This window comes from Cupressus sempervirens, chromosome 4 (genome assembly GCF_028749045.1).
Source record: "Cupressus sempervirens isolate cs-2001-9-10 chromosome 4, ASM2874904v1, whole genome shotgun sequence".
NCBI lineage: Eukaryota > Viridiplantae > Streptophyta > Pinopsida > Cupressales > Cupressaceae > Cupressus > Cupressus sempervirens.
The window spans coordinates 325,570,003-325,642,091 of NC_143121.1; the positions used below are offsets into that span (position 1 = coordinate 325,570,003).

The 72,089-nt window shown below is 34.7% G+C and overlaps 1 protein-coding gene and 2 long non-coding RNA genes across 3 annotated transcripts; 1 reads left to right on the forward strand and 2 right to left on the reverse strand.

Annotated features, from left to right (window-relative positions):
• Positions 1–26,717: 26,717 nt before the first annotated feature.
• Positions 26,718–27,634, reverse strand: LOC149561343 (uncharacterized). Its single transcript, XR_016363805.1, has 2 exons — positions 27,280–27,634; positions 26,718–27,152 (listed from the first exon to the last, which is right to left on the reverse strand). It is a non-coding gene; the product is annotated as an uncharacterized LOC149561343 (long non-coding RNA).
• Positions 26,946–28,987, forward strand: LOC149561344 (putative xyloglucan endotransglucosylase/hydrolase protein 5). The gene is made up of 4 exons (XM_089825093.1): positions 26,946–27,144; positions 27,251–27,351; positions 28,018–28,211; positions 28,540–28,987. The coding sequence occupies exons 1-4, from the start codon at positions 26,946–26,948 to the stop codon at positions 28,931–28,933; spliced, it is 888 nt and encodes a 295-aa protein (XP_089681219.1). The 3' UTR covers positions 28,934–28,987.
• LOC149561345 (uncharacterized) lies at positions 27,800–28,636 on the reverse strand. Its single transcript, XR_016363804.1, has 2 exons — positions 28,512–28,636; positions 27,800–28,412 (listed from the first exon to the last, which is right to left on the reverse strand). It is a non-coding gene; the product is annotated as an uncharacterized LOC149561345 (long non-coding RNA).
• Positions 28,988–72,089: the final 43,102 nt, after the last annotated feature.

The following is a 72,089-nucleotide window of genomic DNA, read 5'->3' on the forward strand; positions in this document are numbered from 1 at the left end:
TAGAAGGTACCACCTTTGGGATAATCTTGTAGAAAGAGTTACACAAACATATAGGTCTAAATTTATCCAAAGAGTCAGCCCCATTAATTTTAGGAATGAGGACCAAAAAAGTAGAATTAATCTCTTTTAGAATGTTTCTTGCTCCAAAGAATTCCTGAACAACCTTCACAACATCTCCCATAACCACCTGCCAGTAAATTTGGAAGAAGAAGGTAGAAAATCCATTTGGGCCCAGGCACTTATCTGCAGGCAGGGAGAAAAGAGCTTCTCTAACTTCCTACACATTTGGAATAGCCCTCAACATTTTATTGTAATGGGGTTGAATAATCTGTAGAATACATGAGACAATTTCATTCTAATCCAACTTCAATAACAAGGGATCCTAGGATAGAAGAGAGGAGAAAAAGGAAATAGCCTTAGCAAAAATTTCATTCTCTTTTGTCAAAATATCCTGCCCCTTTTTTAAACCAAAAATTCTATTATTAGCTCTATGATTTAGAGTAGAAATGTGAAAGAACCTTGTGTTTTGATCCCCCTCTTTTAGCCAGTTGATTCTAGATCTTTGCTTCTAGAACTTCTCTTCCTTACTTATAATATTATGTAGGTCATATAGAATAGACAACTCAACATTCCTATTCAAATCATTATACCCTTCCTATTGAATAGTATCCTGAATTGAGGTGAGTTTGACTGACAGATCATCTTTGTCATGAAAAATATGTCCAAAATCCATCTTATTCTAGACTTTTATCATTCTCTTCATGCTACTCAACTTATTCACAACTCTAAGCATGGTAGTACCTTCCACTTCTATCCCCCACCATTGATATACCTTATTCAATAAGCCAGGATGTGAAGTCCACATCTTTTTAAACTGAAAAGGGAAGTACCTTCTTAATTCTATAGAGACAGCCAAGAGGGATATAGGGGAGTGATCAAAGCCAACTCTAGGAAGTAGAGACAACTTATAAGAGAAAGACTACAGCCAATCTAAAGAGCTAAGAACTCTATCCAACTAAACCTGAATACAATCCCTTCTAGTTCTTTTATTTGAGCGAGTAAAAGTTCCTCCTAATAGATCCATGTCCAAATAAGCCAAGATATTTATAAAATTGGAGAGGTCCAATTTGCTTTCCTAGTAAGGCACAAAACCTCCCTTCTTCTCCTCATCCACTAATGGAGAATTAAAGTCCACCATAATAATGACTTTTTTTAAGCTATTGGTCTGAACCAAATTATAGACATTGGACCAATAATTCTTCCTCTCCCTTTTGGAATTAGGAGCATAGAAATTCAAAAGGAACCAAATATCATTAGAGTACCTATGGAACACTTCATAAAAAAGGAAGTTTCCATCATTGTACAAAGTAGTGAATCTGAACTACTTATAATTAAAAAGAGTCAGCAATCCTTTAGATTCTCCTTTAGAATCTGAGGCTTGCCCACTCATGTTATTGCTAAAAGAAATTTTACCCAAGCTCTCTTTCTTCATCTTAGTTTCTTGTATCATCAGAATATCAAGTCTATGATCTCTAATCATATTCCTAATGATTTCCTACTTATAGGCTCCATTAAGGCCCTTATATTCCAAGAGATTATCTTCATCTAAAACTAGGGGAACACTCCAAAAGAGTTCTTTGGCTCCCATCCGCCAAACTTCTTTTGGTCTCATCTTATTTGACTTGGCTAGCATGTGTCCTTCTAGATCTTGACCTTACTCCCAAGTCTAATTTACTATGAATCCTGGTCTCAGCTGGTGAAATTGAGGAGGGCTCCTAATTTCTTTTCTTTTTAGGCTTAAGAGATAAGGAGTTTTCCCTCTTTAATCCCTTTTTTGGGTTGCATGAAACATTTGGGGCGTTCCTAGGAGATGAGGGGAGAACCAAGACACCCTCTTGCTTTTCCCTCACTAACTCCCCTTCAATAATAAAGGCTTGTTCCTCCACTTCCTATGTTTGAGCATCTAACACCATAATTTCTTGGGATTGACTATCCATCTCTATCTTGGTCTCCTTCCTCATTACTTGAGAAAGATTAGCCTCCTTGACTTTTGAGAATCTAGGATTCTTTGTTAGGTCTTCCTCCTCTCTAACAAAAAAAACAACTATCTCATCTTCCTTTGAGTCTCTGAGGACTATCTCTTTCCTTCCATTAGTAGGGACTTCCACTATATTTTCTAGTTCTACCCCTATCTTTGTTGGTTATATGATCACATTAATCTTTGGTGTTGTTTTTTCCAGCACATTAATCTTTAGTCCAGACAGGACATCCTTGTCTACCCTAGAAATTGTGCAAGATAGTTTATTCCATCCTTTGATAGTAGCATTCAACACCTCAGCCTTCTGGCCACCCTTAATGTCCTTCCTTTTCTAGATCTTTTTCTCCTTTCCTTGAGAAGAAGATGGAATCTTTTTCTTTTCAGCTTTAACCTTAGGACATTGATTCACCTTGTGCCTAGATTTTAGATAGTGAAAACAAGCAAAAAGGATACTTTCATAATCCAACTACTGAGTATGTGTTCCTAGCTTAGAGTGAAAGCTCACAACTTCTAGCATGTCATCCCCTTCCTTGACACTGATACATATCCTTGCATATGTTAGTCTACTTCTAGAAGTTGTTATCAAGTCTATTGACAAAAGTTCCCTAAAGGAGTTTGCTACTCCCTCAAACACATCCTCATTTCAGAATTCCAAGGGTAGCTCTTGAAGTCTAACTGAAACTAGTGCTTGCACAAAGAATGATTCATTCAAATCTAGTTTCGATGACAATTTCTGAAGCACAAGGGTAGATTGACCTATACTCCAAGGTCCCTCACACAGGATGTTATACAAGTCCTCTTTGCAAATAAAATCAAAAGACAGGAAGCCTTTTGCCATAGTCGTAACATTGACCTATCCTTTAAGATTATATTTCTTCTGAGTGAAAGATCTCACTATGTCTATGTTCAGCCTTTGCCTAATAAACTTTCCCACCAAAGTGGAAGCCATTGAGGCAATACTATGATATACTAGCTCATTTGGAATAGAAATCACACATGACCCCTTTTCCAAGCTAGAAAGAATCTTAATCAAAGGGATGGAAGACTTACTAGAGGGTTTAACACCAAAAAGAGATGACCATTTTGCTAGAAGAACCCTAGACTAGTCCACCTTGGGTGGCAAAACAGGCTTGTTCGAACCTTTACTCTTATCACATGGGTCCCCATCCCCATTCTCTATCACATCTCCAATCTCTTCTATCCCCTGACACTCTGCAAACCCCTCCTTCATTCCTGGTTTCTAATTTCCTCCTCCTTGTGGAATCCTGCCCAAGAAAATTTCAAATTTTGAAAAGGTGCACTACCCCACCCTTTCCCTTGTTTGCTCCTACTCTCACTTGCAATTCCCCCTACCATTATATGTAGATGTATGTTATAGGGTTTAGGATGTATCCATAAATGCAACAGATCTACAAGTGTGAAGTCATAGATCAATAGATGTAGGTATGATCAAACGCTTGAATGGTTAAATTTTTGAATGATTGCAAACTGGTGATGAATGTAGACTTCCTTCCTTGATGGAATTTTTTTATGAATGTAGACTTCCTTCCTTGATTTCCAAATCCACTACCTCCAATGAAGAAACAATCTAGATCTTGAGAAGGAATAGCATGATTGATGACATGAAATGCGGGCCTCTAATGAATCCTTTCTTTCTTGAATTGAACTCCTTGAATTCACCTTGATATATTTATTGAAAATCATGGGTTAAATGTATGTTTTCTCATGAAAATGTGTATTACATATAGACCTTGTGGAAGATCAAATAAAGTGAGAATACCTCCTTTTATAGAACTTTCAAGAATCAATTGTAATTGGGAAAGAAATAAATAAGAAATCCCAAAATAGGCCTAGAAATTTGAGAAAAAATATCTTGGATATAGGTTGACCTTGATCTATACTTAGAGGTGTCATAGGTTAGAATTTACTCTAGGATCTTTGGAGTAGAGAAGAAATGAATGGAAATTAGATAGAAATTGAGGAAAAAGTGGGAAGTTGAGTATAAATTTATTGATAGTGTAGATGACTAAAACGGGGCTCAAAAAGTCTTTGAAGATTCTTAATTAATGGGTACTAAAGTTTTTAAGATAGTACGTGAGGATGACAAAATATAGTCTGTGCCTTGTTAACTACTTCAGTAAGCACTAAGACTAGGCTTGGATTTTTTTGTCGCATCCAACTTAAAGGCTTGGATGATTCAAATAAGTGTGAGAGGTGATTTCTAGAAAGCATACCAAATAATTACATTTAATCATGTGTCCTACTTGTTAGGTTTGACATGGTTTATCAATGAGAAAATCAGACAAAAAGATCTTATAGAGATACTTGTTAGTTATCTATCCATGTGATTTATTTTGAATATTGACTATATTTTAAGTAAAAGATAGGTAAAAAATTTATTGAATACCAAAAATAATAGAACAGCACAAGAAACAAAGAGAACTATAGAGATTTATCTCGGTCCACAAGTTGATCCACCATCTAAGATAAATTAAGGGGAAGCATCCTATGATCAGTAATTTTCCAATCTAGCACATGCTCAAAGGCCCATTTAGCCAAAAAATCAGCCACACCATTCCACTCATGAGGGATATGCATAAAACACATAGAATCTAGAGAATTGCATAACTAAGTGATATGCTGAATAACCAGAGCCAAATGCCAATCCACATCCACAAGGTTTCGTCTATTCAATAAATTCACAACCACCTATGAGTTTGTCTCATAGATAATTCTTCTCCAACCATTTTGACAACACTATTCCACTATAGCCAAGATAGCAAGGGCTTCCATGAGGTTATTTGTATGGTAACCCTTGTATATAGAAAACAAAAATTGAATATCACCAAAGCTATCATGCCCAACTCCCCTAATACCAATCGGTTTAGGATTTCCCTGAGAAGAACCATTAGTATTGATTTTAAGAACTCTAACCTCGAGAGGAGACCAATGCCTCTCATGATTAACACACTAAGAGAACTGCTTAGCTCTATTCCCAGAGTGTCTATGGGGGAATGAGGGAGTGCCACCCTAAAAAGAAAATGAAAGTCATGAGTAAATACCAGCATCACTAGGATCCAAACCTCCACCAATGTCACATTTAGCTAGGAGTGTTTCATGAAGAGAACTAGCAATTTTACCCCATAGGCACTTGATCTCAAACTACACATCATGAAAGATCCTCTTATTTCTCTCAAGCCAAACATGCCATAAAATCAGGGAAGGGATAATAGTCCAAGCAACCTAAAGAAAAGAGGTCTTGGAAGGGGGATGGCATAGATGGTCCTAGAACTCAGACAAGGAGAAGATATGCCAACATGTGCATCCCCACACACTCCACCAGAAGTGCCAAATTTGTTTGATAAAGGGGCATTGGAAAAAAAGGTGAGAAATAGTCTCTTCATTATTGTAGCATAAGACACTGATGGAGGGCCCCTGAAAGCCTCTCTTGTAGAGATTCTCCCAAGTAAGACAATGATTGTAAACCAAAATTCAGAGGAAAAAGTTACACTTGGGCCAAGAAAAGTTATTCCAAACTCTCTTCCACCAAGAGACCTCCACCTCACCAAAAGTTGCCTAGTCGGCACAAGGTACCTTGAAGAAATAGAATACTTGCTAGAAGAGGCACCTCCCCAAGCCAAAACATCAGGTTCCTATAGAGAGTTACACTCCCTAGAAGCCAATATCTAAGAAAGTTCTAACTAATCCCTTAAAGAGCCACCAAGTGGCCAATCAAAAGAAGTCTTCGATCTGTAACCAATAGTAAGGCCCAGGTTATAAGCCTCCTTATAATGAGCCACCTTATTCCATCCAACAAAAAGGAAAAAATCACAAAGAGGTTACAAGTGTAGATGAGAGTACAAGAGAGGAGGATGCCCATTCTAAGAATAACTTCAAAATAGAGCCTCAATGCCTAAGTTACATATCCAAAAGGACTTCTCTTCACTAGGTGAGCACCAATCTTGAGGCTATTCCACACCATAGATACTCTTCCCTTAAGGGAAAACCTAGAAATCTTTGAAGGTTCAACACTAGGTAAATATTTCTGTGGTAGGATATAAGCCCAAAGCTAAGACTAACTAGAACAATAGTGCTAATAGAGCTTGACTGCACAAGATAATAGAACAAAGGTCAAGGCCTCCTTCCTTTTTTGGCTTGCAAATGGTATTCCAATTGATGAGGCTCCATTTGGCATTTTGCAAATTGTTGCTCCCAAGGAATTGGCAAGAGAGAGCATCAAATTCTTTAAGAAAATATGTCAGGGCAACCTGAACCGTGCTTCTATTTATGGGGAGGGCCTAAATCACAAATTGCAAGAGAGTCACCCTGCCAGTAGTAGAGAGCCACCTATGAGTCCAATGATTGACTTTTTATCAAAGCTTGTCGATCAAGCTCTACTAGAAAAGCCTAGGCTATCTTCCCACCACAATAGGGACCCCCAAGTAAGTCAGAGGGAGAGACTCAAGCTGAAATCTCAAGGTATTAGCAATCCTCCACTGGATAGGCTCAAGGCTATTCAACAAAAAAATAGAGGACTTGTGGTTGTCAATTTTCTACCCAGAGCCAACCAAATAAGTATCCAAGGTGAGCCAAAAGGCTTCATCTTCTCAAATCTGAGCTCTCCTAGCAAGGGTTGTATCATTAATAAACTGGAGGTGGGAAAGAGTGGGCAAACCATTTCCCCATTACCATCCTTGAATTAGATTTTGGGAGACATGAGACTTGATAAGTCTACCAAGTCCCTTAGCCATAATGATAAAAAAATAAGGAGAGAGGGGGTCTCCCTGGTGAAAACCCCTAGATGCCCCAAAAGGCTCTGACATTTCACAATTAAGAAGGGCCAAGAAGGAAGGAGTAGTAATATAGCTCAAAACCCATCTAACCCATTCCTAACTAAAGCCAAAACCTAGAAGAACTTTCTACAAGAAACTCTAGTTGAATCTTTCATAAGCCTTAGCCATATCAAGCTTGATGAATATGGTGCATTCCCTGGAAGAACACATAGAGTGAATGGCTTTGGAAGCAATAACCACCCCATCCAAAAAAAGAAAATTGGCCACAAAACTCCCTTGTTCCTCAGACATAACCATGGGAAGCCAAATTTTAAGCCTCCTTGATAGGAGCTTAGTAATGATTTTATAGACCACATTACAAAGAGTAATGGGCCTAAAGAAGTTCGGCTAATTAGACTCTTCCTTCTTCGGAATAAGGACTAAGAAAGTAGTATTCAAGGCTCGAAGCATATCTTTGTTGGAATAGGACTCTTGAACCACATCCAAAAGATCATGATTAATGATAATATCCCAAAATTCTTGAAAGAATTCAATAGGGAAGCCATTAGGCCTTAGAGCTTTGTCTTTATGCAAGTTGAAGACCACCCCCTCCAAGTTAGACATACAAATTGACCTCATAAGAGATTCATTCATCTCCCTTGTCACAACTAAAGGAATATAGGACAGGATTGTATTCTCCTCAATCTCTACTGGAGGCAAGTCATCTGAAAAGAGAGCAGAATAAAATTGAATAGCTTCCTTGGACAGAGCTTGAGAGGAGGTTTGATGCATCCCATTAGAAGTAACAAGAGAAGAAATCTAACTCCTATTACATCAAGCCTACACAGATTTATGGAAAAATGTGGTGTTCTTGTCCCCTTCCTAAAGCTAGTCAACTCGAGCCTTTTGTTTCCAATAAATTTCTTCTCTAAGATCCCACTCAGCTAAATCACTAGAAGCTTGGGATTCTATTATACCAAGAGCTTCAGAAATACCCAAATCCTAAATCTGCTTAGTAATAACATCAAGACAATCTTGAGCCCTCTTCTTCATAATGTGGAGATTACCAAAACAATTCTGGTTCTAATGCTTTAACTTCCTTTTAACATACTATAGTTTTTTAGAGAAGAACATAGTAGTGCCATAGGCAGGGCCACCCTATCTCCCCCAGTGAGCCATTAAATCATGGAGAGAAGAGTCTCAAAGCCACATTAGCTAGAACTTAAAGAGAGGCTTCTTGGGGATAGTAACATAACTAGCCATGAGTTTGATATGCTAGTGGTCAGAAACTCTCTAATCAAGAATTTCAAAAGAGAGAGAAAGAGAGCCATAATTTTAAAAGCAAGAAACTAGGAACCTATCCAAGTGTTCCAAGATGGCATCATTTCCAACCCTTCAATTGTTCCAAGAAAAGAGCCTATTAAGAGGTTTGACATGAGAGAGATGTAAAAAATCTATATTTTCCCAAAGAAGCTCAAAAGAAGGACCCAAGCGAGTCAGCCCACCCCTCTCCTCCTCTAGACTTAGAATAGAGTTGAAATCTCTAGCCACGATTCAAGGCAAGAAAAGGTGACAGCTTCTAGCATGTCTAATATGTGCCTAGAGCTTGAGCTTGCTAGGGAGATCAATAGGGGCATACACATTAGTAACAAGAATCATCTCTCTAGTTTCCAGAGAGGATGCAACCATAGAGAGAGAGAGAAGAGAGACAAGAGACCCAGTAAAGTGGCATAACTTTCATAGGATCCCAACAAATGGCAAGACCACCTAAGCTCCCCAAAGCACTAACAAATTGATATTACCCCAGAAACCAAATTTTAGGAGCACATCTAAACATGGAATCCACTAAAATCTTGGTCTCTTGGATACAAAGGATATCAAGAGAATGATTAGCCACCAGCTCATGAATAGCTTTTTGTCTAGGGATGCTATTCAACCCCCTCACATTCCATTAGAGAATAATCATTGAGTAGAGTAGGGAAAATGTTCATCCATGGTCCTTACAACCTCAGACTCTACCAATAAATCTCCTATAAGTTTTTTTTTTTCCTGATCCTTCTTTCACCCAACTCTTGAGGGAGTAGCAAAAGAGAATTTCTTAAATGGTCTTTGCATTAGGCCCAAGCAAGAGAGGATCCCTTTTCTTTACTAGAGGAAAACACATCTTTAACCAAATCTGCCAAACAAATATCCTTTTCTTATGTAGCAGGAGAAACCCCAAGGGCACTAGACTCAGGGCCAATAGAGGTCTCCAGCTTTTGCTAAACTATAACATCTGGATTGCCACTAAGAATAGAACTCCTCCCCTTTGAGATAGTATCCCCACTCTAACCCTTTATTGAAATGCCTTCTTCTATGACCATGTTGTTGAGCACCTCAAAACAATTGAACCCTGAGTTCACTTGGTGATCTAGATGAGGTCACTTCTAACCTTGCCCCTTAGCACAATTTTGAGCCAGGATAAAACAATCCTTATCAAGACCGATAGTATTGGATGGAACTTGCCCCTGACTTGAAGTGTTCATTTGAGCTTTCCCTTTACTAGTACTATCGATCTGAACATTCCCTTTTCTAGTACTAATAGTTTGACCATTCCCCTTACCATCATTGGCCATCCTTGGGCCAGAGAACTTGCCAAGGGTACCATTTCCTGTAGATGCTTGAGGGCATTGGCGCTGTAAATGACCATATGCATGACAAATGTGACAGTAGAAGGGAATAGATTCATAGTCTATCTTTTGAATCCAAGACAAAGAGCCTAGGAAAATTTCCAAAGAATCTGGCAAAGGATTATTTAAATCAATTTCAACACAAATATGGCCATAAGAAATAACCTTTTTATCCAATGATTGATATGCTATAGTAGTTGGCTTCCCAAGCACAATAGCAATCTGTCGAAGGATATCCTCGCGCTAGAACTCCAAAGGAAGTCACAGTAGGCAAACCCAAAGAGGCACTCTCAAAGGAAGATCCTCAATAGAATTGAACCCCATATGCTAGGGTTTGACAAAAAAACTTACATGATCATAAAAATATGGGCCTCCATCAAAGACTTGGTTTTGATCTAACATGCAAGAGAAAGCCACCAAAAAGTAGCTATTACCAACCAACATAATATCCATATTACCTTCCACCTACCATGAATGACAAATCTAGGCTTCCAGAGTTGACAGGTTAATTTGAATACTAGGAAACTTGCATATCAATGCATGTAAGGCCAAATAGTCCACATCTTCCATTATTGCTTCTAGAGGGATCACTAGCATAGATCGATTCTGACTACGTGGGAGGCATCCATTAACTTTATTTAATTTCGAGTGCTCACTAACATAAAATGGCTCCTTCTCCTGTGAACTCACCCCAAGAGAAGATCCATCACAACTGGAGGTTTGAACAAAAATGAGACTCCTAGAGACCCTGATTGCAGCCGTAAGAGCCCAAAAAAAAATTTCTACACCAAAAACTAGAATCAAAACAATCTATAAGCACTAAATTCAGAAACAGAAGCCCCAAATCCCCTGCCTCATCTGGAACCTAGGTCAAGCATACCTCACGTTCACGTTTTCAAGATGTCTCCACTTCAAAAATTCCTAAAAAGCCATATGTATATCAAACAACTAGCAAAAAAGAATCTCAGATAAACTATGCGGTTTTAGATCATTTCCCACTAGAGTGATTGACAAAATTCAAGAAAAAAACATAGAGGTTTTAGAGGGAGCACACCAAATGTTATATTATGTGTTTTTACAAGAAATAGGACCACTTTTTGTGCTTATATATTTTGAGGGCCTTAATCTCCACAATTTTCAATATAAATTATTCATTTTAAAAATAAACTCTAGGTTACTAAAAATCTTGTTTTTGTCAAATCTCCAAATTTTAACTCTGGGTATGTTAAATTTCTCATTAAGTTCAGAGTTTGTTTATTTCAAAAAATGATAGCATCTTATCCCCCTTTTTGGTCCCCAATATTTTTGCACATTCCTATATTTTGAAGATGAAATTTGAACCATGCAAAATCTTGAAGAAGCATGATTCAATAAATAACCATGAAATAGTTGCCCAATGAACTCAATATTTGACCAATATTTATTATTTTAGATTTGATAGAGTATTATAAAAGAAGTATTGAAGATATGATAATAGAAGCATAGTGAGATATTCTAACACCTACTTCAACTATAGAGAAGATAGAAGGTATCTTGGATGGTCATATTGAAAGAACAAAAACAACAAACAAAACATATGAAGAGTATATGATCAAATGGAAATGAAGATATATTGAAGATTCATTGTGGTTGTCAAAAGAAGAGGTTAACTATCTTGTTTTTCTTCTAAACACTTGAGATGTGACAAGATCACTTCTCAAATTACCATAGGTGTCTAATGCCAAAGCATAGAAGGTGTAACATAAATATTTCTTCACCCAAAAATATTGTGTAGCTTCTCATATGGGTTATGTTTGTGCAGAGCCACTATTTTTGGCATATTTACTATTTTTATTAATTTTCTCATTTTAGCACATATTGCTTCAATCACTTTGTTAGAGATTCACTTTGGTTGCATAAGCCTACCAGGAAAATTTTCTTGCAAGATCGAGTCCAATTTCAAAATTATTAAAATTTTAATTTCCGCAAGGCAATTCAAAAAATTTGAACATGGTTTTGAAGGATTTAGAGGCTCCAAAAAGTTCTCAAACTTTGATAAGGTTGTGTTTTACCCCACAAGACTATAGAGTGCTTCACGTGGATTCTAAAATGTGGTTATATACCTTCTGATAGTTGCACTATTGTTGAAGAAAAAATAAAATCCCTTCAAGTTACTCCATCTAGTTTTGAAGCTCATTTCTTAGTGTATTATCAACATATTCAAATGCATATGTAGTTAATATATAAAAATGGCAAAATTCGATCATAGAGCAAAAAAAGTAGAGCAGACCTGCACAGAAATTTAAAAACCTTAAGAAAGCACCATTCACAGGCAAGCATGCTTTGTTCACCTTGAGGGATCGATGCAGACCTCAACCACTGGCCTTCCATTAGAAAACATGTAACACTCCAATTAGAACTACAAACCAATTCTCAGTCCTGAGTAGATTGGAAGATATGGAGGGACAAAATGGGCACTCTCACCATGAATCTCTTTCCCAGCAATAGAAGAAAGTTTCCCAAAGGGACCAAAGATAGATTAGTTTAGGATTTTTTGGTAGTACCCATCCTTAGCCTTTCTTCACTATCAAAAGCTTGGATGAAAAAATTAGGGTATATAACCTAACAAATTATGCTCGTACTAGCTCGAGCATAATGCTTTCTTATTTAGTAGGATCTAATCTAGTTGAAACTGCCAATTTACTGAAAGACACTAGATGTAAATCTAACATAGCCTAGGATCCTCCATTCTTGAGTTCATATATCCCTTCACATGATCAACCATTAGCTGAGGTCTTCGTTACATCTCCTAACCCTAGGGGCCAATCAGGCTCCTAGACACCCTCTAAAAATGAAGTTAACCCCATCTTCTTAGCCAATGAAGAAATTGAAGATTTATGGTGTGATTGTCAAGAATTGGGAATTTTTGTAATTTGGAATGGACTGAAGGAAGATCTGTGTCATCTCTCAGATTGGCTAGAAGACCACTGCAAAGAATAGGTAAGTATTTCTAATTTCTTGGATAAAATTATTTATCTTTGTTGTATGGATGAATCCATCAAAAAAGATTTTATTGATGTGTCTAAATGTTTTTTCAATGGTTATTTTGTTAATTTTTTGGAGTGGAGGCTTGATTTCAATATAGTAGGGTTAGATTTCATGTGTCCTACATGGTTTAGTATACATTCCTTGCCACTAGAGTTGAACCAAATAGAGGTCCTTAGGTCTCTAGGGTCAACATTAGGAGAGCTTATAGGTGTTGACACTTCATTTAAATTCTATAATGTTGTGAAGCTCCTCATTAGAACCAAGTTCAACTAGCCATTTCCAATGTAAAGGAAGGTGAAAACAACCAGAGCAGAATATGATTTAAAAATCCAAGCATTTGAAGAGGAATTATTTAAAATCATCAAGCTTGATAACAATAGAAAAATTTGGTTCAAAACTTAGCTGCTCACCTCTAATTTCAACAGCAAGTTCCCTTGGATTAGGATTCAGAAGAAAACATTTAGACAAAGATGCTCAGAACCAGAAAAGCCCATGCCACTTGACCATAACTATGAGGAAACATCTGATCTGGTGTAGACTTATAGGAATGATTTGGAGGAGGATAAGGATATAGAAAAAACTAGGGGTAGGCTCAAATCAATCATTGTGGCTAATCAAAAGAAGAGTCCTGTTAGGAATCATGAGAACAAGTCAATGGCAAAATAGAGGTCCAAAAAAAGGCATGTAGGTTCAAAGAAAGGTACAAGACAAGCAGATTTCCAAAAGAAGAAAGTGGTAGGGCCAATAGCATGATCAAGTCAAGCTATCCTCAAGATCAGTCAAATTCATGCAAAAAGGGATTAGAAGCATCAAGCAATAATGCAAATAATCAATAGGGAGTCCAAACACCGTACTGCAAAAACATTCTAGACAAAGTGCTAATTGTTCCTATAAGAATAATTCAAATACAAAGTCACCATCTTCTTAGCAAAAGGTAGCTCAGGACCTCAAGAAAGAGAATATAGAGGACCAAGAAAATTCATTTTTATTTGAATCAAGTCAAGTTAATGAAAAGAATCAATCTACACTAGAGGATATCACCAAAAGGGAAGACATGACAACTCCACCTAACAAAGAGAGTTCCCACAAAATCTCCAAGTTTTGGCAGACTCTAGAAGCTATTGTTAGCTCACCATTTACCCCAATCAGTATTCAGAAGGATGGAATTGGAAACAAGGAAAGTGCAGAAAACTCACTGACAAAGGAACTAGAGAACTTTCTTAGTAAAGACAATGTCTTAGATCTAGGTTTGACATTGCAAGCTTCGAAAGTTGAGTTTATTGATTAGTTATTAGAAGATTTAATACAAGTCTTTTTTTTAGGACATTGACAATAGTTTAGAATCTCAAAAGAAGGAACTAATACAAAGGATACTTAATCTAGGGGGTAACAATTATACATGTGAGGATCTAAGAAGAGACCTACAGAAAATTGAGGTGAAGGATAATAGAAGAGGTCAAAACCAATTTAGCATTCATGCAATTTCTCTAGAGCAAAAAGATGAAGGGGATAACAAAGATAATCTAGATGATATGGTTGCAAAATTAGGAGAGCAGGTAAACATAATGAATCAGTTATTAAGAGAACTTGAGAAGGATGTATCAGAAAGAAAGATCAGCAATAAGACTATTAGTGCTCAAATGGAACTATTTGTCCTCTCCTAGATACAGCAAAGCCAAAGGCAAAAGAGGTAGAAGGTCTTTGAGGGAACTTAGAGAAGCTGATGGACTTAGTAGAGAGCAGCAAAAGATAGATCAGTTATTTAACATTGGCAAGGGGAAGTGCCTTCCCGGAGAGCCATGAAGATAACTACTTGGAACGCTAAGGGCTTAAATGCTCCTAGTAAGAAAAGGTTATTAAAACATAACCTTAAATTATTTGAATTAGATATCATTCTATTATAGGAAACAAAGCTAGATAAGGCTGAAGAAGGGAAGTTAGATAAGATGTCTAGTTTTTGGGCTACCATATTTCAAGAATCAGCAGGTGCGTTGGGGGGTCTGGGTATTTTGTGGAACCCTAGGAATGTTTGCATTAACTATATGAAATGTAGCAATAATTGGATTAGTGTTAGGGTCCAGAGTCTTAAATCCAATCTTTAGTTCATTTTAATTAATTTATATGGCCCCAATAGTCTTATAGGTAAGAAAGTAGTCTGGGAAGAAATTAGTATGTTCATTCATGATTTAGGAAATAGCTCTGTTATAGTTGGTGATGATTTTAATACTATTTTAGACCTCTCTAAGAAATTAGGAGGCATTAGACATCTCTCATAGTCATCTTTGGATTTTAGAGCATGGTGTGATTACCATAACCTGATTGACATCCCTATCAATAATGGGAATTGCACGTGGAATAATAGGAGGAAGGATTTTGCATACATCGCAGAAAAATTAGATAGGCTTTTCTTTAAAGGAGACCTAATTACCAACAAACACAACATTCTTTGCTCCATTCTGCCTATTGCTAGGTCAAATAATTACCCAGTTAGATTAGAATTTACTAAACCTAGTAAATTGGCAATGAACCCCTTTAAATGCGAAAAAATGCGATTCCAAGATCCCAACTTCATCGAAAACATAAAGGTACGGTGGGAGGAAGATAAAGTTGAGGGGTCAAAGATGTTTATTTTTGTTTCAAAATTGAAAATGCTTAAAGAACAAATTCTTAGATGGAATAGAGTACATTTCAACAATATTTTCAAAGAAAAAGGAGACATAGAAGAAAAACTTAATAATTTAAATTTGGATGTTATCAAATTAGGCATGAACAATGAGCGATTTTAGCTAGAAAAAGAACTCCTAGCTAAACAAAAGGACATACTCTTCAAAGAGGAAACATTTTGGAGATATAAGTCAAGAGAGAAATGGTTAGATGAAGGGGATCATAATACCAAAATTTTCCATAACTCCATTGTATATAATAGGGAAAAGAATAGAATAGTCAGCATTAAAAATTAGATGGGTGTTCGAATAGAAAACCCTCGTGAAGTCGCAGATATCTTTGTTTCATACTTCCAAACTATTTTAAATAACTATGAAGGGTTAGATTTAGAGAAGCAAGGAAAAATTCTCAAATTAATCCCAAAAATGATTACTCCCAAGGACAATAAGGTTTTAAATAAACCTATTTCTTTAGAAGAAGTTAGAAGGGTAGTCTTTAACATGAACCTCGATAAATCTCTAGGCCTTGATGGTTTTTAGGCATTCTTTTTTCAAAAATGTTAGGATATCATTGGAGAAGTCCTATGGAAAGCTATTGAAGCCTCTAGGAATGGTAGTGCTTTGCTAGTAGAAATTAATCATTCCTTTCTTACACTGATACCCAAAAAGTTGGAACCCGAAATGCCTAGGGATTTTCATCCTATCGCACTCTATAATATGGTTTATAAAATCTTCTCCAAGATTTTGGCAAATAGGCTCAAAAAGTTCCTTCCAAGATTGATCTCTGAGGAACAATCAGGTTTTGTCCTAGGAAGGTCGATCCTAGATGGAATTCTCACCATCCAAGAAACTATTCATTCAGCCTGTAAGAGCAAGGAGCCATGCATGTTCATGAAATTAGATATTCAAAAGTCCTATGACATGGTCGATTGGATTTTCCTTTGCAAGGTCCTTGAATCCTTTGTATTTTCATGGAAATGGATTAATCTCATTTTTAAATTCATTTCCACTCCCCAAAATTTTAGTTCTGATCAATGGGACACCTAAAGGCTTTTTTGAAATTTCTAGGGGTATTAGACAAGGAGACCCATTATCTCCTTCTTTATATATTATCATGGCAGAAGCCTTTGGTAGAGTTGTGTCTCATGCATACAGTTCTTAGCAAATATCTGGCATTCCAATCACCAGAAACATGCCTAATATTACACATCAACAATATGCAGATGACATGATTCTCCTAGGTAAAAGTTCTGCATCAAAAGCATATGGACTTAAAGCCATCATTAACTCATATATGGGTGCATCCAGGCAAAAAGTCAATGTGCTCAAATTTGAGATTTATTTTTTGAATACTAGGAAAGAAGTGGAAAATAATATCTGCAATATCATGGGTTATAATAAAGGGTAGTTTCCTTGCAAATACCTGGACATTGCTCTTGAAAAGGGATCAAAGTCTAGCAAGGTTTGGGGCAATACTTTAGATTAATTGGATGCCATGATTGGGAGTTGGAAGGACAAATGGTTATCCAAGGCAGGTAAGAGTACTAAAATTAGATCTATTTTATTTTCCATTCCTACTTTCCCTCTATCATGCCTCCCTCTCTCCAAGAGTAATTAGTTAAAATTTGAAGCTAAGCTTAGGAAATTTCTCTGGAAGGATTGTGAGGATGACAAAAAGCTAGCACTGATTAAATGGGAAAATATCTATAAACCTAAAGATATGGGTGGTTTGGGGATTAAGAATTTGCATTGGCAAAATGAAGCCTTAGGCGCTAAACTTATTTGGTGCTTGTTTAAGGAAAAAAATCACAAATGGGCCAAGATATTCTACCATAAATATCTTAATGTAGATGATCCTCTCTCTATTTTTAGAATGGGAAACATTCCTAAAGGATCGAAGTGTTGGAACTTTATGATTAAGTGCCAACATTTGATTTGCAAGTTTCTCTCCTAGGATGTCGGTATGGGTGATGAGGCATTATTTTGGGAAGATTCATGGGATGGAAAACCCCCAATTGTCTCAAAGCCCTTTCCACAAGATCTCAAAGATAAACTTGTTTCATTATGGGGATCCAAAGTGAGTGCCTATAAGACCAAAATCCTCTCAGAAGGATCTTCCAAATGGGTCTAGAAGTCTTTGGATAGGGTGGATGTGGATTCTTCCTCTAGAGAGGCTTTCAAAAAGATTCTAGTGGATAGGAATATTAAGAAAACTAAGAGGAAAGATGATTTGGTTTAGGCCATTTCAAATGATGGGAAATATAATGTAAGGAACAGTTTAATGCTCTTTTACACTCTCAATATTGGGATAGAATAGATATCCCTCTCAAGCTATGTTGGAATGTTGCTTGCCTTCCTAAGGTAGGTTTCTTCCTATGGCTAGCCTCTCAAAATGAATTTTGATGGTGGAAAGGCTTCATAAGTTTGGTTTTCAAGGTCTTTCTAGATGTGTGCTGTGCAAACACGCTAGGGAGGATTTGGATCATTTATTATATAAATGCCCCTTTTCACTTTCTTGTTGAGAGTGGCTTCGATCTAGATTAGAGTGGTCCACCCCCTTGCCAAACTCCTTTGGTGATTTACTCAAAGGATGGCCCACAAATATAGTTAAAGGGGTATATAGTAAACTCTAGAACATTTGTTTGTCAATTGTGGCTTGGGAGATTTGGAAAGAGAGGAACAAGCACATTTTTAGCGACTCCAAAATGAAGTCGGTAGAATTAGTCCTAAAAATTGAGGTGAGCATTGTTGAAGTTATTAATTCTCACCTCAAAAACTCGATGAAGGAAGAAGGATCTTTCTCCTTTTGGGATGATATTATGAAGAAGAATTGGTCAAACTTGATCAATCTACCTCTAGTTTATCTAAAGAAAAGTGAGGAAGTGAGAGAAAAATGTAAATGGACTCCCTCCCCCCCGCCTAGATGGTTCAAACTTAATTTTGATGGTGCTACCAAGGGTAACCCAAGTAGGGCAGGAATAGGTTGCATCATCAATAATGACACAGGCAATTGGATAGCTAAAAAAGAAACATCAATTCAACCCACCACCAATAATTTGGCTGAATTAGAGGCTTTAGAAAATGGCCTTCTTCTTTTTCGAAAGTTAGGTTTGGGGAAGGTAGTTATAGAGGGTGACTCGCAAATCATCCTTAATGCGATTAGAAAGTGCACCACCCCCAATTGGCTCCTTAATTCAAAGCTCAGTGAGGTCCTCAATCTAATTGACTGGCTAAAGGATTGGAGGATAGATCATATATTCCGGGAAGGAAATCAAAAAGCAGATCGATTAGCCAACTTAGGAGCAAATGGCATTAATTTTCAGATTGTCAATGTTTCATAATGACTTATTTATCCTCTTCATATATATAATCATTGGCTTGGATTCACTTTATGGTATTTTAACTTTATGTTTATTTAATTATTGGATGATGCGACCACACCCATGACCCCTCCCTAGTTTTTACCTCTCCCTCTAATGATTCCCCATAGGTGATGAGTTTCATTCGCTAGTGTTAGTCTCAGTGATTATATGATTATGACTTAGAATGGATCGTGCCTTTCATGTCTTCCCCATGAAGTAAGCTAGATACGTCATCATGACTCTAGGTCATGATAGAGAGAGCTTCTAGATTTTTTGGTTCAAAGGTTTTTCTGTTGGTATTTGGCTGGCTTTGAAGTTGGGTCCACTTCTATCATTTTCAGGGAGCATTCTATTTTGGTTTATCTACTATGGAATCCAACATGCATGTTTTCCACACTAAGGAGTCCCACATGATGGCCTTTCATGGTAAAGTGAAACTAGAATGCTGGAATAGGCTTCTAAACTCTATAGATGATATGACTAGGCTAGCGATGAGTAGGGAAATCAGCGGAGTATTTGACTACAAATTTACTTAGAGGACAAATAGTGACATTATTGGGTCATTTATCAGTTGTCTGGTCCGAGCTAAGGTGGAGCACATGGATATAATCCATCTTTGCTGTGAAATTTTCCACCCAACCTGGAGGAAGAGGATTAAGCAAGTAGTTAGGAGTATAGACAATAAGTTCCAAATTCCACTTCTAGAGAGGTATATGGCTCTACCACCAGGGGACCCAAAATTGGAGGTTGTGTTTTGACATCCATCCTTGATCATCTAGGAGAACTTAGCCTTTTACAAAGAATGGCCTAAGATGGTGGTAAGTATGTGGTTTCTTCTATATTGGAGGGGTATTGTGGTAGTAGAGGAAAATAGGGATTGGCTCATTGAATATCTCAATGCTTTTCATGCTTACATCCATCCTGGAGTAACCTTTGACAATCTGGATGCCCTTATTTTCTGCACCCCCAATGCGGAAAAGACCAGCAAAGCAAAATTTGCCTACAAATTCCCCCCCAATTTTCATATGGAAAGCCCTAATGACATCTCTAAGATCATTATGGTTTTCCCCAAATAGGGCTCAGGATGGAGATAGTTAATTAGGTTGGGTCTCTTGGGTCATCCCATAGTAGTATTGTTAAATTTTGTTACTAGCTATCATATCATAATATTAGATTTCTAGCGAGTTTAAAGCATTTTGTAATATATCTGGAACTTGGATGTTGTCGATGGTGGATAATTGTACATAATGGTATTGTAAACAGTTTTATTATCAATATAAACTATATTAGTATTATTGGGTGGTTCAGTTTGACCTTATTTCTCGTAGTATCAAGTTCCATTTTAAATTCTTAGAGCATGAATTGAAAGTGTATTTTGTGTTTTTGATTTTTGATAGTATTTCTATGAGATTTTTTTGTATCAGACTCTGAGATTTCTTTAAATTAGCTAATCTAGTAGGAATATGCAATTTCTCATTAGTAAGTCATTTGGTTAGCTATATGGATTTCTATTGCTTGTGATTAATAGGATCTGGATGATCCTCTGAGTAGTTTTTGCTGTCAACCTAGAGGCTTGGTCACAATCTCAATTTTTTGTGTATGTGTCTTACTCATTAATGGCAAAAGGTAATTGTTAATAATGTAATTCTACTAATAATCTGTTGGAACTCGAGTAATGATTTGGGTCTATGATTTCATGACTTCTGAGTATGTTGATGTCATGGGTGTCCTCTAAATCTATGTATTCAGCATTGGCTCATGGTCTCTGGTTTGGTAGATTAAAGTTTGAGCTTTTATTGACTAGTTAGACTCGTATGTTAAGTAGGTTTGATCTTGGCTTTGTGACTTGTATTAATGTATTAGTTATTTCATTATCGGGGTTTTATTTATGTATTCGTTTACCCTCTTGCATCTGATTTAATAGGCAAGATGATTCCTAGTAATTTGTTTAAAACCATGTATGATGGTTAACACCATTATCTATTTAGGATAGAATCTTTCTTTATATATGATGTTTTGGTTTTGCTTTTAACCTTTGATTGCAAGATAATTAGACAAGTTTGCTCGTATGGGTCACCTTGATCTTATGATAGAGATCTCACCAAGAGAAGATGATGGTTTGATTTTGTATTTAATTTAAATATTAACAGCTTAATTTTGGGATGTACTTATAGAAATTCTGACTGGGGTATGCCCCTTTTAATCTGCAATAATATTGGACTATTGTCCCAGGCAAGACTGGAGGTTTTCTTTCCCTGTTCTTTCCTACCAGTGCCCGTTTGAATGGAGGAACACTATTGTAATTAATTTTTCAATAATAAATATATCATCATGGCCTTGGCCGTTTACTAATTTTAAAAAAAAATCAACATATTCAAATGCAAGGAAAATTAATTTAAGGATGGCCAATGTCAAATTCAAATTTAGAATTAGAAAGGGCTTCTAGGGTGATTAAAAAAATCAATATAAAAAGGACAAATAGGGTTATTGTTAGGAATAAGGTGTCTCAACCTTGGATAATTCATATTCTTATTATTTGTTTTGTAAATGTATTTTTTGCAAATAATGTAATTAAGTGTGAGTGTGCATGTCTAGTTAGCATGTTGATGTGTCACTCCACTTGCATGTGTTGGCATCTTGAATAGTGTGTAAGGAGATCATGACTGAAATGGTTGTGATGGATTCCTATGACACATAAGAGCTATCTTTGGAAGATATGATGATGGTTGAAGATGTGAGGACATGTGGCGATTGATCATTGAGTACTGTACACTTGAGTCTCCATCTAGAGCACGGGGTTCCTACTTTTCTGGAGAATGGTAAAACCCTAATATGGTTCTTTTTTGGAAGTTGCCCTAAAATAGAAAGCGCATGATATAAGAAACTTTAGGGTTGCAGATAGGAGGGAGTGAAAAGTGTATTGTGGTTGCTACTAAATAAGTCTTTTGTGTCCTGAAAGAACTTGCATTGCAAGTGTGTTGTAACCTTTGTGTTGAAGATAATACATTGTTCAAGTTTTGGAGGGGTGGGGTTGTTTTACCGAAAGGTTTTTCCCCACCAGCATATCTTTGTGTTTGTGTTTTCTTTCTCTATCTATTTTTTGTATTCATGATTGACTGCAATATTGTTGTTTACATAATATCGAATATGAAATTGTAAAGATTTAAATAGAATTTGCTCAATACTTTCCTTAAGGGATTAGTGTAGGAAGTTGTTTCCGTAATGGTGCATATGGTTGCTCTGGCTTGCATATTATTGTAATAAAAATATCCACATGGTTGCAGTGTGTTATATTTTTTAATATTGTAATGTCTTTTAATTGAAGAAAATCAAAAGCGTCTATGCTTTTGTAATTGTTTGGTTATTGCACTTTGTTATTTATTTATATATTGTATTCTATCTGTTTGTGATATCAAGGAGTACCCTTCATCAATAAACATCTATATAACTAAATATAACCAAACATGTATCCATTGCCATGTGAACTTCTCCTTTTTAAGAGTCCAAGAAGACTCACTTTTTGTCCAAGCAAAGATTTGTTGTCTTGTGAACTTCCCATCTATAATATCCTACTAGAACTCAATCTCTATTGACATCACATGAATGATAACTCTCTCTTCTACATAAAGTCTTAGACTATGGTATTCCAACAATAACTTGACCTTTCTCAATCTGAAAGACCGATTTCATTATTTTGATCATACAAATAAACTTAAAGATTTTAAATATTATATTATTTATTATTACTTCAAATTTTGTTTACATTTATTCATTTCTCAAGTTCAAAGTATACAAGTTTAAAGATAAAATCAAGAAAACTTTGACTACTATCCTCATCATTATAATTGAATTGAACAACCATTTAGAGATGTACTTGTAATAATTATGATTTAATTCAAATCTCACTAGAGAAAACCTAAACTAAAACATTATATTTTTTTTTAATATTAGATCAATCTTATAGGTATAAGAAATATAAAAGATTAAAGAGCCAGATTACATGACCAAATAAAATAAAATGAAGATGGCAACCACAACAATGAGGACGGAACAACTGACTGTAGCCCAAAATAGTAGTGTCACATATACAAATGTGATTAGTAGTTGTGGAGATACTAACAGGGAAGACATGCTATAATGGACAAAATGAAAGCAGAAAAACCATATTTATAGAGCAACTTGTGTGGCATGCTTTGTAGAACTAACAAAAGCTGACACTAATACTAATAGGAAACACTGAACAAAGAGATATTTGACTAGGAGTCATTGAGAGAAGCATATAAGAATATACTTTCAAGCATGAATTTACCAACTATAGCCCACTTCCTATGTTGGCAAAATTAGCGAAAATTCGATTGACCTGGACTTGACATTATTAGTTGCTTATTTATCGACCTTGAGTTGTTTCATAAGTGCTATTGACAGATTTGCCATCTGGTGTGACATGTTAGCATAAAGCATTTGAGTTTCAATGTCTTGGTGGGTTAATTTATTTTTTAGTTTTTCTGGACAAGTGTACTTGTTGGCGTTTATAAGTTACATAGAAAGATTGTAATCTTTGACAGTTTAAAAATAAATAAAACCAAACTACCAATAAAATCAAGTGTTCCATATCAGGATTTGAGATTTCTTTTTAGCAGATAATAGTATATAACAGATAAAACATTGTTCCTCTTACCTCTCAAAAAAATGTGCAACTGAGAGGTTAAGCCAAACAACCTTATGGAGTGCTCTAAGCATGATTTCTAATGCAGGATTGAATGAAATTAATTTTAGGGAAACTTTGTAATACAATTAAAGCTATCAAATTTGATTGTATTAACATCTTTTTATTAATGTTTTAGATCACATTTCATAATCTACTATAATAATACAATTTAGTATCCTTAGATGAAGAATGTGAAATTTACTAATATTGATTTGCAACTAATTTGTATTCTGATAATACATCACAGAATGTAAATGGAAGCATTGATGATAAAAACTTAATAAAATCAAATCTAAAAATTATATAATATTGTAATATATTTTTTATTTCATTAACAGAGCTCTATTTTCTTCATTAGAAGTGGCTGGAGCACAAAATTGATGAGTATGGAGAAGAGTACGGCTTCATGTTGTAGGGCCAAAATGAAGCAATTATGTAACTTTCAAGGAAAAAATAAAGCCAAGGTTGCTCGAACAGAGGAAGCCTGCAAGAGAATGTGACAGTTGATGATATTTCTTATGGCGGCCCACAAACTCTACCACAGTTAATTTTCAATCCTCCCTCAAATGGTGTGCACCCACCAATACCAACTTCCCACTAGGCAAAGTTCAAATGACAATTATCAACCGTATGTATGCCGACATTAGTGGCAATTTGATTGAGCTTGACTATGATATCATTAGGTACTTATTGGAAGTTGGTTGTGTTGATTTTTCCTTTATTGTGCAACGTACTGACAGTGGTGTTGAGTTGGGTAGATTCATTTATTGTTGTGCAATGTTGGAATCGATTTCATACCATGCTTTGATTCTTGACTTGTCTTTCCAGTTTCATATCGACCTTCAGTTGTTTTTAAAAGTGCTGTAGACAGATCTGTCATCCAATGTGACATGTGAGAAATAAACATTTGAGTTTGAAAAGCATAAACGAAATATAACTTTTCAAAACATTTTCTTTGTTAAGTATTGGTTCTCACATTGTGAGAAAGGAATGAGTCCAGAAGAGTAATAACCAAAGTTTGAAAATTAGAAGACGTGTTGGATAGAAATATGATTGAGGAAGAAATCACGCAGTTTGAAAGTGGATAATAATGAGTGACTTAATGTGTAGAATTTGGATTAGGTTGGGATTTGTACTGTCCATTAGTTTGGAGGAAATGAGAAAAAGATTAAATGCTAAGAATTAAGTTCGATTTATTGTTTCAAGAGAACTGGAGTGAGAAAAAATAGGCAGTAAGATAGAAATTTAGATGTTCATTTAGTATTGAGAATGCGAGAGGGGTTGGAAAGAAAGAGGGAGAAAAATTAGATGCTTATATGCTTTGTGGGATCTATTTATATGAAAGGTTGGTGTTGAAAAAATGTATACAGTCAATCTCAGAAAGAATATATTCATTGATATGTACTGTGGAAATCTTATAGAATTAAATTGATAGAATTAGATTAGATGCCACCTTTTATCTTTTAGAAAACTGGATGCAGAGAGAGACAGGAAGAGAGAGGATAAAAAGCGAACAAATAGATAGAAGAGGTCGTATAGGATGAGCTTCTGAATGTATAGAATTTGTTTATGTGAGTGAATAAAATTGAATTGAAGCTTAAACTATTGTCAGAATTTCTCTTTGAAGTCAATTTAGATTCTACATTTCCTAAGTGAATAAAATTGAATTGAAGCTTAAACTATTGTCAAGATTTCTCTTTGAAGTCAATTTAGATTCTTCATTTCCTAGAATTCTTGGATGATGTTTTCTAAAAGAGATGTTTGCCACTCAAACTTGCTAACGATGCTAAGATGTTTGTCATTTTGTTGAACCAACTAGTTCCACTCAATAGAAAAATTAGTAATGCTTAAACCATGTCTAAGAGACTAGTCAAATTAGCTAAGGCACTGGGAGACGGATTTACGAACCTTTTAAATAATGTTAAAGAGGCTTTCTCTATAAATCTTAAAAGAAATTAGAATTATCTAATTAAATTTCATTTTGTTGCACAGGAAACAAGGTTCCTAGAAGAAAACTAGATTTAAATAATTAATCTTATATCTACCATAATCTTTAATAAATGTTCACAAATATATTTTTGTATATTAGATATTGGAAATATTACTACAGCATCATTTTAAAGCTCAAATTCGAAGACTAATTGATGAAGTATCAAAAGCTGATTAGAAGTTATCAGCAGTCCTAGTCACTCCTAATCACAGTCAGGATTTGAAAAAAATACATATACCTTATATACAAAGATGTATCAACCTCTAGAATATAAAAAGAAATAGGTAGCAGATTTGATAACAGGGATCAATCTCAAGAACCGATAACATTGTTAATACATTTAGCATCATCAGTATTGACCGGAGGTTAAATTGGAGACATCTCAGCAATGGCTTCTCAATTAGGAGCATCAGGGCAATGAGTTGTTTTTAATCTCTTTGTTCTGTTCTTCTATGTTAATGTTCTCAGCCACAAACTGCTTCAGTGCATATCTTTCCTTTTAATCCAGCACATCACTAAAGGTATGAAAGTAGTGTGCTGATTGGATGTCTGCTTTATAGACTAGCATTGCTCCCTCCAACAGAAAAATCATAAATCTGCTATTTGATATCTCCAGGACAACAGAAATCTGTAAAATAATATAACATATGAATTTTATACAAAATCCAGTAAGGTCTCTTTCGGATCCTGGAATGTTTACAAATATTTAATTAATGTTTTTTAAGAATATTGAAAGAATTTTGTAATATTCCATTTAACCATAAACCTATGGAACTACTAAGCCCTCTACCTAATTTAGAGTCAGTATATCTCATCAAATCATGGATTCCACGATAAAAGTAGGTTCATACTTTCCAAGACTTCCAATACTCTTTAAATGTATGACAGAGAGCCTTACATATAACTTTTATATCAAATATGGGCCAGTTGTACGCTGTTGTAATCGAATAAAACTTGGAAACAATTGCCTCATGCCTGTGAATGAAAAGAACAAATACCTTTCTTAATTTTATGATTCCTTAGATGACCAACCATTCTTCTAAACCAATGGCAAATGTCCACCTCAGCTTAAGAACTGTTGAATTGTATTAAGTCAAAAAAGAAAAATCATTTGATTGCCCGACAGAGGAGCATGAAAATGCTGTCTTGGTTAACTCATGGGCCCCAGCTTTACGAAGCTTGGATTATTTAAACAGCTATACGAAATTCAGTTCTCACAGTTGTTCATAGCTATTAAGTCAACACCAAACTCATTCATTGTACCAGTATGGTTCAGAGACTTCTACGCTAGCTACCAAATAAATAGTTAGTTACCCTGGTTCTGGTAATTATAAAAATTAGTATAAGGAAACAAGAATTGTTCACTATTAAGGAAAAAGTCTATATTGTAAACATCCAAATGATAGTAAGTTCAATCTTTTAAAAAATTAGAGAAAACTGTTATCTATTCAGAATATTTGACAATCATAAGTGGAATGGATTCCAGCATTGAAAAGTAGTGTTATTACAGCTGCAACCTTAAATGTCACCTGCATTGATAGTTCATTTTATCTTCACCCTATTTACTATTTGTACAACTTTCATCAATAGTATGGCATATTGAACAGAATATAGAAACATAAGCCATTGAGAGAAGGGTTCTCTGTCAGAATCTGTTCCCTTTATGTCTTATAAGGTAAGGCAACAAAAAAAATATTTTCATTTCAGTATCTGCAAATGAAGACTTGTCAGAAGCTTTTAGTTTTAAAAAGAGGAGGATGGTATGCCTCTTCACTTCTGATGCTCATTCTACGCTTTTCTTCACAAGGAGAATCCTCATCCTTCAATGACACCTTTGCTATCTCATGGGGAAATGATCATGTTAAATTGCTAAATACTGGAGAGACAGTCGAGCTCTCTTTGGACAAAGCTTCAGGTATTCCACTTATCATTGTACCAATCAAGAAGATTGTATACTGTATTGGACAATGTTAATGAAATTTTAAAACAAAACTAACATTGTCTTTCAATGGTTGTTTCAGGATCTGGTTTTACCTCAAAATATAAATACCTGTTTGGAAGCTTTAACATGAAAATTAAGCTGATAGCTGGAAATTCTGCAGGAACAGTAATTGCATATTATGTATGTAACCAAGTCTCATAACCTGAAAGCTTTAGTAATATTCCATATCAATTTATAGAGATTATCTCTACATAGAAAAGAGATCAAAAACAACTATGGACAGCTTACCTGAAGACTAGAAAGTCCTCTATACAAATATTCATCAGTTTTTCGAGTGATAAAAATTGCCCAGCTGTTGACTTCAAAAATCCTTTTGTAAATTTTTCATTTTCTAAGAAAAATGTTGACCCTAGCTGATGTAAATTTTTCCTTCATTTATAGCACTGGCTTAACATATCAATCATATTCCAAAAATTAATCTACTCCAACCTTATAATTTTTCTTCTTTATTACTATTTTTCTTGTGATAAGAATGGTGTTTTTATGTTTTTCCTACACCAAACTGTGTTGAATTGTTTCTAAATATGAAGTATGATTCGAAATATCGATTTTTAAAAACATTGAAATATAAGTAAAATTAAAAAACCATCAATTTTCTTCTGCTCATAGGCATACAGCAATGGATATCTTTTAAGAAATCAGTTTTTCAAAAACCTGTTTAGAGATATCCATATTATCAGAAAACATGAATATAATGACCTGCTAAGATTTAGCAATTCAACTGGTTTAATTAGGACCAAAGTACCAATTGAAGTAATTAATGTTTGTATTTGTATCTTGCATCAGATGTCATCAGACTCGACATCTCATGATGAAATCGACTTCGAATTTTTGGGAAACCTGCCTGGGAAGGGTTATCATTTGCAGACCAACATTTTCGTAAATGGAGTCGGAAACAGGGAGCAAAGAATTCGACTCTGGTTTGACCCATCAACAGATTTTCATAACTACTCAATTCTGTGGAACCAGAAGCAGATCATGTATGCAATTAATCTAACGTTTGCATTCATTTTTCCCATATTATTTGATGTTTCAAAAGTTTTAGGTCTTCTGTGCAACCAGCCAGATCTCTACCAAACGGTGGATGGGATGACCATGATTTATCCTCTCGAAACCCTCTTCTGATTTATAAAGATTATCTAATAAAAAATATATGCTTTTCCAATTCTTTCCCAATTTATCTGCATAAAAAATTTCCCCATTATGTTCAATTCTCCGCATATAATGAATCAAATATCTCTTTAATTGAGCTATGACTGCAAATGTATGCATAATTGTACCTGATATCACTCTATAATTTTTGAACAGATTTGGTGTGGATGCAATTCCCATTAGGGCTTTCAGAAACAATGAATCTGTGGGTTTCCCATATCCTCAGAATCGACCGACGAAAATCATCTCCACCATTTGGAATGGGGAAGACTGGGCCACAAATGGCGGGAAAGCGAAAATAGATTGGAGCAAAGCTCCTTTCATTGCATCTTTTCAAGCTTTTGAAGTGGACGGGTGCGTAGAATCATCTTCACCTTCACCTTCCCCCTGTGTTGGGCGTTGGTGGGAGCAACCAGAATTTGAGTGCCTCAATCAAGATCAACTCAATAAGATCAAATGGGTTCAGAAAAATTATATGTTTTACGACTACTGTAAAGATAAGTCTGGGAGGTTTTCGAGCATTCCCATTGAATGCGCCATAAACCCCTAAATTGTTGAAATTGATTCATCCCCTGCATCTAATATGATAATCTTTGGAATATAATTGTGTGAAATTTTAATATTCTTGTTAATTTATGGGCCTTGTCAGTAATTTTTTTTTGTCTTTTTGTCTATATGAATATAGTTATTTGAATGAAACGTGATTAGTTTGTAACGAATATATAACGAAAGTGTAGATTAATAACGGTAAATGCACACATACACATGACAAATTGTTTATAATAGGAAGTATGATTGTATAATAATAAATGGGAATTACAGGAGAGAATTGGATTAGGTTGTGGCTTAAAATAGGTTGCTTGGCCACCCTTTTGGTTTAAAAATAAAATAAAATAATTTATAATTTAAGAAATATATTTAAATTTTGAATTGTCAAAAAGTTTTTTTTTAATTTTAAAGTGAACTTACATTGTGTGAGATCAATTTTAAATTTTATTGAAATTACTTGACATGTGAAATTATTTTATAGCATATAGAATGTTCATTTAAAAATGTGGCTTATTATTGAAATTGATGTCACCTCAAATAATGATGGTCGCTAGTGCATAAAGATTGGAAGATTTAAAAATACCTAAGGTAGTTCATTAGATCACAAGGTTCCTTTGTCTGAACTCGACTCCCTTGATTAGATTTAATATACAATCATGGATGAATGTTGAAGACAATACTATCAAGCCAACAGATATCTTGGATGGCTTTTATGAAGATTGTGGTTTCTTTGAGTTATCTCTACTGAAATATCCCTATAGTGGCTTATCTTTAGTGGCTTCTCTTTTCAATAGTTAGGATATTAAGAAACTATAAAACTATTTATCTTTTAACTTTGAACCAATGATGCATATGCAATGATTACTCCAACATCATTATTATGTGTGATTTTGATACAATATAAAATGAACAATAAGATAAATATACAATCAAGTCATGGACCCTTTTTTTATAGTGGAAACCCCCTCAAGGTTAAAAAACACTTTCTCAAATCCTTTTACTATGCCTCACTTAGAAAATGTTCCTCGCAAAGCATACATTAGACCTCATATAGCCATACTCCCTCACATAGTATTTACTTTGTCACTTGTAAGCTTTACTTTAGGCCTCACATAGCCTTTGCCTCACATATAATTTTTAATTGAAGCACCCACTTCCAGCCAAATACATGAATAATAATTGATTTGATTGAAAAGGTTATTATGTTTCCATGCACCCCCCTTAATTACATAGGTCTTATATGTGTTACAAAAACTCTCACCTTCACAATATTTTCTCATCAAAGAAAAAATTATTTCATATCCTTAACAATACATATTAATCATGACAACCATGCCAAGGCTTAAACATACAACATAAATAAGATATTTAAGTATGCATACACAACCCTTTCAAAAACATGCTCATGATATGAATGATCAAACATGCATCTTCATTGTGAAATCAATGACTTCATAACCTTTTTACATAGGTTGCCATTGAAGTTCTTATAGTGACAAAAGTTCCTATAGAGAAGTTAGCAACATAAACATCAACAAACCAAATGTACACAAGTATTCAAATCTGATTAATGATCGATCTTGTCAAAAACCTCTGTCATTATTTTCTTTAATATTAAAGTATGATCAATTAGTGAATACCAAATGTTATTTATAAGAATACCAAGCTTTCATTGTTCCACAAACACTTTTTTAGTCAGCATAAAATATGATCAAGATATTTTTGATATGTACATATAGTATTAACCATACTATTATCTCAATCTCTACAACATAAGAATAAACACCTATCTTCTCAAAACAAAAACATATTTTGAAATCTTATTAATTATTATAAATTAAAACTTTATTCCTCATTTCAAATATCACTTCTGAAGTCAACAAACATAGTCCATAAGTTAAAATAATTACAATTTTTTTTTTTATCAAAAATTGAATAATCCAGTAACTTAAAACATTTTAATGAATCCGATTTATACTTCATTAATTTCTAAAAGTAAGTGGCTATGACATTACAAAAGTTAAAGAAATGATTTGCAAAAAAAACACAATTAGAAAATACTGTCTTTCTGTTACTATCAAAAATAAGAAACTCAAATTACCAAACCTCTTATTCATTTCTTCCTTTCTATGTATGCATAAATTTCCTTCAACGTAATATTGTTGATTGTTGCAAGAATAAATAGGATAAACTAGATACTGAGATGGGAGGGGGGCTGAGTCAAAATCTTAAACACTTTAAACTTTTCACAGATGCATCCACATCTATCAATAACTTGTGCTTGTAAAACTAGTAATGTAAATCTGTTGTAACATATAAATTTGATCAATCACATGCATTAAAGAAAAATATGTAACACAATATTTGTTACCCATAAACCCTCCAAGGTGAAGGCAAAACTAGGGTGGGGATGACACCCAAAGCCTTGACTATTGCAGTAACAAAGTTAACCAGTTAAGATTACAATGTTTGACCATAAAACATGATCTACCCTATGAGGGGTCTTCCCTGTTAAAGGCTTAAGAGACTACTAGGTCTCACTTTGTTAGAGGATATAAAACTTACAATAATGTAAGGACTTTGTTATGATATTTGCAAAGGTATGCTAAGACCACTCTATTAAGAGATTTACCCTGATTTAAGTATGTTAAAACTAATTCAATACCTGACTCTTACTTTTCTTTGTAAGCTGAATTTAGGTATTCTCCTTGCTAATTGATCCTCTCCTCTAATATGATATGCTTGTCTTTCCTTTTCACTTCACTGCAATGACTAGTTCACTCAATTTGTTAGATGATAACAAAACCCTCTAATGACTTCTAATTTGATCTCAATCTTTTTTTATATATAGCTTCATGTTCGCACATAAACTATTTTCATCTCCTTCTCTACTAGGATTCGATCTAGGTTAAGATCATCACTATATAAAGTTTCATGAAGAGTTTTCTAGATGATTCCATGTTTTTCCTCTTCATCCTGATCATCAAACACACAACATAGGGATTTTTTATCCACAACATGTGCATGTTCTGTAACAACCTCTAAAAGTATTAAATGTTCTATAAAAACCTCTTCAAAAGTTGAATATCCCTTCGAAGTCGACCTGATAATCATTTTTCCTAAAACTATGTTACATTCTTGACTTTCATGTAAACTACGCATAGCTCAGCCTTTACTATTTCCTAATACTTGACATTTTTTTTTCTTGGCCTTCATTGTGCTCAGTACACACTAAGTAATTCAACACTTTGTGTTCTCAAAAACTTTCTTGGTCCCTAATGACTTTCTCGGTCACCAATGAGCTTGGTTCACATACAAGAATACTCTATGACCAAAAACTTACTCATAGAGTTGGGTACATCCTTACTTATGTACATGACTCAGCTTATATAGAGTAGCTTGGTGACAATAATGATCGCTTGACTCTTCCTTGTAAATGACTAATTGGTTGACGCTAATAGGTCACAACAATGGTTAGATATACCAACAAATATGATCTCTATGCCTTCAGTTTTCTTCAAAGTGCACATATGTTGACTTTCTCAAAATTGATCAACTCAAGCCTCTCAAGCCATTGTGTGTTTGACAAATTCATAAATTCAATCTTCTAATATTAATCCTTTTGCATATTTATTTCATACTCTCATTCTCACAATATTATTTCTCCAAAAATTTCATTAATTATCAACTTCTTTTTATAGTCATCACCATGTATGTCCTTTAAAATGGATTCCATTTGATTACAAATTTTGAAACCATCAAAATCATTGGTCACTAAAATAACACCTCTTTTAAGTAAAACTATTTTGACCATTGTATTAGTTATTATATATATTTAATTATTATTATTCCAAGAAAGATTAAATATAAAAATAAAATAAAAAATTCCATTTTAAAATTTTTGTGTAAACAATTCACGTTTGTGGAAGGGAGTTCTTGAGCCTCTTGTAGTAGTTGAAAAAATCATGATAGTATATTTACTAAAGAAACTATGACATCATATTGACCATATAAAGATTAGTTTGAATTAACCATTATGAATATCAAATTCGATAAAAGCATATAATCATCTATATTTGCACAAATAGCCATAATCTAATATGAAACATCAACAAACATTCAATGAAAAATGTTTGAAATATCATCAATCATATTACATAATCCTTTTTGACTCAATAAAAAATATGCCAAAGTCAACAAACTCCCCCTTTGATATTCATGTCAAATAATCATCTTTTTTGTTGGAAACTTGCTATTGGAACAATTGTTGTTTTGGCATTGATGTCAAATCTATTGATAAGATGTATTGCTACCTAATCTAATGTCATATCTATTTGATTGATGAAGAGGATTTGAGAAATTTCTCATAATGTAATTTCACCAAGAGGAAAGGTTGAGTTATGAAAAAGAAGCTACAATGGAGATTTGATTAGTTAGACTTTGATGAGACAAAGTGATTGTTTATATCAAGAAAGTTAAGCTAAGCCAAGCAATAGAGTAAATGGTTAAGGAATGTCAAGTGATACTAGTGTCAACTGAGACACAATAAGTTTCAAGAAAATCTAGTATTGACTGAGAATTAGTATCGACCAAGAAAGCTAGTTGATCCTGAGCCAAAAGTTTTACAATGACTGAGTGTTAAGTGATGACCAAGTGTCAGAACTTAGTTATTGTCGAGTAACACTTTTAAGAATGAATTTGAGGAAATCGTGATTCCTAGCTGACTTAGTTGATTTCTTGGGAGATGACAATTGTGTTTAAGATAGGATTGATGAGTTGGATCATTAAATTTAGGGTAAGGATTAGGTAAAGATCTAATAGAAGGATTCCAAAGAAGTTTCTAGAGGAAGATCAAGAAGAGGGAAAAATACAATGAATCATGTTGAACCTAATCATAAACCCAAAGATCTATGGTGATCGTAGAAAATGGTAAAGCTAGAATTTCCTATATAAAGAGTTATAGAGTTGAATGAATGAGTGCCAGTGCTAGTGCATGTGCCAATGTATGTGAGAGGCGTATATAGAAGAAGGTTGATCAAAGATGCACAAGTGTGAGAGTGAATGTGAAGGTAAAAGAGATTTCTTACACAGATGCTGTTGATATTGATAAATGAATCTAAGAAAATGGCTTAAGTGTTGTTAAAGGGAGAAAATTAATTGCTTGAGGGTTGCTAAGTGAATCTAGAATAGAGATGACAGTGGAGAGTGTATCAGTGATTCAAAATATGAACTAAACAGTGATGTGAAATTTCAAAGTGAGTTATAATCATACAAATCAAAGCCTTATTGTTTTCTTTCTAATCATTGCAAATTATTTTTATTGAAATCCTTTTAACAAAGGTTGACCTAATAGTCATTTGAAGGACTAAATAGTCTATGTAAATCATTTAATAAGGTGACATCCTAAATGGAATGATCAAAGTCCTCTAACAAGGCCACTCCTAACAAGGTGATTAAACCCTCTAACTAGGTCACATTTAAAAATGTGTATAGTAAACCTTTAGCAAGGTTGGCTCCTAACAGAGCTCACTTCGAAGAGTGAAAAAATGGTGACATATTATTGGTGGTTTTTCCTAAATTGGGTTTCCATGTAAAATCTTAGTGTCAAACTTGTGTTGAATGTTTTGTATTCTTTACATTTTATATTCAACAAAGTATGTTATGTTTGGGATAGTAATTTTGATTTATTAATACAATAGAGACCGAGCAACAACACGATAAGAAGAATAGTGAGTGTTTTATGTTTAATTGTTCAATGGTACTTATGGACCTTGAGTAATTGATTCACCACCACCCCCACCTCAATTGTTGTAAAAATTTCTAACAGGTTGTTCTTCTTTCTCTCCAATTTTGAAATTATATGGAAAATGGATAGCTAATAACTCAACATGCTCTCCCATTCAAATATAATAAGAAACCACATTTCTAGGTGTAGATCCAAAGCCTCAACCACATCATATCTAAATTATCACATAAATATTATAGTGAAACAAGATGTTTTACCATACTCACACCTACATTGCACTTTAAGCTACTCACAAATAAAGATCCACTAAAAGTGTCCATTCCTCATTATCACAATAGTGCTATAATCCTCCATACTGTTCATAAATTTTGATCACAACCTTGAAAAATATATATGTCACAATATGCACACCAATACAAACAATTAGATCTAAGATCATCTTGAATGTGTTCGATGATACTATAATAGAAGTTGCCTCTTGAAATTAGAATTAGATCTTGGATTTCTAAATCATATTTACTGTCAAAAAAATAATAAACTCCAATATTACGAAAGAATTCATTTTACAAAATCTAAGAATTGGATTCTCAACAAGAATAGTTTAAAGAATCCTCATATGTAGATGCAACAAAAATATCTTTAGCATACTCTTCCATACAATGTTTTGACATTCATTGTCCCAAGTTGTTTTGTATGATACTTTTTACTAATTCCAAATGTACCATCATTTCCATCTACACATGTTGAACCCATCAAAGTATTTGATCACATATCATTATAAAATATGGCCTACATCTATTTATGCTAACTACACAAGGGGAAAAAAGATAGATCACAAAATATTATTTTCATAGTTTAATTATCTATACTTTTTCATGCAAAAAATTATTCCATTAATTATCATGTTAAATTACCTTATATGCTTTCTTAATCTAACAAAAAAAATTTGTCGTCTTATAATAACAAAGTTGTAAGTGATGAGTGAAACCTCATCCAATGTTGACCATGTAACAACATTATGTTTTGGCCATAAGTATATCTCATGTAAAAAATTTCCCTAAATAAGCATTCAAACATAACAACACAGTCTTATGAAATGATCTCATCATAATTTTTTTCTTGTAATGAAGCTAGATATTTAATGTAGACCTCATGTTGTAGTAGTAAACCGTCATTCCAAACTTTTGATTCATTTCTTCCTTTCTATTTATGTATAAACTCCTTTTCATATAATGTAATCTCTATGCCTTCTTGTTCTTGAAACTACATATACATTTTATAGTATCAAAATTGATAAACTCATGCCTCTATGTGTTTGAGAAATTCACTATTCACTATTCTATTTGTAAACCTTCTGCAAATTTCATTTATGCTCATTCTCACAATATTATTTATGCAAGTATATTCAATTTTCACTCATCCAACATTTCATTATAATATAAAATACATTTTGAATCCCCACAAATATTTCATTGTATTAGCTTCATTTATAGTCATAAACAAATATATTCTATAAAACTGATTCAAACCAATGTGAAACCAATTTCATTTGAATAAGAATTTTGAAATAAATTTAATTCTTTAGTTGCCAAAATAAAACCTCTTCTGAGTAATGATTTTGAAAGTCTTATCTATTTTTCTAGATACAATCATGATTATTCCAAGATAGTTTTTAAAAAAGAATATTTTTATTTTTACTTTTTTAAACAATCCATGTTTATCAGAGAAAGTTCTTTAACCTAATATACTAGCTAAACAAATTGTGACAACATATTGGTTGAAGAAATTGTGACATTGTATTGACTATATAAGATTTGATGAAACTATATAATCAATGACATCTATGAATGATCATAATTTGATATGAAATGTCATTTCAATGACAAATATAAGAAACATCATCAAGAATATCATATCATCATTTTTGACATCAATGACGAATATCCCAAAGTCAACAAAATGTAGACTTACATTGTAAAAAAAAAATGGTTGATAGGAGACATGAGGATTTTTTCCATAATATAAACAAGTGTTTCCATGCTAGAGGATAAAATAGGAGAATAGAAGGGAATGTATCAAGTAATCATATCTATTTATTGATAATTCATCCTTGACCTCTCTTCTTGGTGGATTTTCTCTATGCAAGGGTTTCCCCATTTATATCATGTGTGTTATTTGATGATCTTTTATTGCTTACTTATGCCTCACTTCTTATATATTATGGCAATCTTATCATTTTCTTATAGATGTTATAAGTTCCCATAAGATAGTTTCAATAAACATAATTTGAAGATAATTTTTTGCATCATAAAGGAGAGGGATATAATCATTATAATTCATATCAAGAATTTTTTTTTTTTTTAAATTTCATATAATTCTTATATTTTCATGTTATAGAATTCCAAGCCTTTCATTTCATCTTTTGATTGTTTATTTGGGTAGAGATTGATTTTCTAACATTTGGCATTAGAACTTATATACTTCTCAACATGTATTGAGTGTGTTGCTATGTAATTCTATTGATAAATTACAATAAATCAATCTAAAATAAAATAAGAATTAGCATGGGTGTGTAAATTTTATCATTACATGTTTCCCCCACTTGAAGGATCATGTCAGTGTTTATAAACATGCATAAAAAAGAAATGTTTAGACACAAAGGGGCGTGGGTTCTATCTGAAGAAATGAATCTATCATTTCCTCCTATTTGGAAAACATGCTCCATAGTAACTTTTAAAATATACACAATATATATACAATGAGAGTAATTTATAATGAAAGTATAAATAATAACAAAAAGAAGATAACTTAGTTTCATTTTAAAATGGCTTTGTGTGTGTGTGTGTGTGTGTGTGTGTGTGTGTGTGTGTGTGTGAGAGAGAGAGAGAGAGAGAGAGAGAGAGAGAGAGAGAGAGAGAGAGAGAGAGAGAGAGAGAGAGAGAGAGATTTGTCTTTGCATGGTAAGAAAAAGGAAGGGAATGATGGATGGTGCTGATAGGATAAGATGGGGGGATCAATCCTTATTTCATATTGTACATTAGGAAGGAGGGATAATGCAGTAGTCTTATAATGATCCAAGCATCGTATACGTATTAAGATTTGTTTACTAGTGTAGAAATTTGATAGTTGCATATGAGATTAAAGATAAAATAGAGAAAAAAAAAATCTTTTTGTGCACATAGACTAACAAAAAATAGACAACTTTATATAGGGATCAAATATAAAAACCTGACAATTCCATTAACCTATGAATTTAGTTTGATGTTGTTTTGTAGGGAAGAAGGTGTTTGGGGTATCATGTTCCAAGTGATTTTTTACTAAGCTTAGTTGAAAATAGCTTGTCAAGTCCTATATTTTCCATATCCAAAATGGTGTAATCACCACATATTCTTGCACATAAAAAAAATGAAGAAAACATTGTGTGGAAATAAATTTTCCTTAGTTAAACTATTATTGAATAACCAACCTTAAATAGAAAGGAAATTACATGAAAGGAAAGACTACAAATGTAAATTAAATATTATATCTACTTTTTAAATGTATATGTTGTGGCTTCACAATACCTGCCCCATTTTTTGACAAAAATGGGGACCCCCTCTTTTCTTTTAGGGAAAGGGATCCCACTATCTAGAACAGGGCACCAAGTTGGGTGCCTCAACAGATGGGTCTCCCTCTGGTCTAGGTTGGTCTAAAATGTCCATTCAATTAACACCAAACAAGAGCTAGGGAACCAAAAAATCAAATTTTGCCAAGTTAGTGAAAGGTGCACACATGTTCACTTGCACACATGCTCACCTAGTAGTGGTGTGCCTAGTGTGCTCAAATACCAAACTCCCTAAGAGGTATGCACAACCTCAGAAGTGGATTGGGTATGCACCTATTGAACCCAATGCATCTATAAACATGCGGACCCTCTCTTCTATTAGCCATTTGCATTCCTTGAGCCCTTGAAGACCACAAATTAGCACCTCCACTACTGTGCATTTGGAAATCACATTACACAAGGTATGCAAAGTGCACACATGTGCACCTTGCACACCCTATCAAGGTTTGCAAAATGCAACATGTGCACCCCTATTTGAAGCATATTTGTTAAACCAAGGCACTCTAATCACACTCTTCACACCTTGCACACTTGCATAGGTGTGCAAGGTGCAAAGATGTGGTACTTGCACATGGTGTGAGCTCAAAATACCAAGGTCATGCCTAATGCACTATATGCACCTATGCATGTGCACTAGGTGTGTGTGTACTCTAAACGCCCTTGTCAATTGTTTTAGTTTTAGTAAATTTTCTTGTCTATTTTTGTCATTTTGGTTGTACCAATTAGCATCTTTCAATCTTTTGGAATTGATATACTAACATATGTCTCTTGTGTAGATTAAAACAAAATCATCATCATCATCTATGGTGGCAAAGATAGCACCCAAATGACCTTCAAGTTTCAAGGTGTTTAAGAGAAATCATAGTTTGTAGATAAATATTTAGAGGTTTGGGACACATAGATGGGACCTATCATTTAGAACACACTCCTAGTTTTGTGCAACAAATCAAGAGAGAGATAAGAGATGATCTTATCACTAATCCTAAGCAGGTTAGTGAATATAGCTTCCCACCCTATATATATTCAATCCTTGGAGTTGATCATGGCACTGGCACACCATTACATGCCATAGGAGAAGGTTGTGAGAAGTATCACAAAGGAGATGGTTTTGGACATATGCCCCAACAACATAGAAAAAAAATATCACTTGCCACTTGTAGACTAAATCCAGAAGAAAAATATTGCATAGCCGATAGGACGCCCCAACAACATAGAATTTTTTTTTCACCTACCACTTGTAGACTAATTCCAGAAGAAAAATATTACATAGTTGATAGGAGGTATAGGGAACACGAATAGGAGGCGAAAGACATAGTGCAAGAGAAGTACCTTCTTACCCAACCCCTTGCTAATAGGAGAGCTAGAAAGGTCAACATGACCCAAGGATATATGATAGATGATATTGGATAGAACATAGTGTTTATGAGAAGAGTCAAGGGACTCCTTGCGACAAGTCATTTAGAAACATTGATGCTTAATTTCATAGAAACCATCAAGAGGAGGGGATTGCCAATTGATTGGGCTACCATCATCAGCAATAACCTAGATAAACAACTCATTTTGGTGAAGTTTACCCCCCATTTCTACAGGACTTCCAATGTGGTATAATATATGTCAACTAGATTGACTAGTTATATAGGGTTGGTAAAGAGAGGAAGCATGCATATGATGCAAATGACTAACATATATAGTGTACCCTTAGTTAGTATGGAACAAGATCACATGTAAGAGCCCAAAGTATAGAATAGTGAATGATGTTTTTATCTTTGCTATAATCTAGTTCATTAAAGGGGATTCTGTAATGCCCTGCCTAGAGATCCTTGGAAAAAGGATAGGTAAAAGCCAATGCATTTTTTTTTCAAAAGAACAAGCATGGAATCAAACACATCAACATGAAATAAATAAAAAGATCGCAATGAAAGAGTTAACAAAATGATCCCTACATCCAATGATCTCTAAGCATCACTACTTATTGATGCATTCAAATGACTATGAAAGTTAAATAGTTATGAAACCTAGACTCTCTAGTCTATCAAAACCTAGAAAGGTGTGCGATCCTAAAGGGTACTCCAAACATCAAAATACATTTCCTAAAAGTGGGTGGAAATACTCCCTATTTTTCATGTGAGAAAACATAAAATATAGGCTCATGTAAGAGAATACCTTATTGCATGAGGACGTGCCTTGTTGCATGTGAGAATTTTCCCTCTTGCATGAGAGAACATAATTTAGACCTGCAAAATCTCTACTAGCAAGGTGGAAGCTCATGCTAGCATCTACTTGGCTGCACACAAGGAAATACCATCTCGTGTGAGCATTCACCATGCTCCACATGATAGAAGGTTTTCTCATGTGAAAGAATGCATTCTCATGTGAGGAATCTCCTCTTTAATGTGAGGTTCGACAAAAAAATGTGGAAAAAAAAAAAGAGCAGTGGAAAATTAGAATAATTACTCCATACCGGGGAGTACCAGATCCACAAATATCAAGGCTTGAACTCTCAAATGAAAGAAGAATAACTGAGCATGCTAGAAAGGATGAATCAACCATCTAATCATCTAATCTATATAACATCTAGTAATCATGTGAAAAGGTAAGATTGTAGTGAACATATAAGTGAATAAATCAACTATCAAGATTGTAGTGAACATACAAGTGAATAAATCAACTATCTCTATAAACTGAAATAAAATAAATCACATGGGAACATACTCTAAAAGAAATGAAGAACCATGTGGGCATCTAGCTCTAGAAATGAACATGGAGAAAGGCCAACTTTGTACATCATTCCCCAGTAGTGGTAAAGGTAGCTACATCTCCCAACCACATGGAACTCGTAGACCCACTCCTACCATGTTGATGGAGATAATGATCCGACCTTGAACACACACAAGAAAATCATCCATGGATAATAGTCATGCCAAACAATACAGAGGACTAAAACCAAGATCATGAGATAATACAATACAATAGGTGCTGGTTAGACACTCTATGGGTCTACTATATAGGAACTCTAGTGGAGAGTAGATTGCTTGGCATCATAGAGCCCAAGCTAACACCCAATGGAAGCACTCCCTTGGGAGAACATAGTGCTTAATACACCAAAGGAGTTGTGCAAATAATTACCCTCGAATAACCAAACATGTAGTACACACCTTTGGAGTAGCCATGTAGGTATGCAATGGCTACTCCAAAGGTGATGAGAACATGTATACCTCAATGGGAACATGACTTGAGGTGATGAAAGAAGCCCCTCCACTATTTTACCCTACATACCCATGCTCATCACACAATGAGTGCCCATATGCAATGTAGTTTTCTAACCCAACCTCAATGAATATAACTCTAACAATAAGCAATCGGGAGTTTGGGACTCACAAGACCCTGATGAGTGTATGCTCATGTGCTCATGTGTGGGCACATCATTATATGATGATCATAAACAACAAGGGCTAGATGAGAAACACAAAAGACTAAAGTATAACAAATCACTCAACCAACCTATCTCTAGGAGTATGGATTTGACATGAATCCCAATGTAATTAAATACATCTAGGGTTAGATAGATGTCCCTATAGATAATTTGGGTCCATGACCAACTAGAGTACCAAGAAAACTAGAGAAAGTCAAGTGGCATGCAAAATGGGGTAGAAACCAAAAAAGCCCAAAAATCTTGAAATTAAAACTCATGACATTGGGTATAGAAGTCGCAAATATAAAATAAAAGTTGGGTTCGGAGTTCATATGCAAAAATGACCAGTATAACAACACAAAACCCCAAACTTCCAAGTCTAAAAGGCTAGAAATGCTCATACCCATCCAATTAGTTAGAGCTAGCATGTAGAAATAGAGGGTAACACTAGTTCTCTACCTCTAAATGATTTAATACCAATAACAAACTCCAAAATGGAGTGAAAAAAATAAAACGGGAGAGCCCTACCTTGCAACCAAAAGGGCTAAAATAGGAACATGCATGATAAAATAATTGCCTCACGGTCACTGCCAAAAATCTCAGAAAATGAAGGTCTCCCCAAGCCGGATCCAACAAACTCAACCTCATGATGATCTTACACTCATAGCTCCTATAATGAATAGAATGATAAATCCTTCAGAGATAATTTTGGAATTTTCTCTCCAAGTTCCTATTTTGCAAGTGAGAAGTTAGGAAATAATTCCCTTTTGGGATATATATTCACTTTTAGAAGTGGAATATAATATTAGGAAATTAATTGGCCCACTAAAACAAACCTTTTCAACCTAGACAAAATTAGGCAATTCCAATTAAGTGAAATTCAAGTACGAGAAAGCTGTTAAGAATTAAAATACTTAAATTAAATATAAAATTCACATATATAATAAATCACAATATTCCTTAATAAATTTTGTGACAATTGTGAAACTCTGAATATAGAGACATGCTCATGGGTCTAATCACATAATGCAAATGAATCTAGACTCATTGAATCACCAAAGGGTTTAATTAATCAATTAAATAGGATAAGTTGACCATATAGGGATGACATGAATAGTCGAATCACTAACTCCATGTGCCACTACCAGGGATATAAATATTGTACATTGAAAAACATGATCAAGTGCAAATTCATATAATAATATAGCTGAAGCAATAAATGCATTAAATCACATTAATAACTGTTTATTTAATCACATTGGAATAATCTATTTAAATCACTCACTACTTTATAAAACATCTCAAAGAAAAAATGAAGTAAATAACCATAGCATAATATCAAAGTATCTAGAATCTAATAAGTCCCTTATATAATCATAATTAGAGTATATGTCCAAATACAAAATAACCAGATACCATCATAAAACATCATGTCACATCAATAAGCATTATCATACAGATATGATCAAACCGAATAACATAGCATCTAACATCTATGACACTAGTAAATCAAAATATGGTATTTGACCATTAGGTCATCTCAGATTTCCTCAAACATGAGTATCAAGTATCTTTCAAAACCAAAATATAATAAGGTACATAATGCAAACATGGGAGGCACTACAAATTATGCAAAGAGATTGTTTGTGGAAGTTGTCACTCAAGTAGTACAAGTGGGTGTTTATTTCATTTAGTTTAACACCCTCTTATGTCCAAAAAATTTACTTTCTATTTGTTAGAAAATTTTGTGTTTTTGGAGATATCTAGGTAATTTTCCTCTTCCTATGATAGGGTGAGAAAGAAACACAAGAAGACATGGGTTTGGCCCATCACCATTGGAGCTTTTGAGGTTGAGTAGAAGTAGGATATAGCCACATATAATCTTCAATGAGACTAATACCCCCTAGATGACTATCCAATGTCATGACCCTATTTTGACAACAAAAGGATGGTCCAAAATCTTGTAGGGAAGTAGTCCATACCTGATGCTACTAGTGAAGATCATTGGGTGAACTATGTAGATGACTACAATGTCTAAATCAAGAACTATGACTACAACTTGTAGAAAGAACCCTCAATCTACACATTCCTTTGAAGATATGGAATAAAGATAGTCTTGATGTGTTGGACCCACTATACAATAGGAACAAGATCTTTGAAAGGCCTATAATAGATGATGAGATTGGTCGAGAAGAGAATGATGGCATACAACATTGGGCCAAGCATGTCATTCAATTGACTAGAGATGGATTATGGAAGCCTTTTCACTTGGAGCCAATTCCTAATGCACCAAAATTATAGTATATAACAAGACCCAAGAAAGGAAAATGAACTAAAGTCACCATTCTGACTTACCAAGAAAAGTCCCTAGTGCGACCAGAGATTATATACAAGAATGAGTAGGAAATGACATACTTCTACAATGATAAGGTCAAGGGGAAGAAAATGAAGAAGGTCGTACAAGAAGAGGAATCCACCCAGCAAGAGGATCAAAGTAAAGAAGCATAGGTTTAGGATGAAGAATCTTAGGATCCACCCAAAGAAGTTCAAACTCAAACAAAACCCTCTACCTCAGTACCTAAAAGGGCTAGGACCAAAATATTAGTGATAAGTGAGAAGAGGAGGAAGTTAGAGAAGAACAAGAGCACTTTATCTTCTCATATCCTAGAGACTAACCTTGAAGGATAAGAGGAAGAGAAAGGGGAAGAAATTGAGTATCACCCTAATCTAATTTAAGAAATGGGCTGAAACACAATATTTGGTGAGAATCAAGTACCTATAATATCAATGGTTGATTTTTGGAAAAACTTGCAAAAACTCAAAAGAGTTGTATGCAAATCAAAAGCCATCTTATTATTCAAAAATGTAAGAATATATAAAATGATGGAACATCAAAAGTCACCATATCCATAAATTCAAAATGTATATGTGACTATAATAAAAACAACAATATTTAACTAAACTATTCAATACTAGCTATTTATTTATCCCAACTTATCGAGGTCATAACTTTTGACCTAGAGCTCAAAATTCAAACTCATTTACACCATTGGAAAGAAGAACTAAAAATATATTTTTTGTCCCTAAAATAGAAAGCCTTTGGCTATGCAATTTAAAGGACTAGTGAAAGTTTCAACTTAAAATTTTGACAAGAAAACCTCCAAAAAAGCCATTTAAAAAGACTTAGAAAAACTTTTTTTAACATATGAAAAAGTTTCAAATTTTTGATTGTTTTGGATAATCTAGATCAATCCCACTCAATAGAGAACCCATTCAGCAAGGACCACAAAAGAAGAAAGATTGAGGAGTGAAACATATACAACTCCCTCCATTGTGTAATAGCCCATCTAGCTTGAAGAATCTACAAATAAGGAACATGAGGCATGGACAAATTCTATATGGGAGATGGCTCTAATATCTTCAATCCATCAAAATTCAATTTTATGCCAATGAGGACCCATTTATAGGGTGGAGTGATAAGAGACACTCCATAGATAGAAACTTTGTGTGAGGATTGGAATCAATTGCCTCCCTTTCCATAAGTACTAGTGGGTATACCACCTCCATCACTCAAAAAACTGCCTTCTCCTCCTCCAACAATAGAGTAGGAAACCACCCCTTTTACACCACCAATCATTGGATAAGACTATCAGATAGCTAAATGTGATGCTTTCCAATAATTAAACACTCATGGGGTTTTAGAGGAGGGAAAAATCCCTAGAGAGGGAAAGAGAGAATACCACATATACAGGGATCAAATACCTCTTGTCTAAGTACAATAACAACCACTTCATTAGTCAAGCCACCAAGAACAAAGAAGACCCTAGAGAAGAGTGATAGGGGGAAAAGACCAAGTTTAGAGATGACCTCATCATCAAGCTATTATATGTAACCCATGGGCACCACTTTGGCATGGTTAAAGTAAGAGGTATTGACTCTCTAAAGGAGGTATATAGAATATACAAAGGAAGAAGGATTGGGGGTGTTGATAAAGCCAATAAAGACAGTGACACCTATCTAGGGTGATCCTAAGAAATAACTTGATAGAACATATAGATATTCCTTCTCCCCACTCATATGTTGAAGACATTTATCCTAAAAACTACTAGATGTAAGAAGTAATGTTGGAGAAGGCCACCTGGGACACAACCAATTCTTTTACTACCACGTGTCTTATACTAATGTTTTCGTACTTGGATGAAAATGAGGCTGAGATTTTGGAATTGAGAAAGAAGGATTTTCTACTCTAGGAATATGTAAAGGAGGTAGTCAGTCCATTGGATCCTGATCATCCTAAGGTTACTCTAGTGGCTTCCCTTAACAAACAAGCTCCAACCCCTGGTATCCATTTGCTCATTTTTTTATGCATGTCAAATATGGTGCTATAGTTTTAAGGAAAAAGAAGTATAAAAAATTGAAAGAAATATGAACCTATTCCATAGTATTCAAAAGACTACTAACATTTTGGTTATAGTAGTGGAGAAAGATTTTTGATTAATGGATGAGGTGGCTACTTGGACCAATGATTTGAAAGCATTAAGGACCATGAAGGGAAAAAGATATCAGATGCTTCTACATGTATATTTGATAGAAGATTTAGATAAGATAGATGATTGGATTGAAAATATAAAAAGGAAGAAGGATTATATGTGTTGAAAAAGGTAGCAAAGACACCAACACCTATCTAAGATGATCCTAAGAAACTAGCCCTTTTCATAAGGAATTAGACCAAGGACTTGATATCACATATAGCTATTCCTCCTCCCCATGTAGATGTTTAAGATGCTTCTCCTAAAGACTCACATATGCAAGAAGTAATGTTGGGGAAGGCCACATAAGACATGGCCAAAGTTTTGACTACTATGGGCCTTAAACAAGTCCTTTGGCGCATGGATAAAGATGACACTAAGATTTTAAAATTGAGAAAGAAGAATAATGTCCTATAGGAATATGTAAAGTATGTAGTTGGTCCATTAGACCGCATCCATCCCAAGGTTACTCTAGAGGCTACCCTTGACAAATGAGCTCTTGCCCCAGCACCCATTTGGACATTTTTGGATGCATGTCAAAGATCATGCTATGGTTTTGAGGAAAAAGGAGTCTATATAATTAAAGGCAATATGAACCTACTCCATAGTATTCAAAAGAATGATGATATATTGGTTATAGTAGGGGAGAAAGATTTTTTATTGATGGATGAGGTGGTCACTTGGACCAATGATTTGGAATCATTAAGGACCATCAAGGGATAGTGATATAAGATGATACTAGATGTATATTCTATAGAAGAGTTAGATAAGATAGATGATTGGATTGAGAAGATAGTGGCCAGGAATAAGGTTATGATTGGGCTTTATGAAGATATTTAGGAAATGAAGGATAAGGCTTTGGAACAATTTTTGGAGGCAAATAAATATAGTAGTGTTTCTAGATTGGAATTTTTTTGAGATGGATCAAGAACTCAACTGTCTTTAGTTGAAATATTTTTGTATATTTTTTGAAATGGTATCTTCTAAAGATGATGTTAGATGTGTATTCAAGACTAAGAAGTTACTAAAGGAGTTAGATTCTAAGATGGAAGATTATGGAGAAATCAAGTAGAAAATAAATGACTACTGTCAAGAAGTTCACACTAAACATGAGTCTTTTGGACTTGCTGACTACTGAAGGAATCATTGACACAATTCAAAAGTTCAAAACAACACATTCAGACATCATTTTGGTGTAAGGGTCACAAAATCTAGGTTCTAGAAATTGAAGTTTTGACACTTCAAATTTTTTTGTCAACTTTGGTCCTACCACCTAGAGGTGTGCTAGTGTAAAGGTGCACAAAACACAGAGGTGCACTTTTTACAAGTTGTGTCAAACACTAAGGTGCATCAAGATTTTTGATCAGTTGTGGTTTCTCTAATAGTTAACTACCAAAATCTATTTATTGAGTGTTTCACGCACCCAAAACATGTTTTGCTAGTAGTTTAACTAGTAGAGACTCATAGTAAAGTTCAAGCTTACCTCTAATGAAATGTTAGAGACTCCCAAATCATCTCAAGTATTTTCTCTTCTTGTCTTATTCTTATTTAGGAGGTTTTGAGTAATGTAAAGTTCCATTCACCATGTAATTAATAAAATAAAGAGTGTAGAGCTTCTTAGCACCTAGTTAGAAGTGTATTTGTATTAGCAATTTTAACATTTTTTGCAAGGAAAAAGCCCTAGTTCCAAAAATTATATTAAGGATGGATTTTATTATAAATTCATGAATGTAATATATATTTAGGGCTAGTATTTTGATGCAATAAAGTATGATATTGGTGCTCTCATTCTGTGTGTAGTGTTTCTTGTTGGAATGTGTGTTTCCTTTATGAATTTTATGTTCATGAATAATGATGGAGCCAATGGTTTTATTGTATGTTAATTCTTGTGTGATCTATTAGTTCTTGTGTTTCTCATTTTCTAACAAATCCCTCTATTGTGAAAAATTGGAGAAAGGATCATCATTGAGTTCTTGTATAGCAATTTATCTCATGTAAGTGCACTTTTCATGACTATATGATTTGATGAATTGTGAAACATCCTGTGATTGTTATTGTTCTCTTTGACAGTTGCATTAGTGGAGTTAAGGAAGCATTGCTCCTAATTTCATTAATTTTGTACCCAATGCCTTTTGAATATTTAATTACATAAGCATTTTTAATTTGACTTATGTCCATTAGGAATTTTATTTTCAATAATTTCCTTAAATTTCTTGTTACCCTAACACTATATTTTCTTTTGAAACACTAATTTAGAATAGAAACTCATATAGTTGTATTGTTATAACTTTCATTCATCATTAAAATTATAAAAATACAAAAAAAAAAATCATTTGTGGGTTGCATTTATTTAGAATTTTTGTAGGTTAAAGTAACAACTAAAGCTTCGTTGTGAATATTATAATTTATCCATTGAGCTACCTAGTAGGTTGAAAAAAAACCATCCAAAACCTTGGAGTTGGCCAATTTGATCATCTTTTCAAGAGATAAATTTATAAGAGTTTCAATTGTTGGCATCATGAAAAAATACAACTTAACAGAAGTGGCACTAGAGGGAGTGCACAATGAATTTCTAAGTCTAAAATCTCATTGTTTTGTAGAATTCTAAGTTTGCATTTTTTACAATAACAAAGGTGTGCAGGTGCGCTTGTGCAAAGGTGTGCCTATGGACAAAGTACATCACTAGAGGTGCACAAATTGGAAGATCTCAACCCAAAATCCCCCTTTTAGTGAGAATTGAACTCCTCTCCCAACAAGCATGAATTCTTAAAATTTGACTATTTCTAGAAGCATCGTAGCGATAAGGGGATACTAGAACTACACCCATTCACTCCACTAATCATCATCTTCCAACTTACTTTTCAACACTTTCATCCCAATAATTTCACAAAACAAATCATAACAACAAATTTAGTCACCATCACTCCCACTTATGGATTTATTTACAAATGCATAGGATTCACCTATCAACTTACAAGGTCCACTTCATGACCTCCCCAAGAATCTTGAAAACTTCTACCCAAAGTTCATCTATGATGAGATGAAAACAAGGGAAGATCATATCAAAGTTTTTAAGGAAATATTTAATGGAAAGAAAATTAAGCATTAGGATGTAGTCCTCCATCTTTTCCCATACAGTTTCAGGGAAGCTGCATTCGATTGGTACATGAATATACTATTGGCATCTATTCAAAACTGATAATCTTTTGAGAAGTTATTTCTAAGTACATTCAAGACATTCATCAACCCAACTATTATGCATCACCAGTTCTTGTTAATAAAAAGGGACCCCATAGAAACCTTCTCCCGGTTTAAGCATCATTTTCACATGACCTACTAGAGATTGGAGAATCCCTATACCATACCAAAAGAGGCTGCAATTCAAATGTATTTGAATTATATGGATCATCTCACTTCCATCTTCCTTAGAAGACTTCCAACTATAATATCGATACTCTAGAAAAGGTCTTTAAAGAAGCGGTCACCTTCACCAAAAAAGGAAATCCTAGTGGAGATGGTATAATGGTCCTAGCTAATGCCTCCAAAATGATGTTGTGGTATCCAATAGGAGTACTAATAATACCCAACCAATACCACCCATTAAATATACTTCTAGTATAGTAGATTCCTACAATCCCAACACTAGCTATAACCTATCCAAGATATGAGCCTCCAAAAATAACTTTCTTCAAATTAAAAGTGACACCTACTATAGAAACATAGAACAATGTGATGTCTAAATCAAAACAAATCAAGAAAACCATGTTCCAAATCACAAATGAGGTCACTCATTTGTGATTTTCATAGGGGAAAAATACTAATTTTCAATGCTCCAATGGAAACTTGAACAATAAAAGATATGGGAGAAATCAAGCAAATAACTTCAACTCTTATAGGAACAATACTACTAGAAACATCTTCAATCCATTAGACTACAAAAATATATTTCCTAGAAAAAATTCACAGTGGAACACTTTCCCTAATAATGGAATCATACCAATTGACAACAATAATAATGTTCAATTTTCCAAAGTCAATCAAGTCAATGTAAACTAGAGCACATCTAATGACAACATGTTCAGCAAAGGAAATCAAGACATAGGCCAATGTTCGCAAGACACAAGTGACATGCGACCTCTCTAGTTCAAAACAATGTTGTTAGAGACCTATGATACTTCATTACACACTAAGAAGATTTTTCAAATGAAGAATTTGTATTCTCTTTTAACCAAGAAGTAGAACCTAAACCCATTGAAATTTTTTCTTTCTGCAATAATAATTAAAACACATATAATTTATGCAACTAGAAGGAACCACTAACTGATGGGGATTCCTCCTTGATTAAAACCTACTCATCCTAATTTATGAGACAATAATAATCCTATACTAGTACATGTATCTAACTAGGTGCAAGGGGTTGTGCCCACCTTATTAAATAATCTTGCGTGGTCTATGGAAAAGTATAGTGCCATCAAAATAATTGAAATGGACCAAGACATACATCTCAATATACAATATTTTGCAAAGTTTTTGCACCCAAAGGAAAACACTTTTGAAGATACACAATCACAACAATACATCTACCAGTGCCAACACATAAAATGTGAACTCTCCCCAACTCAATGCCACCGAAGCTATGAAAATCACATTCAAAGATAAGATGGAAGCACCTCCTTTTTCTAATAAGCATCTAAATCTTTGGGAAGAACCTTCATAACTACCTCATGGATTCAGGCATCTCAAGAAATGTCATGTTACCCTCAATATCTTAAAGGCTAAGAGTTACTCCATAGCCCACCAATTGGTGCAAGAGCACCCAAAATGAATGATGAGTCAACAAGGTCCTAAGAACTTCTAGATTAGGCTAGACTAATCAATTAGGCATCTAGACCAAATTGTATGCCCTAGTTCCAAGATTGGCACTAGTATAAGCCCTTGGTCAACTATGGTCAAAGGTGGTAAAAGCGCCTAGAATCCCAATATTTTGAATTATTTCATTTTTATCATATTTAGGATCTATTTGGGTCTTTAGATTTAAGTTTTCATAACATTTTCTTGTAAATTGCAAAAAGTGCAAAAAATGCAAAATTGCTTGAAAAGTTGTCAAGCAATTTTTTGTAAATCAAAGAAAAAGCTTCCCCAACAGGCATAATTTTTTTAAAATTTTGTTATGATCATTGGAAGGCCTATAATAATCCCTTATAAGTGGGTGATAGGCATAGAGAATGTATTTTGAACTTTTAATCAATAAAATACCCTATTTTTAATGCAAATAACATGTTGTCTTGTGTTGTATGGATCTGTACGAATTCATCTAGTGCTAAAACTTAAATTTTTGGATAAGTGGATGAAGTATCTTTCCAATTCTTCTATTTTGAAGTCTCCATCTATTCCCTAGCTCAAGATATTCACCTTTTTGTGTAGGTAGGTCCAGATTTCTTGCTAGCCTAGGGTTTTGAAGCATTTTCAAGCATCGAGGAAGATTTTGCCATGGGAATTTAATGACCTATATTGAAATCCTAGTGTTGGATATGTAATTTAATATGAAAGTGGTTTTAATTTTGTATTTGCAGGGGTCTTTGAGAAATTTGATGCCCTAGGCATGCAAGTCCCATGTGCATGGTAGGAAAAGGATGTTACATCTCCCACAACTTTAACCAGACTTGGCATCAAGGTTTGAAATCAAGTTTGTAACTTTTTTAGGGTTTCCTTCACATTTTCCAATCATTTTTTAAATAATGGAGTCTTAGAACATGTACTTCCTTTGTAAATGGAGGCCTAATTACCCTATTTGCCTAGGCAAGAAAGTGAACAAAAGCCCATTTTTGTGTGTCATCAAACCTTGGTGCCTTAGTATGTTTTGTAAGTCCCAAAAGGGTGTTCAAAATTGAATTTTTTTTCCTTGGGTTGTGTGGAGATATTTCCTTTAAAGTCTAATTTTCATCAAATAGGGCTACTAGCCTTTTGGATGGCTTAACAAAATAACCATGTGAAAAAACTTGCATAGTTTGGTTTTAACCATTGTTTCATGTCATTTGTGACCTAAATAGACTATTACCATTTATTGGAGTCTTCATTTTTTATTTGAAGAATTTTAAGGTTGTTTTCCCAAAATTGGTCATTTTGTGCATTGTGAACAACTTGTGATAAGTTGTCTTGTTCATAGGGTTCTGTTGTGATTAGGGTCTTCCTTGTTTGGGTGTAGGGTTGTGATAACTTGGTATCATCCTTGTAGCACTTGTGATTGGTGCTTGCACAATTTATCATCTTTACCAAGAGATTTGGTTGAAGAACTTCAGTGAAGATGGTCTTTGGATTAGTTGACAACCTTTTGATCAATTCCAATAGGTTCCATTGCATCAAGTGGTATTAGAGTCATGGCTCTTATAGAAGAAGATGAAGAAATTCCTACTAGGGTAACAAATATTAAATTATAAAAAATAGTAGAGAGAAAAGAGTAACCAATGCTTCTCTTGCACAAAGGTTGAGAGAATTGGAAGGTAGGGTAGACAAGAAAAAAAGGGCATAATTTGATGATGAAGATCAGGATACTAAGGCTGATGACCTTAAAGAAGAAGGTGAAATACCTACTAAATAGAAACCATTCTTAAATTCTCTCAAATCTAGGGAGAAAAGAAACATGAAGGGAAGTGAATGCTAATGTAGCATTGGACTAGATAGAAACCCTAACTAGTTTCCTTGAGTGTGAAGACATTACAGAGAAGTAGAGGGTAAATATGGCAAAGTAAAAGTTGAAGGGAGCAGCCCTAACTTGGTGGAACTTCATCCAAACAAAGAGGTTGAAGGAAGGAAGAAGTATGATTTCTTCTTGGGATAGAATGTTGTCACTAGTAAGGGAGATATGTATGCTTGAAGATTATGGGGTACAACTCCATAGAGAAAAGAAAGTCTGAAGAAAAAGGATCTAGATATTAGTTCCTATATAGAGGAGTTCTTAAAATTGTGTATGAAGACCAACACAGTAGATGATGAGGAAGAAAAACTAGCAAGGTACATGAATGGCCTTAACTTACCCATCCAAGAAGAACTCAACCTTCACACCCCCAATTTTGTGAACAAGTTCTATCAATTAGCACTCAAGGTGCAAGAAAATTGGAAGAGGAGGTATGATCAAAATAAAGGCAAGAAGAACAATAATAACTTAAAACCCAAGAGCAATTCTTGGAACAAGGAGCAATATAGTGGAAACAAACCTACTAATCAGAATAAGGATTAGGGAGGAAAGTCTTTTAGAGGTAGAGGAAGAGGAAATGGCCCTCTCACATGCTACAATTGTAATCAAGTAGGTCACCATTCAAGAAAGTACCCTAAAAAGAGAAAATAATCAAGGGGAAAGAAAAGAAAAATTTGTGAAGGAAGAACAACTTGATTGTAGAGAACTTGAACCTAAGGAAGGAGCATGTCTAATGATGAGGCAATCATTTCTATAGATCCCTCACACCCAAGAGCCACCCTAATGAAAAAATCTCTTCAAGACAAAGATCAAGTGCTAAGGCAAGGTATGGAGTTTGTTGGCTAATTTAGGTTCTATTGAAAATATAGTTTCCTCTAAAATGGTAGAGAAACTTAAGCTACCTAAGAAAACCCACTCCTTTCCATATCATTATTTCAGCTTGGCTAACAAAGGGTCAACAAACCTTAGTGATAGAACAAGCATGGGTAGAATTTTCTTTAGTAGATTTCAAGGATAAGGTACTTTGTGATATTATAGAAATGGATTCATCTCATATAATCCTTAGAAGACCTTGGTAATATGATGTTGATGTCATCCACCATTGCAAGAAAAATACTTATTCTATAACTAGGAATGGTGTAACTTTCACCATGAAGCCCATGCCTAATCCTAAAGAAAAACCTACTGTTGTAATCATATGGGAGAAAGAAATGATTAAAGCCTCAAAGGAACCTAATGTCCAAGGTTTAATTTTTGGTCTCTAAGCCAAAGGAAAACATAATTTCCAAGGACAAAGATCCTATTCCCAAAGAAATACAAGATTTACTATAAAAGTATAGTCAAGCTACTGCTACTGATCTACCCATAAGCTTCCCTCCCATTAGAGATATTAATCACCAAATTTACTTGATACTAGGCTCTTCCCTACCTAACAAGGCACCCTATAAATTGACACCTACTCAACATGCTAAAATTGTCAAGCAAGTGAATGAATTATTGGAAAAAGGTCTAATACAAAGAAGTTTAAGTCTTTGTGTTGTTTTAACTATTTTTGCTCCCAAAAAGGATAGAAAATGGAGGTTGTGTACTAATAACATGGCTATCAACAAAATTACCATAAGCTATAGATTTCCCATGCTTATAATTGAGGATCTATTTGAACAACTAGGAGGAGCTTACTATTTCACCAAGATAGACTTGAAGTCTAGATGTCATCAAATCAAAATAAAACCAAGTGATGAATGGAATACAACATTCAAAACTACTAAAGGTTTTTTTGAATGGTTAGAAATGCCCTTTGGATTAAGAAATTCCCCTAGTACTTTTATGAGGTTTATGAATGAAATATTTATGTTGGAATTCTTTAGAATAGCTTAGGGGGAGGGGGCCGGGGGGGTTGGTGAATCAGTTATTCAAGGTCCAGATGTCCAAATAAAACTTTTATAATTTAGTGAACTCATAAAACTTTCTTAACCATGCATGCAATCATTGTGAGTTAACCAAAATTGATATGTTACTGTTAAAATATCATGTAGAAATGTAAAACATAACACATTCATCAGTACACATGACACAATGTTTTAATGTGGAAACCCAATTTGGGAAAAACCACTAGTAACATGCTACTCCATTCTCACTCTTCTAAAGTGATGCCCTGTTAAAGGCCAACCATATTAAAGGTTACAACACAAACTATTAAATGCGACCCAGTTAAGGGATTTCAATCGCCCACTTAAAAGTGAGCCTTGTTAGAGGACTTTAGGCCATTCACTTGGAATGCCACCCTATTAAAGGATTTTTCAATGACTGTTAAGTCAACCTTTCCCCTAAAGGATTTACCCTAATCTAATACAATTGTTAAAGAGTAATAGTAGAGTTTGATCTGATACAACTTACAACCTTGCTTGTAGATTACATATCACTATTCAGTCCTCAACTCTACTTGGCTTAGAATCTTTGCAGTTCTGACAGCTTGTTCACCCTTCAAGCATTTATCTTCATTAAGCCTTCTTTCTTAGTTCACCATTGCAGGCTTCTTTACTTAGATCACTTAATGAAGTAAACCCTTCTTCCTTCTCCTTGTCAGATTTTCGCATCCAAATAAATTTTTGACATCTCTCTCTTTTTGGTTCATGACTAGACATCCCTAGATATATGGAATTAGAACTCTTTTTCTTGCTCACTATCCATCTCAACAATTAGGGTTTTTGATGGATTAGGTAGGATACAATGTATCCACCCCATATTTTGTCTTCTCTAGAAACTTCTCCTAGAATCCATTTGAATTTGGCTCAAAAATAGTTTACATAAGATTTCTTGCCTCTAGCTCATTAATCTTATCTTCCTCTTGATTCACAAGTTCCAAGAAAACAAACTTGTCAGCTTTTATTTGGTGAATCTTTGATCTTTTTCTTAATGCAATAGCTCAGCATTATCAATTTACTAATGCTCAACACATACTATGTTACTCAACATCTATTGTAAAATCACTTTGCATCAACTAGATTTTGTTGGTGCTCAGCACATACTTAAAATTACTTAGCACCTATTAGTTTGCTCGATATCCACTAAAAAATGCTTTCACTCGGCTCCAACTAACTTTTTTCTCAGCTTGCACTATCTTTACTTGGCACCTTCTATCAACTTGGTCAATCTTAGCAAATGAACTTTGTTCAACCTTTTTCATTTGAATTTTCTAAGTGTAACCAAACATTTTGTAACCCCAAGTAGATCATCAATACATTATTTTATCACTTCCTTAACTGATTCTTGTATGTCAATACATAATCATAGCTCAACCTTTCCTCTAGGTACTTTTGTTACATCTTGTTGATCAAATCCTCTTCATCAATCAACTAAGTGATAGTGCTTGAAACATATAAGCAATTTTCTTACCAACATATAGAAGGTTTGACATCAGTGACAAAACAATGATTGAAAACACTAGTTACAACAATGTTCTTAACTCAAATGATCTTTTGAATCATATATCAACAATTCATAGATTTTATTGGAAAATTTGTTGTTATTTACCTTGATGACATACTAATATTTAGTCTTGGAAAGGAGGAGCATCTCGATCATGTGGAATAGATACTAAGGAGGCTTCATCAACACAAGTTGGTGATCAACTTAAAAAAGTGCATGTTTATGAAGAAAGAATTTGTGTTCCTAGGCATTGTGATCTTGCAAGGTGTAATACCCCAAAATTGGCACATTTCCGTGCTAAACCAAATTTGGTCTATTTAATAAATCCTAAGTCCTATTTTACTAGGGAATTTTGATTATTGCTACTTGACCTAAGTGTTAGATGCAGAAAACCCTAATTTTGCATTAATCATACTCTTTATTTAATTCCTAGGTATTGACTGAAATTAAGTACATTAAACCTATTGATTAATTTTAATTTAATTATAAGTGTTCATACTTAAATTAAATTAAATTAAATATTTAGCTAATTTATACAAGAATTAAATGTATTCAATTTAATAATATACTCATTTTAATTATCAAATTTAATTATTCAATTAATTGAAGTTTATGCATTTATGAGGTCATATCTTATTTTATTAAATTAAATATTCTCTCCAAATCTTCTCTTTAGTTCAGAAATGGAAATGTTGAGTGAACTGTCTCTCAAAACGGAATTAATTTAGTTAACTTGTTCTCACACTTAGGTGAAACTCAATTAACTCTCTTTCACACTCAGAAGAGAATCAGTTAACTCTCCATCACATTTAGATCTAAAATAGTTAACTTCATCTGCACAAGGAAGTTTGCATTTTGATTGAGTCTCATCTTCAATCTTGATCATTCATTCCAATTGATCTCGACTATCGATCGATCCTAGGAACTATTTAAGGAGCCTTTGATTCCTCATTGCAGGGGTTGAATTGAATTTGCATCGAATAAATGCTGGAATAGTTACTCATTTTCATACATCCATAGCTTAATTTCTTACATTTTAATTAATTTTCTTAGCTTAATATGCATACATATAGAATAATATGCTTCTTTTATTTCTTAGCTTAACAATGCATTTCATTTGGCTTTAAATGTTGCATTCTCATATAGTTTACAAAATCCTTCGTACTAGAGGTCTAGTTGCCATCTTCTTATTCTGAGAGCAAGGGCAAAATCCATCTAGTTAGGAGGCAACAGGTCAAACTATTAGATTACTCGAGTGAATAATCTCATATATATTCCAAGATGATCTCTTAGGTAAGGACCATGTTGAAGTGTGTATGAGGATCAAAGGCCCACATTTTATGCATACACAAGGTACCCTTAAGATGGACCCTGAGAAGGTTGAAGCAATCATCAATTGGTGGCTTGGAGATTTATGCCATGGTACAAACCCTCAAGAAATAGAGGCACTATCTAATTCCAAAGGAATTTGTAGTATACATGATGCAGACAAGTGGATGAATAACTAGGGCGAAAGGCTCACCCAACTATCCAAACCACCCTGCAAGAGTTAACACAACGAAAATAAACACAAAGAACATAAACCAAAGGAGGAAGAAGAGTGAATTACTTTTATTGATTCATCAAGATATCTTCTTACATACCTAGCTATAAAATCTTCTGGGTTATGGCCAATTACAAATACATTCACATTCAAAGATCCAATTGCAAATTCGCACTTTCAGTTCTGCTCTCCAATCTTCTTCCCAAAAGCTTCTCTGAAACTTCTTCTCTTCCAAAACTTGCCTAATTCTAAGCCTAAAAATTCTATTTATACTTTCCAAAATAGCTTATAGATCATTCTAGAATCATTACATAAGAGGAAGGCCAACCCAACAATGGTCTAGGCTCATCCCAAGAAAATATCTTAACATAAATGTCGTGAATGAAATAAATATCGCAAGTTGGCTTGCAAAATCACATCCAAATATTGACACTCAACATACACTAGTTAACTTAGCACATGAAGAAACACTTGACATGCACTAAGTAACTTGGCACATGAAGAAACACTCGGCATACACTGGGTAACTCGGGACATGAAGAAACACTTGGCATACACTGAGTAACTTGGCACATAAAAAAACACTCAGCATACACTGGGTAAATCGGCACATGAAGGAATGCTATAGTAACTCAACACATGAACGAATTTCTACAATAACTCAACACATAAAAAAAATAGGGTTACTAGGCACATGAAAAAAATAGGGTTACTAGGCACATGAAGAAAATAGGGTTGCTAGGCACATGAAGGAATTGTTAGGCACATGAAGAACTACTAGGCACATGAAGGAATTGCTAGGCACATGAAGGACTTCTAGGCACATGAAGGAATGACCAGGTGAACAAAATGAGCAGGATAACAAGGCAACCTAGGATGCTCTTGCATCAGACAACTAGGGTTGAAAAAAATGATTCTCCTGAATCATTGAGATGTCCCAACCTAAGTTGAATCCAACTCAAATTGAGAAATCCATGAAGCATCTTCAATAGGTCTGTTCTTCCACTTCACCAAATATTCATAGTAATCTTTTCCTCTTGTACTCTTGCCAACTCTTTGATCCAATATCTATTCAACTTCCTCAATCTATTTCTTAGGATAATCATCTAGTATAACAACTTCATTCTCTAACTCCTAATACTTATACAAATCAGAAATATTAAATATAGGAGATATATCCATGTCATCAGGTAACTCAACTTCATAAGCATTACTACTATCAAACTTCTTCAGGATCTTACAAGGTCCAAATTTTTTCATCTTCATCTTGCTATATGTTCCAACTAGGAATCTTCCTTTCTTTAGATGAACCATCACCTCAGCACCAACTTAAAAATCATGGTGTCTTCTAGACTGATTAGCATTCTCCTTATACTTCTGATTGCTTTGTTCCAACCTCAACTTCACTTTTTTATGCAAAGACTCCATAAAATCAACAAATTCTTCTCTTGCAGTGCTTTTTTTTTCTTCACCAGCAACATCTCTCAAATATGATATACCTCTAGGATGCATTTCGGTAACAATCTCAAAAGGTGTCTTACCTGTACTCCTATTCACAGAATTGTTATATGCAAATTCATCTTGTGCCAATACCATCTCCTAATTACTTAGCTTATTCCCAACTAAACATCTTAGCAAATTACCCAAGCTTCTATTCACAACCTTTATCTATCCATCTGTTTGTGGATGGAATGTAGAACTAAATTTTAGTTCAGTACCCATCTTCTTCTACAAAGTCTTCCAAAAATAACCAAAAAACTTACTGTCTCTATCTGAAATAATGCTTCTTGGTAATCCATGCAATCTCACAATCTCTTTAAAGAAAAGTTCAACAAGATGCTCAGCATTTGATGTCTTCTTACATGGTATAAAATGATCCATCTTAGAAAAATTTTCCACTATAAAAAATATAGAATCATACCCCTTCACTGTTTTAGGCAATCCAAGAACAAAATCCATACTAATGTCAGTCCAAGGTTTCTTAGGAACAGTAATAGGTGTATACAAACCTGTATTTTGACTCACTCCTTTTGCAACTTGACAAAATTCACAACTCTTTACAAATTTCTAAACATCCTTATACATTTGTGGCCAATAATATTTCTCTTTTGGCAAACTCAATGTCTTATCAATTCCAAAATGTCCAGCTAATCCACCACTATGCTTTTCCTTAATCAAATTCAACCTCATAGGACTTCTAGGAATACACAACTAAATACCTTTGAACAACATACCTTCTTGAATGAAATAATCATCATACTTACTTATGTGATCTATTAGATTTGATGCTCTACACTCTCTCCATGCCTCAGAAAAATTAGGGTCAACATCATATAACTCTTTCATCTCATCAAAACCAAGAACTTCAACCGTCATTTCAGTCAACAAAGAACATCTTCTACTCAATGCATCAACAACTTTGTTAGTAACTCCACTCTTGTGCTTGATCAAAAATGTAAAACTCTGCAAATACTCAATCCACTTCATATGTCTTTGATTCAATTTATGTTGACTTCCCAAGTATTGTAAAGCTTTATGATCAATATACAACACAAACTCCTTAGGCATCAAATAATTGTCTCCACTTCTTCAATGCTTGAACAATAGCATAAAACTCTTGATCATACACAGAGTATTTCTTTTTAGCATCATTCAACTTTTCACTAAAGAAAGCAAAAGGCTTACCTTTTCGACTCAATACAGCTCCTATTGCACTACCACTTGCATCACATTCAACTTGAAATACTTTGTTGAAATCAGGTAAAGCCAATACAGGTAATTCAACAACCTTTTGTTTCAAAGTCTCAAAACTCTTATTAGCTCCATGTGTCCACTTGAATTCTTTTTTATCTCCCCTCATTGTTTCAGTCATAGTATTACAAACAACATTGAAATTCTTTATAAAATTTCTATAAAAACTATCCAAACCATGAAATGAGCTTGCCTCGTCCACATTCTCAAGTGTAGGCCATTCAAAAATTGCTTTAACCTTCTCAAGATCCATCCTCAATCCATTAGCTAAAATCAAAAATCCCAAATACACAATCTCCTCTTGCATAAAAGAACACTTTTTTAGATTAATCAACAACTTTTTGTATTTCAACCTCTGCAATACTTGTCTAATATGCTCAAGATGTTCTTCCTTAGTCTTGCTGAATATCAAAATATCATCCAAATAAACAATCACAAATTTACCCAAGAATATTTTCAAAACTTCATTCATCAACGTCATGAAAGTACTAGGTGCATTAGTCAGACCAAAAGACACAACCAACCATTCATACAAACCATCTTTTGTCTTGCAAGTAGTCTTCCATTCATCACCTTCTCTGATTTTGATATGATGATAGCCACTCTTCAAATCAATCTTGGTAAAATACTTTGCTCCACTCAAACAATCCATTATGTCATCCATCCTTGGCATAGGAAACTTATATTTCACTGTTATCTTTATAATGACTCTGGTATCAGTACACATTCTCCATTCTCTATTCTTTTTAGGTGCTAATACAATAGGTACAACACATGGAGTCAAGCTTTCTTTGATCAAACCTTTCTGCAACAACTCATGCACTTGTCTATTAAGTTCTTCCTTCTCTGCAGGTGTCAATCTATATGGTGCTTTGTTTGGCAAACTAGCTCCAGGAATTAGATCCATACAATGACTTATACTTCTTATAGGAGGTAAACCATCAGGAATATCTTTAGCAATAATGCCTTTATACTCATTCAACAACTCTACAATTTTTCCTTGCACTTGGTCAATACTACCATCTGTCACTCGGTCACCACTAACTAGCACTCGGTTAACATTGTTTTCTTGCACTTGGTCTCCATTGACAAAACTTAGTTTTCTTGGAATTATAGCAAAAAAAAATTGATTCTTCTTCACTTCCTTTTCAAATTGTTTTCCATTAACCATGCAAATTTTTATAGCAATACAATTAACCTCATCTAGACTTTTGATCAAAGGCAACAATGTTTGTTTCTTCCCATTTACCCAAAGAGTATATTGATTCAATCTTCCATCATGTATAGCATATCTATCATATTGCCAAGGTCTACCCAAAAAAATATGACAACAATCCATGGGCATAATATCACACAAAACTTCATCAAAGTAATGTCCAATTTTGAACTTCACAAGGCATTGCTCACTTACCAATATCTTATGCTCATCTTTGATGTAGAAGTTGTGAAAACCAACTTCACAAATTGCCAAGATCACTTGCATGCAAATAACATGTTGAAGAGAAATCAAAAAAGAAGGAAAAAGCAGAGCTTGGAAGAACTCAACAAGATGAGAGAAAAAACTGTATTCCCAGATTGATTGAATGAATGCTTGAAAAAAGAATTACAAGAGTTCACCCTTAAAGGTGAATGAAAGCCCTAAAGCCTAAAAAAGCTAGGTTGCACAGTATAATTAATAAAATATTAATTATATGCACCTACAAGATAGCTTAAGAAAACTAGAGTAATAGAAAACTTAATTAATTTAATCAAAGTGATTTAATTAATAAGTGCGAACAAAAAATTACTCTAACACCCCCCCTTAAGTGAAGCTTAGGAGGTAAGCTAACCTAGCACAACTAAGAAAGTATGAAAAGATGGGTCCTGACAACAAGGCCTGATTAGGTACCCAATCACAACAAGGAAATCTCTATAAATTGGAGACAAAGGAGAAAACCCAGTGGGAAAAACCTCTCTCCAAAAAGAGATAGAAAAGAATGTTCCAGGAGATAGAAACAAAGAGAAGATCATGAAGAAAACCACTAAAGCAGAAGAAGCCGCAAAATCTGTCAGAAAGAAACTACTGATTTGAAGATCGTCCATAGAAATAGAAGGCACAAATCGAGAGTGTCTATATGGTAGGTGATCCATCTCACTGAAATGCATAGGTAGCCAGCCACTGCAATTGCCTAGTATATAGGATCAAATACTGAATACATAGCTCACTCCAATGAACCATTGAACCAAGGAAGCATTAGAACTAACAATATAACCCCCCCTTAATGCAGATGGGGTGAGGTGACAGGCAACTGAAAAGATGGGCCAAAAATCTTCTACAACACAGGAACCAAACACATCGAAAGTGAGGTACAAACACCTATAAAGGCATGTGTCACCGACACTGCACGAGGCAAAAAGAGGAAGAGGGTACAAAATAGGAAAACAACTATCCCCCCCCCCCCCCCCCCCCCCATGGAACTTTATAAAATAGTGTGAGTACAACAAACCACAATGATGAAAAGGATCCCAAAACGCAAGAGTGGCACTTTATCTTAGTGTGTTTGCATAAAGATGCTTACAATGAATATCAACAATGATCAAAAAAAGAAAAAAGCTGTACAAAAGATAGTATAGCCCAAAAGAAGAGATCCCATGCTAAGAAAATGATCCCCAGACCTGAAATACCCAAGATATCCATCATAGAGCAAAAATGCCAAAACATGATAGAAAGAGAATGGGGTAAAATATAGAAGAAATTACATCATTTCTGAAAAGTAGACAGAACCAGCTTTCCAAAAATATCACGTTTTCAAAAAATGGAGATGGGACACACAAGAAACGCTCGCCGGAGTCAAAAATAGAACTTCAAACTTCAACTGCAAAAATAGGAAGCTAAACTACATCAAAACCAAAATTTTTTTACACCACTATCTCTATCTTAGAACCAGCTTTTTGGTGCTTCTTTTGGATCAAAAAAAGACCTCCGTATGCTCAAGATATGGCCAAAAAACTGCGAGTAGGTTAAAAAAGGACCTGAAGGAGAGGCAGGAAGGTGTTGATGCAGTGCTGACATCATGCTAATGTAAGCATTTCACGAGAAAAAATTTGATGGCCACATGGCCATCACTATAAAAAAAAGTTGCCACGTGGCTACTACATGGCAAAAGGCTGATGTGGCAAGGGCCACGTTGCATAGTGCCACTTGGTAGCCCTGCCACGTGTCCCACGCAGACTAGGCACTGATTGCTGAAGTCTCCACATAGGCAGATAGGTGGCGGGGCCATAGGAGGGCGATGGATGCGAGCGGCGATGGCCGTAGTGCAGTGGTGGTAGATGTAGGCGGCACTGCGGCTATGGTGGGGGATGGGTGGTCCGCTGGTGGCGACCGGGCCACGGTGGTCATAAGGAGGCACAGTCGGCTGCAGCGGGGCGCGGGCTGCACGCTGGTGGGGCTGAGGTGGCATGGTGGTGGCTGCTGGGTAGCACGCTGGCAGAGTGCATAAAAAGGTTTTTTTTAAAAAAAAAATTTGTGCAATAAATGCAAAATCTCATTCGTACAACCTCCCTAGGGGCAAAAAATTTTTGCCTGATGCTATGGAAGACAAAAAAGACAAATTTTATATGGATCCTTACTGTAAATGGCCTTTCAGATCTAATGGCAACATCTTTTTGGGCCCAAAGTGCTGTGAAAAATTGCTCTTCCTCTTGATTGAAGAAAAAACCTAAAAAAAGCTAGGGTTTCTAACTCCGAATCGCAGCTTCAAAAATCATTCAACAGAGAAGCAACAGGGAGGCTCTGATACCATGTAGAAGTTTTGAAAACTAACTTCACGGATTGCCAAGATCACCTACATGCAAATAACTTGTTGAAGAGAAATCGAAAAAGAAGGAAAAAGCAGAGCTTGGAAGAACTCAACAAGATGAGAGAAAAAACTGTATTCCTAGATTGATTGAATGAATGCTTGAAAAAAGAATTAGAAGAGTTCAACCTTAAAGGTGAATGAAAGCCCTAAAGCCTAAAAAAGCTAGATTGAACAATATAATTAATAAAATATTAACTATATGCACCTACAAGATAGCTTAAGAAAACTAGAGTAATAGGCAACTTAATTAATTAAATCAAAGTGATTTAATTAATAAGTGAGAACAAAAAATTACTCTAACATTTGATCCATGAAACATGATAAGGTTTGGGATGTTTCAACCTCTGCAACTACAAATTTGTAACTAGCTCTTCTGATGCTAGATTTGTAGAACTTCCACTATCAATGATCACTTTATAGCATTTTCCAACCATCTTACATCTTGTCTTGAAAAGACTTCTCCTTAAAATAGGTTCTTCATCACCTCCCTTATTACATAAGGTTCTTCTCACCATCAAATTTTCTCTAGCCTCAGGTCCACTTGGTGAACCCTCATCATCTTCTTGAATCATAGCATTTCTATTACCTTGGCTACTTTTAGAGGATCTACATTCAAAAGATCTATGTCCCTCTTTACCACATCTAAAACAATTACCATGAAATCCACCTCTAGAATAAGAATTACTTCTTCCTTGGTAAGAATTGGTGCCTCCTTGGTAATAATTACCACTTTTCCATTTAGTCTTTCCTTTGTCATCATTCTTCCATTCAGATTTGCCATTATCCTGAATAGAACTGTCAGATCTGCCACTTTCTTCATAAAATCTACCTCTGCCTCTCTGGAATCTACCACCTGTGCCTCTCTATCTTTGTTCATGCTTCTTTGTCAAGATCTCCTCAGCTTTCAAGGCATATTGATATGCTTATTCTACACTTTCTAGCTTCATAAAACTTATTTCATCTTATATTCTAGATCTCAATCCATGAATGCACCTTGCAATTTTCTCAACATCATCATCCACATGTCCAGATCTAATGTCTAATCTATAGAATTCCTTGGTATATTCTTTTACAGTCATGTCTTTTCCTTCAAATTTTGCATCTTTCTCAACAAGATAACTTGGTAATTAGCAAGAAAGAATTCATTCTTTACCTTGTTCACCATCTTTGGCCAAGTTCTGATCTTCTCCTTTTCTCTCCTTTGTCTATCAGTTTGCAAGTGCTCCCACCATAGTGATGCATGACCTTTCAACCTAGTGACCGCAATCTTCACCTTTCTATTATTAGGAGTGTTTTCATACTCAAAGAACTTCTCCATATCAGAGATCCAATCCAACACAACATTGGTGTCCAAATTTCCATCATAAGGAAGAACTTCTATAACAGGCTTTTAATTCATTCTAGACAATACTCTCAACAATCTTGCTTCATCTTGGTCTTCTTCAAGTTCTTGATTAGGTTTTGGTGCTGCTACTCCATCATCACTTACATCATCAAGATGTGCTCCTCTCCTTTGGGCTATCTCCACAACATCTAATCTAGCTACAATTTCTCTCAACTGATCCAATATAGCATTATCAACATTATTTCCTCTACCACGAACCAACTTTACAAATCAGGTTCCTACAAGATCGTAACCCTTTGCAAGTTATAGGTCAAATTCATAGATCTTCCACCCTACAACTGAATCCAAATCAGGGTTCTACATGATCCAATCTCCAAAAGGACAAACCTCAAGCTCTGATGCCAATTGACGTAGGCAAGTGGATGAATAACTAGGGCCAAGGGCTCACCCAACTATCCAAACCACCCTGCAAGAGTTAACACAATGGAAGAAAACACAAGTGGATAGAAACCAAAGGAGGAGAAGAAAGAAATACTTTTATTGATTCATCAAGATATCTTCTTACATGCCCAGCTATAAGGCCTTCTAGGTTATGGCCAATTACAAATACATTCACATTCAAAGATCCAAATGCAAATTCACACTTTTAGTTCTGGTCTTCAATCTTCTTCCCAAAAGGTTCTTCAAAACTTCTTCTCTTCCAAAACTTGCCTAATTCTAAGCCTAAACATTCTATTTATACTTGCCAAAATGACTTACAGATCATTCTAGAATCATTACATAAGAGGAAGGCCAACCCAACAATGGTCTAGACTCATCTCAAGAAAAGATCTTAACATAAATATCGCGAATGAAATAAATCTCGCAAGTTGGCTCACAAAATCACGTCCAAATACTGATACTCGACATACAACGGTTAACTTGGCACATGAAAAAACACTCGGCATGCACTAAGTAACTCGGCACATGAAGAAACACTCGGCACACACTTGGTAACTTAGCACATGAAGAAACACTCAGCATACACTGAGTAACTCGACACATGAAAAATCACTCGGCATACACTGGGTAACTCAGCACATGAAGGAATGCTACAGTAACTTGGCACATGAATGAATTGTGACATTAATTTGACACATGAAGAAAATAGGGTTACTAGGCACCTAAAGAAAACATGGTTACTAGGCATATGAAGAAAACAAGGTTGTTAGGCACACAAAGGAATTACTGGGCACACAAAAAACTACTAGGCACATGAAGGAATTGCTAGGCACATGAAGGAACTACTAGGTGAAAAAAATGAGTAGGATAACAAGGCAACCTAGGATGCTCTTGCATCAATACACTAACAACCATGCATTGAGTTTCTTCAATTCTCAGGAAAAGCTATCTGTCAGACATCTAAAATAGATGGAGCAGTTGCAAGCTTATACTTTCAACATCAAACATAAGAAAGGTTTTGCAAACAAAGTTGTTGATGCCCTTAGTAGAAGGGTTGGTATAGATGGAGAAGTATGGCTACAAAGTGTGGGAATTGATTCCCTCAAGCACTTATATGTTGATGATCTTTATTTTGTAGAATTTTTTCAAGTTTGCATAGAGATGGTTGGAAGATACCATACAAATTTCTCTAAATATTTGATTTAGCATGGACTCCTATTTAAAGGAGCTTAGTTATGCATTCCCAAATGCTCAATGAGGACAAATTTTTAGTCTTAGAATGGTTTTGACATTTGAGTGCGAACACACTTAACCACTCTCTACATTGGAGCCAAGCACACTATGTATGTTGAGCCACAACATTTTTCGAGTCAGGAAATCCAATAGGTGCCAAGTGATCTTTAGGTGCCGAGCAGCCTTCAGGTGCCAAGTGAAGATCAAGTGTTGAGTGACTTCAGGTGCCGAGAATGACACAAGAGCTGAGTGATATTTAAGTGCCAAGTCACAGACGATGCCAAGAAAAATAGAAATGCAACAGGAGCTGAGTAAGCCAGTTTTTTATATGTGTCGAGCATCAGGAATCAGTAAGTGCCGAGTAACACAGAATGCACACATGAGTTTGTAACTACACTAATTTAGATGTAAACCATTTTCATGGCTGACATATGATGAATCTCAAAGGATTAAAATGATAAGATAGAATCTTTTGTATTTCCTATGCAATCTACATGTAGCCAATAAGAAAAATGGAGAAGGCATGCAACCAATAATAAAAGTGCAAGGAATGAGCGAGAAACAAAGATTCAATATGGATCCTAGATCCACATCTAACCCTAAGTCTTCGAATGTCTTTAAAAGGAAGATGAAATCTCATTGTATATGTGATGGATGAAGGAGTGTAAGGGGAAATTATACTGGAGTTCAGAGTAAAGAGTATAAAGACTTAGAGGAAGAAGAGTAGCAATGAAATATTTAGTTGATCAGAAAAAGGCAAGGGATACAAACGAGTATCAGATCTCAGAGGATCAAGATCAGAGTAAGCAGATCAAGTTCCTGTATTCAACAATCAAAGGATTGTAAGCTATCAGATTTATTATACCTAATACTCTCTAGCAATTGTATTAGAAAGGAAACCCTATGTTGATAGGTTAGCTTAACAACTATTTTGTAGATCCTTTAAATAGGTGATTAAATTCTTTAATAGGATAACACTTCATGTAAAGTGTTTGTAAATCCTTTAACCAAGTCACTATTGATATAGTGTAAAGCCTTTAACAGGGTAGGCATTTAATAGGGAAGACCATCAGAAGTGGTCAAACATTATTGCTGCAGTGATTTTGTGGGTATCATCCCCACCCTAGTTTTACCTTCTTATTCCTAGAGGGTTTTTGGGTTACCAAAATCTCAAGTGTTATGTGGTGATGCATATATGTTTCTCATGATTGCTTAATGTTGATATGCATGCATGTTCATTTTAGTAATATGTTATTAAGGGTTTAAAAATAGGTCAAAAGCTAGTACTTCTGATTCACACCCCCCCACTCTCAGAAGCATTCTTTCCATTAAGTCATTCCAACAATTGGTATCAGAGCCAAGTTTTCTAAAAAAGAAGCCTAACAGCTTGGAGGAAAAGATCTAAAGATAGAAGTTTTCAAACTTGGAAAGATCATTGAGAACTAGGTGATAGATGACCAGGTGATAGATGTGCATCTCACTCTACACAAGGTAGAAGAAGCTAGAGTGGAATTAAGAAAATCCTTGAAAAGAAGGAAAGAGATAGCCATAGTTGAAAATGATATAAACTATAGGGAGATTGATACCACACAGGTGTTTGCCAGTGGAGACACTAAAGAGTTTGATGCAATAATAGAAGAACTGATGGAGAAAAAAAAAGTTCAAGTAGAAGAGATAAGATCTCTCAAGATGGAACATGAATCACATGCCATAATGTTATGTGAAATCACTGAACAAAAGAAAAGAGCAGTTAAGGATAGAGTCATGATGGAAGATGACAAAATAAATCTTGCAAACAGACTTGAAGAAAAATGTACTGAATTAACAAGGACCTCAAACATGCAGATGGATACACTTGCCAAAATGATGAACCTTCATCATGAGCTCAATATGAAAGATATTGAGATCTCTACTTTGAAGATGCAGAATAAACAACTGCAGAATGAATTGAATAGAGAAAAAGAGATAGCAGAGAATCTCAACAAGTCAAGTTAAGCCATCGAGTACTTTGAATAGTTGATGAAATTCCCAAGATCAACCCATGATAATCAGGACTTGGATACAATAGCACTGAAGTTGGAGAATCATCAGAGTGGCAAGCAAAGAAGTGACAAAGGTAAGGATTCTAAACCTACTTGTCATTACTGTAATAAAAAGAGGCATACTGCTAATGTTTGCAGGAGTAGAAGAATCAATCAGCCAAACACACCCAAAAGCAAGGGTTACTATCACAAGTGCAACATGCAAGGACATATGACACAAGATTGTAGATCCAAAGTCATAAGGACACAAAGATTTGATGGACATTGTCATAATTGTAAGAAGTATAGACATAGAGCATTTGAATGTAGATCAAAGCCTATGTGGACGTCAAATCAACTAGTAAAAACAAAAAGGAATGAAAGTCACTACCATTGGGACTATAACACTAGGTATAGCTATCATTATTGTCAGGAATATGGACATATACCCCAGAACTGCATAAGAACACATTTGAAGGGGAACTATAAAAGATAGTTGAACCAAACCACATGTTTCAGTTGCCTTAAAATTGGTCATATCAACAGAAACTATCTTACAAGGTCAAAGGCACCCAAGACTAAAGTAAATAAGGGAAAATAAAAGATTGATGAAGAACACATTAGAATAGACATGAAGAAGACATGGTAGAAAAAGAATGAATCAAGTACAACCGATGGAAGGGTCACTTCACCCACAAGCTCAAGTGATCATTTCTCATCCAATTAATCACAAGATGAGCCTACAAGGCTGATACATTTAAGAAAGTATCATACATCAGCCCTAAACCATGAAGAAGCAATGTAGAGTATAAATTTGCATGAGACAAGATGCCAAGACAAAATTTTAAATGATGATGCCGAGCTATCTTTGGATGCTGAGTAAAATTCTAGTGGATGTCAAGTTCCTAACAACGATCGAGTTGATAACTAATGCTGAGTTAAATAACTTCAATGGAAGCCTAGTGAAGTGGAAATGTAGTGCAAACTGAGTAATGTTAAAAATCCTTCAGAAGCAGAGTGGGTAGTTGAGCATTTAATGCAATGGAAATAGGGTATATTATCATGATTTCAATCATTCTTCCTCATCACGATCAAGAAGCAAAGAAGAGAAAGAGAGTGAAGCGACTTCATAATAGAGAATCTAGTATTCCAAGTAGATTCCAACCTCTTACAATGTGTTTTCATTGATCTTAAGGTATTTTCATTTGTGTCGAGCTACACAGTTTCATATTTCTATTAAAAGGAAACCCTAGTTTGCACAAATGGCTTCGAGTTCTAGGAAAACCCATGAAAAAGAGTCGTTTGAAGTCTAGCTAGTATCTAATGAGGTTAAGCAGCTTGATTTTCATTCCATCCCTGAAGTTGCATATAGAAACGATCCCACCGGAGCCCTTTCTCACATACCCCCAAAAATTGTAATGGTTCAGGATGTAAGAAGATGCTATAATTGTAAGATAGGTTCCATAGGAGATATGGAAATAAGGGAAGCCTATGAGAAGTTGTGTGTAGATGGAGTTTTGAAAGATGAATACAAAATTATTGAAAGGAAGGGTTTAACATGAGTTTTGAGTTTTCCCACCGTATTTACGAAAGAATGGATCAAACTTGTGTTAAGCAGAATTCATGATGGTAGTTTGTGGCTAGAAGATGTTCCCATCAAGATCACAAAAATAATTATTCATAGGGTAACTGGATATCCTACCCTAGATCGGTTCAAGACCTTGAGAAGTGAATCCAATGAGGTTATTAAGAAACACACAGGTTCCTAGTGGAATAAAAGAGGAATTAAAATTCACACCATTCAAGATCCTCTCGTTGAATTTTCTATTAGAGTTACTGCCCACAAATTCTATCAATCCAGTAGAGTCAATAGTGTGCCATGTATTGCAATAGATGTAGGCTACAAATTGGTGAAAAAGGATCATACTTATGATCTTGTAGAACTGCAACTACAATAGACTAATGAAAACCTAGCAGCTATAAGAAGGACAAAGGGTGCCCAATGCAAATTTGGAGCATTTTTGGTTTGTGTATTCTTTTATGTTCTTAATGAATTTCCCTCTTTTGGAAAAGTTACATGGAGAAATGATAGAACTATCATAGCCCAAATTAATGAATATATAGAACAAATGGGAGACAATTTTGACACACTGATGACAAGCTATTTTGAGGATTTCAAGAAATCCATGAAGCAAAGGGTAAGAATACTAGTTTCCTTAGTGGAAAAACATAATAATGATATATGCTTCTTAGTTGATATTGATTTTACCTATATCCAAGCAACAGTTCCAAGAGTGAGATGGCTAAGGCCATTTGGTTATGAGATCAACATAGATGAAGCATCTATAGAAATAACTACATTATTGGTAGAAGAGATAGATAAGAGTGCCCCACACTTTGGCACTTATGATGTGGTAAGGTCAAAGGTGAATATGGAGCTAAAGACTGCCTCCATAATGAAGAAGAAAGATAAATTGGTGAAGAAAATTAAGAAGAAATTTGGTGAAGGAATTGAGGCTAAAGTAAAAGAAGAAGAAGATGATGATGATGAGGATGATGAGGATGAA

Excerpts from the sequence above, each read along its gene's own strand:
- LOC149561344 (XM_089825093.1), top strand. The coding sequence starts at position 26,946 with ATGAAGACTTGTCAGAAGCTTTTAGTTTTAAAAAGAGGAGGATGGTAT. Across the intron at positions 27,352-28,017 it reads GAACAGTAATTGCATATTAT|ATGTCATCAGACTCGACATC; the intron begins GTATGTAACCAA and ends ATCTTGCATCAG. Across the intron at positions 28,212-28,539 it reads TGGAACCAGAAGCAGATCAT|ATTTGGTGTGGATGCAATTC; the intron begins GTATGCAATTAA and ends ATTTTTGAACAG.